At 39.3% G+C, this 61,450-nt stretch overlaps 3 long non-coding RNA genes across 3 annotated transcripts in view; all 3 read left to right on the plus strand.

Moving 5' to 3' along the window:
• The window catches only part of LOC307120097, a 1,740-nt gene extending 346 nt beyond the window's left edge, over positions 1 to 1,394 (plus strand). Inside the window, exon 2 of the long non-coding RNA XR_013815748.1 lies at positions 943 to 1,394. This is a non-coding gene — a long non-coding RNA (uncharacterized lncRNA). The remainder of the gene's footprint in view (positions 1 to 942) is intronic.
• A 22,961-nt stretch (positions 1,395 to 24,355) lies between these two features.
• Positions 24,356 to 26,149, plus strand: LOC307119358. The gene is made up of 2 exons (XR_013815635.1): positions 24,356 to 24,453; positions 25,695 to 26,149. It is a non-coding gene; the product is annotated as an uncharacterized lncRNA (long non-coding RNA).
• A 10,148-nt stretch (positions 26,150 to 36,297) lies between these two features.
• On the plus strand, positions 36,298 to 38,062 carry LOC307119448. The gene is made up of 2 exons (XR_013815642.1): positions 36,298 to 36,418; positions 37,611 to 38,062. It is a non-coding gene; the product is annotated as an uncharacterized lncRNA (long non-coding RNA).
• Positions 38,063 to 61,450: the final 23,388 nt, after the last annotated feature.

Consider the following 61,450-nt stretch of genomic DNA (forward strand, 5'->3'; position numbering starts at 1 on the left):
ATGTATTATGATTTTTTTCTGCAATATTATGAATTAGTCATTATTGGTGAAATTCCAATATTGGTGATATTTTACATGTCAAGACATAGTTCATATTCATGCTTAATGTTTTACAATTTCACACCTAATATATGCCAAAATGTTAATGTATTTTTTATTAATTGCAATATTTTATGATTTTATTTCTTAATATATTTCATTTTGTTTATGACACACAAGCTGGATAAATATAGACAAAATAAATATGTTTTGAAATGCGTCATCATCAGGCAAAAATAAATTCAGTTGATTAACATGTTAAAATATTCAAGCTATTAATTTTACTTACAACTGTTTATGAGAAAATGTGCTGAATGATAACTATTTACAAAATATAATTAATATATTGAAATAAATAATTTTCTTATAAATATATATCACAATAAAATCATCAATTTGCTCTTGGACAGATGTTTTTATAAAAACGTTTATACATTTGACTTTTAGTATTCATTTTACAGTATATCATGTTTGCTTTAGAGAAGTGATTTATATTTATACATATACAGTATCTTACTCTTGATACACTGTTTAAATCTGTCAAATATACAGTAACAGTTTATTAGTATTTAATAGATTTTACTGTTAAATTACGCAAATTTACCTTTTAGATTTATGACAGTTCTTCTCTCTATAAAGTAAAAGTTACAGTTTTCTAATTAACAGGTGTTTACCGCAGCATTTGTAGTCTTTTAACATTGAAGTGATTATCATTTTTATAGTGTGCATTTCTTAATTGTAAATATTAATTTATAAATGTGGTTTATGAATGAAAGCAGCAATGTAGAATTACAGCGAACATGAAATGATTGTGAGTTTTACTGATGTACCATGTCTGACATTTAATTCATGAGCTGAAGACGTTTCTGTTCTGTGTGTGTGTGTGTGTGTGTGTGTGTGCAGCTGGTCCCTCCGTGAAGCCCTCCGTGTCTCTGCTGCCGCCCTCTTCTCTGCAGATCTCTGGAGACTCAGCCGCACTGCTCTGCCTGCTCAGCTCTTACTCTCCACAGGGGGCGACGGTGAGCTGGACGCTGGACGGGTCAGAGGTCACCGAGGGGGTTCAGACCAGCGCAGAGAGCGAGCGGGACGGACGCTACAGCCGCAGCAGCGTCCTGAGCCTCAGCAAAGCACGCTGGGAAGGCGCAGACCGCTTGGTCTGCAGAGTAACACATGACGGAGCTGATCAAGAGGCCTCGTTCCTCAAGAGCTCCTGCTGATGTTTCTCCAGTGAAGACGAGCCGTATCTGAGCGTCCGGCAGGATTCACAGCAGTCACGTGATCTACAGCTCAATACTGAAGCCGTCTGTCAATGTGCTGCCATTGCTGTTCATTCAATAAAGCTTCTGAACGCCTTACATTTGTGTTGGACTGCATCATTGATCAGTGTGTCGTTCATTCAAAGTCCTGCACTAAAGTTTCAGCTGCTTTTGATTGATTGTAATAGTTGAGAACAGCTGCATTTAGCAGGAAATGTCAAATGAAGCTCTTGGGGTTTGAACATGGTCACTGGAGACGGAGCTGCTCTATTCTGAGAGGATCACAATCACTAAACCTGACAATGCAAATGAGATTTACACCTCAAACTCACAGTTTCACTCTTTGATTGGTTCAACGCTCTGAACTGAACACTTTCACTTCTGCTCATGAGAAATGAGTTATGAGTCACAAATTCATAATCAGCTTGAGATGAAGGAGCTGCTTGAAAAATTTCTTTAAAAAACATCTTTATGTTGCTGATACACAATGACTTTACAGTGTAGTTTAATGTACAAAACAAAACAACATATGACGCCATTATTATGAGCCAAAAAATCTGTAAGAGCAGGACAGATCAGAGTCTAATAGAGCTGATGTCAGTCATAAGTCAGTTTTGAGCTCATGTGTAGTTCCTGTGTTTGTCCTCTGTGTGTCAGTGTGTGTGTGTGTGTGTGTGTGTGTAGCTGCAGTTTCTGTCAGTGTATCAGTTCAGTCACTGTTGCTGCGTCTCAATTCACCTTCTTATTATGGATGGGCATTTCAAGCAAAACTTATATTCGGTGATCGCTGGGAGTTATTTGATTATTATTCGAAAACCGCACCCCTGCCCAATGGGCTAATATTTGTGGCTCCTGATAATGCCAAATGTCTTTTGTTACCATTAAAAAGTGGCCTAACATCATCTTAAATATATCTAGTCAGTGACAGAGTGCAAGCATATTATTCCAAAATAATTCTATATTTTCGGCTTCAGACTCATGAATATTTGTATTCTGGTGTCACCATTGTCCTGTGCTTTAGGTTACCAACACCAGGTCCAAGCCTATTCATTTCCACCCCTAATCTAATACCAAATACCATTATGACTCTTAACTCAAGCCATAATGACTAAAAGTGCTGAAACATTAATATAATAAACATAACCGGATGACGGCACTAATAATCTGAATGTCGATTAGCATAAATCAAGTGCTCATAAGGCTAGGACATTTCCATTTCAAAACGGAGCATGAACATTTACAGCAGTTACAAATAATTCATCAAAATTTCATATTCATCCACGAATATCACCTCAAGCCATAATGATCTTAGGCTAGCACTAAACGTGTTAAAACTATTGTGAACAGCCTGAATGACGGCACTTATGTGAACATTAATTTTAACGTCTGTCTTCATAACAATAACCTCAATCTCATATTTTATTTTTAAAAATGAGGATGTCCACATGTCCGGGATGAAGACGGGAGCACAATCTGTTCAGACACACTCTCTGATGGCACACACAAGCCTTTGCTCATTTTGCCAGTCGGGGGTATTTGTGGCCGTTGGTTCTCCAGCAGCTCATGGGTGGATGTGGATGGGTGGGCACATCTCCTGCAGTCCTGATTTAGTTCTACGTTATAGTCCTCACCAAACAAGACTGAGATTGCAGATGCAGACGGCCAATCACTTCATGGCTTTGTGGCCAACGGCTGTGTTTCATCTGATTCTGCGTCTCTTCCTCGCTCTCGAGCTGCTTGAGATGAGATCACACACCTTGGCCTGCACAGCACGTTTAACTTTGTGAACCTCAGGTGTGTGTGTGTCTGGGATCCAGGAAGGATGCGATGTGTGCAAACCTTGCAAGTGCAAGTCCTGCACTCATTTGTGCTCAGGGGAGTTCTGCAGTTGCTGCTTTTGTTTCAGTGCTTGTGTTGTAGTTGTGCTGGGATGGAAACAGGCCCGGTTCTACGGGGGTGCTAGAGCTGCTAAGCACCCTCAAACGCAAGCAAAAGCACCCTCAGTTGATACTGTAATAATATTGGCCAAACAGATTTGGCAGATATGCAAATTTGTGTCCGAGCTCTTTACAGAGTGTTTGTTACAGCGGTGAGTAATGTAGCCAATCACAGAGAGTTGTTGATCTCTCGAACGCGATCAGAATCTCAACGCTCAAAACGGCAGTTTTTAGGCTATTCAGTGCTGAGTTAATGCAGGCTCGCGAAACCTCTCATTGACAAACAAAGTCAAGACACGATGTAGGTAAGAGATTTTGACAACTTCATTTTTATAACGTAACTTTGTGATATTGCGATGAACTGACAAAGCAACAGCATTTTAGTGATCATATAGCGATCTTGGCTCGCTTTCGAGGCTACAGTCTATAACATTCATTAAATAAAACTAAGAGGACCGACGGCCAATTGCACGCTGCAAAGTTTCAGAAGTGACGTCTAAATATAAATGCCAATCTGCACGAGACAGAAATATCCTCCTGACCCAGATTAGAGGTTTCGCCTCTGACATTATATTTGAGTGAATTTCTCTGACAACATACACAGTTTGAAGTCTGGATATTCTTATGAAATAGAAGTCATTCTTATGAAAATATTATTACACGTCTTTTTACATGACATATTGTCCCAAAACACATTAATATGCAAATTAGATACAGTGTATAGATGCATTGTCTAGAATAGGAATGACATTTATGGCAATGTTTACACGCATATTGCATAAAATAAAATGGTACATCAAATTATTCTAGATCTTTCATAACATTGAGAATCATCTTAAATACAAAGTTTGGATAAAACAAACTTGAAGCATAAAAATGGATTGGTGAATGAACAAAAAAAATCCCATTGTTTGTCTATTCATGTCTTTAAATTTTCTCAATAAATTGGTTCTGGTGTCCTTTACAGAGCAGAGGATATAGCATATAACAGGAATAAATTAAAAATAAATACATTTGTTTTTATGCTCCAAAAAATGTAATGACCGTGTAAGAAAATTAATCTAAATTCACAAAACCTTTTTTTCTGGTTCTCAGGATGACAACATGTTAAAATACTAGTAACGCATTAAAGCAATATAAAGGCAGACTAATAGATTAATAGGCAATTGAAGCAAAACATTTTTGAAATTCCAATTATTGGTAAAAGTGATGACTTGTAAATAAATAATCATGAATTTCTCACTGTACACTGCTATGGTGGAGCCGTTGCTTAGCCTGTCTGCACTTTACTAGAGCAGCCTCAGTGATTTGATTCTGTATCCGGGCCTGGACGGAAATGAGAAACAAGACGACTGGCAGATGCAACGACATGGTTTATGTGGCATCACAGTGTTAAACACACTTCCTGTTGCCAGTGGGTGGCGCTATTTCTGAATAATTCCAGTAATTCCAGTATGGTCCTCACTAGGGTTGGGTACCGTTCACATTTTAACTGGTACCTGAAATTCGGTACCGTAATTTTTTCTGTGCTTTAGGGATGTTTACATCAATAATCTTAAAGAAACTGTAAGTCATTTATAAAAGTGTTATTGACATTATGCCAGAGCTGCCTTGGTCGCTGTCTGCCATTGTCTGTGATGTTCGTTTACTGTAATATTTAGCAGTGAATAGAAGCTACTAGCTGCTTAATGAACTGAATTCATAAAAACCTCTCGGGTCGCTTGACCGTAACCCTGCTCCCTGAACGAGATGCTGCGCTTGATTCTAAGCGCTATGGGGAAAAATGTGTTCGTTTGACTGGTTGTGAACACGTGTTAAATATCCACTGTCCTGGGACACGGCCAGAAACAGCAGAATATTTGACATTTAGCCGGAAACCATTTCCCCCCGAAACACCAGAGGTGGTGGAGATGGAACAGCAGTGTCGGGAAGGAGCTACTTAATATAGTTTTACGTGCCTCGTCCCGGGGTTTTTTTTTCCTGCAGGTCAGCACCAGCATGACCCGATGACTGAAGCGCCTTCTCTACCAGCGTGAATGTTGTTCTGCACGGCTTGCTGGGGAGTTCTGACTTAAATGAGCACCCAGGAGAGAGAGCCCACGAGCGTCTCTTCCAACTGGGGCATCATCGTAACCACGTGCCCTTGCACCCACAATAGTCGAATAAGTCCATGTGGAGAGCACAAAGACACGTGAAGAAGGGCAGAGACCGTTGCTGAGGCTCCTCCCCCTGACCACAGACTCCTATTAGGGCTGTCAAATTTTTTTTCCGAATTTCGAATATTCGTCGAATTTACAAAAAAAAAGCAAATTCGAATGAAAAAACTGTGCATTCAAATATTTGGTAGAGGCACGTGAGACATGATGACGTAACGGATGCGGTTTGTTTATCCAGTACAGCGGTGCGGCTGTAAAAAGGCCTAAAAAATGGGCAACAGAAGAAGACAATCAGGGCTTTGGAGCATGAGATGGATATAAATAAAAGAGAAGATAGATTCGCTTCCTGCTGACGAAAATCCTCTCAGTTTGTGGCAAAACTCATGCGGTATATATGTATCCACATATTGCGCAGCTGGCAAAGACATACTTGATCATACCTCACCAAAAAACGCTCAGCACTCACTGCAGGTCAAGTTGACCGTTTGGTGTTTTTCACCAACAATATGTAGATGTTTAGTGAGTGGAAATGGATTGTTTCTGAATGTCCGTTTGCTCTTTTGTGTCCACATTACGTTTCCTGTTGAAGCTCTTCACAGGTCACTGATGCACTTGCAGTTTTATGCACTTTTGTTACCTAATTTTCCTTGCATGCTCATTAAAGAAATTATATTTTATTTAATAACAGTTGTTTCAAAAAAAAAGTTAATGCACTGTAAAAAGTGAATGTCATTTTATTTCAATAAAATATGCGATGCTTGATTTGGTTTACATTTGCTTGTTGCGCTTGCTTGCGCCCTCTTGTGGCCATAGGAGACCAAACAGTACATTTTCCATCTAACATTTAAAAATTGCCTTTAGAATTCGAACATAATTCGAATTTTGCTAATATTTATGAAAGAATTTCAAATTTAGCTTTTCAGACATTTTGACAGCCCTAACTCCTATGGCCAGTCTAACTGTGGCTACGTCTACACTAATCCGGATACATTTGAAAATGTTTTCGTCTAAAAACCCTCTGCATCCACACTATCGTTTTCAATCGTTTTCCAAAAGTTGCTCATCCACACTGAAACGTCTGAACACGTTTACATCCCCGTACTGCGCATGAGTAAAACCTGAGAAAATGTTTTTTGAAAAAAGAGACGCTTCCACCGGCGTCATTTCCACTTAACCCTTCACATTACCTCCCATAGCTGAGCTTGAATGGCTGATGTCTGTTCTAAACAAGTCAGAGATGTTGATAATTGATAATGTTGATAAAGATGTTGATAATATCATCATATTCGGTTAGTTCACTTTCAAACGACAAAAGTGTGTGGCGTCCTGTCATCTTTGTCAAGACGTGTTTCTTCCTTAAAAGTGTCATAAATAGCAGTTTAGCCATTTTTAATGACAAAAAAAGTCGCAGCTAGTTAGAATCGAACCCGGATATTGCCGCCAAGAAGAACATAACATTACTACTGGCGTGACGTAACTGAAGAGACGAATTAGCATATTTTTAATTAATATCAGAATGGAGTGCTAATGCATGACAAAATAAATCACATTTAAAATAATTACTGAAGAATTGTTAAATGTTAGAAAATACTATTATTATTATCAAAAAATAATAAATAAGTATTTCCCTTAATCTGACAGGATGGGCAAACTGTCGATCTGTGGGTCTGACCTGTGATCTGACCACTGCATGAGTGACCACCTCAGAAACTCCTCATGTGCTTCATCACTGCAGGAGGAGCACATCTCCAGATGATATTTTGCCATTTAATTCCTCAGAATTATATCCAAGAACAGCCAGACAATATATTAATACAAACATATAATTTTTCAAATCAGATGAGTATTTAAATCATTTAGTAAAGTTAAAACGGTCTGGATGAAAGGCTGAATAGTTATTTTCATATTAGAGCAGTTTCAACAAAGAATCATAAAATCAACCTGGTCTCATTATGAAAATGTACCTCTGGCAACGTTTTTGCAAACCACCAAAATACGTACCAATAAGTACATATCTCTGCAGTTTCAAAGTGAAATGAACACTAGAGGCAGTAAAACAGCAAGCACTTTTTATCGTTTTTTTTTCCATGTAAATGAATACATTTTGGAGTTTGCGTCCCTTAATCTGCTCCATATGCTCTGCTTTTTTTATATAATAAGTTTGCTCAGTAGCTCAGCTGGTACAGATTTGTACTTGTAATAATGAAAGCTCAGGTACGAATCCCGTGAAAGACAAGTCATGATAAAAGAGCTCAAAGATGAGTTCACACAAGCTAACAAGACATGGTTACTATTGTATTTTTGTCACATTTGCTTTTGTTAACACTATTGGTTAGGTTTAGGGTTTAGTGTAGGTGTACGTTAAAAAAACAATGTCACAAAACGTCAGATTGACGCTCATCTGTTCCGGGAAAAAAACGAAGCTTTTGGCGGCACCCAGTGGACATATCACTTTGAAACTGCAGTGATATGTACATATTGGTACGTATTTTGGGGTTTGCAAAAACGTTGCCAGAGGTACATTTTCGCAATGAGACCAGGCTGCATAAAATCATAGCTTGCAAACACACACACAATCGTTTGCACGCGATCATAGGAACAAGAGAGAAAGGGAATCTGCCGTCGGCTCAGTTCTCTTGCATTATAGGCTCATGTATAGCGGACCCGTGATCTGAGACCCGAGTCACTTTATAGAGAAGAGACTCCCGTCCTCAGCTCTGAAGAAGCGCCATGTTCAGCGGCGGACGAGAGGACGAGAGAAAGGGAAAGACCGTCTGCGGCTCCTCAGCCAGATCCACTCGCGATATGAAGCACTTTAATAGTAACAACTCACAGTGTGTGCTCTCGCCATTCTCAAACACAAGCACCGGCGCATGCGCATCATAATCAGGGATGCCGAGAGCAGGGATTCATCTCTCGCTGGATTCTCTTTTCTTTTCGTTTAGAGAGAAAGAGAAATAGAGTGTGAAAAGGCTTTATTCCTGCCTAGCAAAACTAACTCCTAACAAAAGGGGACAGTTTGAGAAGAACAGTTTGTTTCAGTGCACAATGCAGTTCTGAAGAACACACACCTGATGATGAGCGCCTGTGTCACGTGTATTTATAGCCTCTGACGCGCGCATTCCGATGACATCATCATCACAGGTGATTTATTTTTGGAGCTCAATTATTGATCATATTAATTGGACGACAGTTTTAGGTCAATCCACTTTAAATATTGTATTAATAATAAAACTAAAGAAATACATTTTAATTGTTGCTCACATCTACCCTGTTAAATCATTCATCTCAAGATCCTCTGATATTGATGATTTATGCTCCTTTTGTAAAAGTGAGAAAGAGCTGTTGACACATTTGTTTTTCCAATGTAAAATTATTCAAAGTTTTTGGGGGGATTTGACAGATTTTATCTTTAATTTAGTGAAGATGAATTATTATTTCACATTAAAGGATATTATTCTATATATTATGAAAACAATGTTAACAAAGATCTCGAATACATAATTAATTAAAATTTCCTATCCATAAACAAAAATATGTAAATTCATCCCCAAACTTTAAGGTGTTTATAGTGGGATTTGACTCTTTTGTGTCTTCTTTGAAATTGTTCAAAAACAAAAAGTCATGAACATGTTTAAATATTATGATATAATCTTCGGATCCGCTGCCACAGATTAATGCCACACTGTTAAAAATTTGTTGTAATTTTACAGGAAATTCCTGGCAACTAGTTGCCGTAAATTTACAGCAAGTAAGATACAGTATTTTTCCTGTTTTTTTAATACAATAAAGTACTGTATTTATACAGCAATACTACTGTGATTATTACAGTAAAATGCTGTAATTTATTATAATTTCCTGTAAATTTACTGCAACTCAGTTGCCAGGAATTTCCTGTAATTTTACAGGACAGAATTACAATGAAATATTCCTGTTATTTGTAAATATTACAATAAAATACAGTAATTTTCTGTCTTCCGCAATTAACAACAATACAATGGCCTCTTTTCTTTGTTTTATTAACACACTATGCAACAACACATTACACACTTATAAAAGTATCCACTTTTTTTTTTCATACAAAAATTACAGTCTCACGGGAGAATCCAGCTCATTTCCAGATGTTCAGAGAGCCCATCATCAGGGGGGAGGTGGGGGGTTTACTATAAAGGCTCACACCACTACTAGCCCATCAACTCAAAAGTCCAGGAGTTCTTAAGAGGGTGCAGACAGTTGTGTTGAGCCTGTGTCTCTTCTCTGCTTTGCTGCCCGCCTGGGAGAGAGAGAGAGAAAAAAAAAAAAGTTTCAAGTTTTCATATCTGTTGATGAATACAGTGTAAAAAAATAAAAAGTTACCTAATTCCTACTTGCTCATAGAAGAAAACTACCTTGATGTATTTAACATTAACAATTTATATATTACAACAACTTCACATTAGAATATTTTATGTGAATTTGAACAGTTTCCAGTCAGGATTTCTTTTTCAAATGTACATTAAAATGTACATTAAAAAGTTGGATGGAGACCCAGCTATTGTCGTTAAGTGTCTGTTCTATCTAGAGTTGGTATTCATTCCCCTGCAGGACATTTATTTAAACAGAAGAGTCTGACAGACAGCAGTTTAACATCACAAAATTTGACATTAATTAATTAATGAAAGTCGTAAAGTATGGTTAAGGTATTTAGCAGATGCTTTTGTCCAAAGCGACACAATATACAGTAGATGCATACATACAATGACATATATTGAAGAAAAACATTGTAAAAGCCAATGTAATTCTAAATGTTAAGTTGTTAAAGGGTTAGTTCACCCAAAAATGTAAATCCTGTCATTAATTCCTCATGTCGTTCCAAACCCATAAGACCTTCGTTCATCTTCAGAACACAAATGAAGATATTTCTGATGAAAACCGAGAGCTCTCTGACCCCTGCATAGACAGCAATGTAACGAACACTTTCAAGGGCCAGAAAGGAAATAAAGACGTCGTTAAAATCTTCCATGTGACTCCAGTAGTTCAACCTTAATTTTACGAAGCGACGATAATTATTTTTAGGCGCAAAAAACAAACAAAATGACTTTATTGAACAATTTCTTCTCATCTGTGTTAGACTTCCTAGTTCTACGGCAGAACGACTTGTGCACATGCGTCGTGGTGCTCACGTGAACAGTGTCGGCCAATGGTAAGCCAACGTTCTGAAAACGCTGCACTGTTTGCAATATGTGAACAGCGTAAGAGTCTGACACAGGGTAGAAGAAATTGTTGAATTAAGTAATTTTTTTTGTTTTATTGCGCACACAAAGTATTTTCGTGGCTTAATAACATTAAGGTTAAACCACTGGAGTCACATGGACTATTTTAACGACGTCTTTATTTCCTTTCTGGCCCTTGAAAGTGTTCGTTACATTGCTGTCTATGCAGGGGTCAGAGAGCTCTCGGTTTTCATCAGAAATATCTTCATTTGTGTTCTGAAGATGAACGAAGGTCTTACGGGTTTTAAAGAGGAATTAATGACAGGATTAAATTTTTTTGGGGTGAATTAACCCTTTAACAACTTAACATTTAGAATTACATTGGCTTTTACATTGTTTTTCTTCAATATATGTCATTGTATGTATGCATCTACTGTATATTGTATGTCGCTTTGGACAAAAGCGTCTGCTAAATACCTTAACCATACTTCACCAAATTTGACATTAATTAATTAATGAAAGTCGTAATGTTAAACTGCTGTCCGTCAGACTATGGCAATAGCTGGGTCTCCATCCAACTTTTTAATGTACATTTGAAAAAGAAATCCTGACTGGAAAAAAATTCACGTAAAATATTCTAATGTGAATAAAAACTTTTATGTGGATTGACTCGATATTTCGTTGAGATAACAGAGCTGATGGAAATGCTCTCTAATTAGAATGTTTTTTTTTTGAGTGTGCCAAATTTGTACGAATGCACTTAATGAGCAAATGAGTTGGATGGAAACCTGTCTATTGACATCAATGCATATAGTATATCATAGAGCCTAATAATACTGGACAAAAAGGAAGTGATTAATGGGACTTTCCATTTGAGAATGATAGATCCATTTTCTTTATTAGTGTGTAAACAGTTTAAACATACCTTTGGACAAATTCAAGAGTTCTTGAGGCCTCTTTAGGATACTGCAAGTTGATGTCGTTTCATGGACATCATCCACTTGTCCGCATAGTGTCTCTCCTGAAAAGCATTACAATATGATAACTAAAAGAGCACTAGAAAACTGCACGACATAAACACACACAAGTGGCGATGTTGGCATGCAGAATTCCAGCACAGTGCTATTAAACAAAAAAGGGAAGAATATACCTTGCACAATTAAGCAAGGTGTACTGGGCAGGGTCTCTCTCTGGATATCAGCAGCTGTGGGATTGGGCTAGGGAATAAAAATTTAAACATTACAAAAGGTAAATTACACAGCAAATTCCAATTACTATTATTTTAATATTTCATACAGTATGCCAGGCAGCCATATATAATTTGAGAAAAAGAAAATGGTCCACTCAACACAGAAGAAAAAAAAAGGCAAATATTTGTAATATACTGTATGTATGCTACACCATCTAAAACAGTTAAAGGATGTTAGCCAGTCAACTCCCTATAGCGGTTCAGACTGTCTATGGAATATTAGAATAATTTTGAATAGATAGTCTGTGTGAAGACTATATTATCAACACAATGGTATTGCACAAACAATTTACAAAATAACTGTTGGAAGAGAGAACGAGCCAAAGTAAGTGTGTGTGTGTGTGTGTGTGTGTGTGTGTGTGTGTGTGTGTGTGTGTGTGTGTGTGTGTGTGTGTGTGTGTGTGTGTGTGTGTGTGTGTGTGTGTGTGTGTGTGTGTGTGTGTGTGTGTATTTGCAAGTTATAACTTACTCACATGAGCCTTAATAATGTAGATGGTCTTGCTGCCATTATTTACTTAATAGACATCCAAGACTTCACCCACACCTGTTGTCAATTACAAGACAGCAAAACAGAAGTTATAATAACGTTACAATAGCCTGACTGGTAATCAATGCAATAATAACCTGAGCTAAGGAAGCTGACCGGGCTACTAATGTTTTTTTTTTACAGTCTAACGTTAGTCTAGTGGGCCAATGTTAATGATGCTAACATTTTTTGAGCTATCGTCATTGTGGTGGTTTTCCATTAGTTACTAGTTCAGCTCGCCTCAACTGTATTCCCCATGTTTGCTTTTCCATTGTGAAAATCTCGTGCCTTGTGGCTGTAAGGTAACTGTGACTGTACCCGTCGAGGTAACAAGGCGAGCCGATGAGATGACGTTCAGATCAACGGCTCTGGTTCTGATATAATTTACAACAAATCCGTGTCTGAAATAACGTTAATCCAGCTAGGAGCCGATGTGCAGCTAATTTACTCCCGCGGCGGTGTTACAGCTGCTGCTGAGTTTGTCTACGTTAGTAACTTATATGATTCCTTCGGTGTTGACCGTTCAGGGCAGCGGTGAAGTTCGCGTCTTACTCTATCCAACTTAACTAACGGTGAAGTTAGTTCAGGAGGTTTCTACCGGGAGCGAGCGAGTCGATGCGAGCTAATTTTAGTAAAGGGACCTAACGCTAATGTCGCGGAAATTGACCAAACTAAACAAACAGCACTCACTCAGATCACCGGTATTAATATATCCATAGACTTATAAAATAAATGTCATGTTACATACCTGTGATGTTCCTTCTTCCAAAAATGGTTGAATACTGCTGGTACCGTTGGCCGGCTGGCCGCGTAAATTTCGAAATTCAAACAGCAGCGATCCCACAATGCTATGCGGTTGCTGTAAAAGAACGCTTCTACAGTGTAGTTACAATAATATTACAGGACTGACCAAAAATTTCCCGTCATGCATTTGCATTTACAGGAAAACCGTGAATACAATACGTTGTTGTAAAATTTATTGTAAAAATTACATCAGTTGCTAACAGTGCACACATTGTTGTGCACGACTGTATGTTATGCTGTGTTTGTTACGTGTTCCTTCTTTATTAAAATAAATAAATAAATAAAAATGATTTGTCAGTCAAACGAAGACGTTTTTCCCCATAGCGCTCAGAATCAAGCGCAGCATTGATTGAAGCTTTTGAAATTGTGGATTTTTTTATGGCAACTTATTATTTCATTTTAACATATGGCCATGAAAAGAAACAGTGTCAGGTAAAGGTGTTAAAAGCTGAGCCCCGTCCTCGTTCCTGAAAACTAAAATACGGTCACCCTAAATAAATCATGTGTTCAGGAGCTTCTCCAGGTTTCTGTCAGACCAGCTGAATAAGTTTATCCTGTTCCAGTCGCTCTCATTAGATCAGAGGTTTGTTCATATTCATCAGTTTACACTGAGCTTTATCAGCTCATGTTATCATCAGCTACCAGTTTGGACCTTCTCATAGATTTGTGAATAAGTTTTCAATAATAATTCAGTCAAAAGCACAAATTAAATTTCTTATCTTATCAGAGGCTTCTGATTGGTGCAGAGGAGGGAGAGGCGTGTCTAAACTGAACTGGTTGATCAGAGCTACAATTAAAACAAGCGAATATAAAACTCTTACTGTCTGCAGTCTATAGTACGAATACAGTGCATAGTGTACAAATGACATGTTAGGATGGGAAACTCAGATGAAATAACCATGGAGTATTATGAGAATTATGGTCTATTATTAATAAAAGGCGGCAACTAGGGCAAACTGAAATCACTCAGATCTCAAACGTGTGACTGATCTATAAGAGCACAAAATCTCTTTCTGACCTCTATAATTATTAAGAGTGGCAGCTTCATTTAGATGGTTTTATTTCAGATGCTTGTGTGACGATGATATTTCACATCCTCCTTTGAGCAGCTGCAGTTTCAGTTCAGTCACTGTGACTCTGACTGACGGAGGTTTTTGTACGACTCTTTATCACTGTGTGAACACATAACCACTGTGGTAACTCTGACAGTAATAATGTCCAGCATCTTCAGTCTGGACTCCACTGATGGTCAGAGTGAAATCACTGTTAGATCCACTGCCACTGAATCTAGATGGAGTTCCTGACTGACGGAGGCTTGATGCATAAATCAGGAGTTTAGGAGCTTCTCCAGGTTTCTGTGAGTACCAGGCTAAGAAATCATTATTGTACACATCTCTGCTGGTTTTACAGTTGATGTTGACAGTTTGTTCTGGTTGAGCTGTCATTGAGGGACTCTGAGTGACGCTGATCTGTCCTCTACACTCTGAAACACAACAAGAAGAAAATACACTCAAAACTTTGACAATATACTTGAAGAAATGAATTGATATCAAACTTGTGCTCCACAAACCTTGAGCAAACGCTGTGAGAGTCCAGATGAAGATGATGATGAAGGTCATGTTGATGAAGATTGTTGTGTGTGTCAGTGATGAAGTGTTGAACTCACAGCACTATAAACACTCTCACACACTGAAGCATCTGATCAATATGCAAACACACTCCAGATCATTTACCTGAAGACAGTCACTCATTACACACAGAATACACTGAAGTGAGAACATCTAGACTTTTCATAACATTCAATCTTCTAATAGCCAAACTGTTAAAATTGTATCATTCAATTCAGTTCTGATTACATCTAAAAGATCATCTTCAGTTTATTAATCTGAATCTCTGCTGTGAGACTCTGAGAATATTTTAACTGTAGTTGGATTGAAATGTCACTGTTTATCCCCAAATTTACACCAAATCCATGTGTGTTCCTGCAGTTTCTGAACAGACATCGGGATCATCACACACACACACACACACACACACACACACACACACACACACACACACACACACACACACACACACACACACACACACACACACACACACACACACACACACACACACACACACACACGTCTCTGTCAGTCACTGAATCAACTGAGTTTGTTTGAGTCGCGTCACACATGATAGAAACATCTGCACTTTAATAAATCTTTATAAAATAAATTCAAATGAAATCTCCTTTGTAAAAGCTTCATGAGGTGTAAATAATCCTCACTTTAGATGAGCTCGCAAAAACAGTCTGACAACTACTAAATGTTTTATAACTGAATTAATGATGAATTACAGGAGGAATACGTGTTAATAAAGCATTTACACACTGAGTAACTATTACTATATGTCTAAAGAATATTTATAAATGTACATTTAAATCATTTATTAATCATTTACTTTCTAAATGATCTTATGAACCACTGACAAATCCTAAATAACTGGTTTGTAAATGATGTAATAATTTAGAAATTATAAATTGTTCATTAATAACGTATAAACATACAATCATTAAACACATTTTAGATATGCTTATAAATCAATAATAAATAATGTATAGCTGTATTTATAAACTGCTTATTAATGCTTTATAAATGATGAATTAATATTTACTAATGCTTAACTAATGATTCATATCATGCAGTTATTATAAAGTGTGAATGTGTGTTTCTATGATATCTGCATTATGAGGATGAACTCGCTCAATCAGAACATGTTTATGATGATGATGATGATGATGATGATGATGATGATGATGATGATGATGATGATGATGATGATGCCGTTAAGAAAGAAGAATATATTAAATCCTAAATGCAAGAAAACAAAAATGTGGTGAAAGATTGAAAAATATCCACTGAAGATCAAAAGTGACTGAATTTCTACATGAAGGATGAAATAGGAGACAAATATGACTTCTAAAAAATCACAATCAAAAACTGATGAAGCTCAAGAAAGTGATGATCAATAAGATCATATTGAGTCGTTTCTTCACTGTTGAGTGTGTGTGTGTGTGTGTGTGTGTGTGTGTGTGTGTGTGTGTGTGTGTATGGGCATGTTTTTGTGAAATATCAGGACACAAATGTGTATAATGACATGGGTATGACATGGGTATTACAAAAAGAGGGTGAAATATGAGGACGTTCCCCATGTCCTCACTTTTCAAAATGCTTATAAATCACAGAATGAGGTTTTTTTCACAGAAAGTGAACTGCACAGTCTCCTGTGAGGGTTAGATTTAGGGGCAGGGTCAGTGTAAGGGGATAGAAAATACGGTTTGTACGGTATAAAAACCATTACGCCTATGGAATGTCCCCACATTTCACAAAAGCCCCGTGTGTGTGTGTGTGTGTGAGCAGCTGCAGTTTCAGTTCAGTCACTGTAACTCTGACTGACGGAGGTTTTTGTACGACTCTTTATCACTGTGTGAACACATAACCACTGTGGTAACTCTGACAGTAATAATGTCCAGCATCTTCAGTCTGGACTCCACTGATGGTCAGAGTGAAATCACTGTTAGATCCACTGCCACTGAATCTAGATGGAGTTCCTGACTGACGGCTGCTTGCTCTATAAATCAGGAGTTTAGGAGCTTCTCCAGGTTTCTGTGAGTACCAGGATAGAGGCTGAACACTCCAACCCTGATAGACTTCAGGGCTGGTTTTACAGGATATAGTAACTGTGTCTCCTGGATGAACAGATTTCACTGCTGGCGTCTGAGTGACTGTCACTTCACCAACTGACTCTACAGAAAGAAGAAAGAACAAACATTCAGAATGAAATATTTGGGCAAACACAGACGATCAGTTACAATAGAGAGTGTGTAACTCCAGATTTCCTGACCTGTGAAACAGCAGCTGGTGATCATCCAGATGAAGATGAAGATGATGAAGCTCATGGTTGCTGTTGGTTTAGATTCTCAGTGCTCAAACTCACAGATATAAAACCTCCTGAAGCTTGTGCTGCAATGCAAATGATCTCTATGTAAATCTGTGTAAGGATCCCAACAGATGAGGCACTTTAAGAGTGTTTAGGATCTTTTCCCATGTTATGAATCTGATTCATGAGTCTGAAGATACAGGCTTTCTGTGATTCAAATGATACTTTCATCACTAAGAGAAACAAGTATTTCACTCCATGAGAGGGCAAAGGTCATTCCATAAGTCACAGGTTATCAAACCCTATTAATCATTTACAATGCATTGAGATATGCGTGATAGAGTCAGTAGTTTTGATAAAACAGTTATGAGTAATATCTTCATTATTAACTTGGAGGCAGGGCTGGACTGGTAATCTGGTATACCGGGCATTTTCCCGGTGGGCCGACGCACTTTGGGGCCGATACAAGGTTATTTATTTGCCACGGACTGGCCCATCATGCAGGGACAGCGGCCCATTGGTTTGTCTTCTGAATTGACAGGCCAAAGCGAGAGAGACATTCCCTCCTCCATAGACTGTGTCCATATTAGGCGCTGTTTAAAAATTTGGGCGCATGAAACTGCAAAAGGCGAATATCCGCGCGACAGCGCTGCCGCTGACGAATGTGCTGCGTTTCTGCTGCTCTATGAAGTGATGAACCGGCACTTGGACTCCGAATGTTGTTTTATACAATCGTGTGATATGGGAACATTAAAGATTCTGTGGTGAATCAGCTGAAAACAGCCGCGACCATGTAAATACATCACGAGGTAAATTGGAAAACAGCAATACAGCAAAACAGCAATGTACACACAACTACAAACTTGTCACTCTAGCACAACCAAATTCAATAGTTTATTATTATTTATTTATTTTCGAAACCATATTATACCTATGGCAATGAGGAGCATGATTTTACCTGTGACTACCATGCCCAGTTAAATGAAACTGACCTACAGTTAAACCAAAATTGGTGCTATATAGCACTAAAAAAGGTTCCCCTATCATTACGAGCCAAGAACCATTTTTGGTGCAATATAGAACCTTTTTTTTTAGAGTGTAGAGTAATTAAATTATAATTCAACAAAACAGCTTTAAAGCCTGGATCCCATGCATTAAAGGGATAGTTCACCCAAAAATTTAAAATTCTGTCATCATTTACTCACCCTCAAGTTGTTCCAAACCTGTATGAGTTTTTTTGTTCTGCTGAACACAAAAGAAGATATTTTGAAGAATGTGTGTAACAAAGCAGATAGAGCAACTATTGACTACCATAGTAGGAAAAAAATACTATGGTAGTCAATAGTTGCTCTATCTGCTTTGTTACAAACAATCTTCAAAATATCTTCTTTTATGTTTCATGGAAGAGAGATAGTCATACAGATTTGGAACGACATGAGAGTGAGTAAATGATGACAGATTTTAAAAGCAGTAAATTCACTTTAATGTATCCTAGCTCAAAATCAGTGGTTTACTGTCAAGTGCATTTCTGTGTGACAAAAGTGCAATATTACGTTTGTTATCTGCATTTGCAGTAAATTCGATAATATCCATCATTAGTTGTCCCTGTCCTAGATTTATTTATTTACTCCAATTTAAGGCCCTAACCCCAGTTAAAACATTCAAGAGGGACTCATGGGCCGATTGGGCTGGATTTGCCAGGGCCGAATTTTAGCCCCAGTCCAGCCCTGCTTGGAGGGCGAGATGAAGAAGCTCAAGAACATATGGTGGCAGTTTTGATTTGATGTCAATATACACACAGTTTTCTCTGATTCAGAGCACATTAGAGTCAAAACCGTCTGTCCCAGATGAACGAAGGTCTTACGGGTTTGGAACGACATGAGGGTGAGGAAATAATGACAGAATTTAATTTTTGTTCATTTTAATGCTGCTTGTAAAGGTGCTGGTAAATGTGTCTCAGATGAACTGATTTCACTGCAGGCGTCTCTACACGTCTTCAGTCTACATCTGAAAAAATCAGTAAATATTCAAAGAAAACAAATGAAATGATTTATTGCACTGAAGATCAGTTCTAGAATGAGTTATTTCATTTGTCATCACCTCTAAAACTGCAGCACATCCAGATAAAGATGTGAGAGATCAGCATCACGATGAGAAATGACATCGTTCATGATGGAAGAGGTCAAAGGTCATCTCAGAAGTCACATATACAGTATATCATAAAAGTATAATCTGCACAAATAGATCGACTGATAATGAGTATGATTACATAAAAGAATAAGTCAAAACCCCACAATGCACCTGTGCTGGACTGTGATCGTGTTCAGTGTTCACTAAACTGGATGTTGGCAGTAAATCAGCACATCATCATTTTAAAATCATTTCTCAGCAGATTCTTGTGTGTAAAACTGATGCTCAATGACAGCTGATGCTTTAATGTAATTATTGCTTATGAACAATGTCCCTCATCTGACCCGTGAACGTTTGTTTCTCATCTGAGGATCGTAGACGGATAGAGATGTTGTGTTCCTGCTGGATGGCTCGGATGGCACTGGGAATGGGTTCCTGCGATGAAAGAGTTTGTTGAAAGAATTGTGGAGAGATTGGAAGTTGCTGAGAACAGAGATCGTGTTTCTCTGGTCAGCAGAGATGTAGAGGTCCATTCCTGTCTAACACACACACGAGAAATGAAGACGTTAGTTATACTATTAGAGGTCTGAGACTCAAAGGAGGAGAGCCCTGAACTCTCCTGTCCGTCAGAGACAGTGTCTTTACTGTCCCCGCGGCCGCAGACGCTGGACGGGGCGTCACACACACACACACACACACACACACACACACACACACACACACACACACACACACACACACACACACACACACACACACACACACACACACACACACACACACACACACACACACACACACACACACACACACACACACACTGATTCTGAGCTTCTGATGTCCAGGAGCAGCTGCTGACCTCTGAGGACGCGGTTTCAGCTCCATCACTCCAACTTCACCGACTCTCACCGGTGTGTGCAGAGCTTTGAATACACTCTCAACATCTTCCTTTTCCAACGTAAACCAAAATAAAATCCATAATTTCATAATGTTTGCTCAATAAAACTTTCAATTGTGACCGCTGAGAGTTTTAAAGATGTTACATTTACACACAACAGTCTTTACGTTTCTGTAGTTTTAATTTATTAGCATTTTATTCAGACTGTGAAACAATTTCTGAACATTTTCTGTTTTTGTGAACATTAATGTGTTGAATAAATAATTATGTATTTTCTTCAGCTCTGCTTTCTGCCTTTCATTCAAGACTATATGTGCGAGATTATTAAAATTCAGTCATTAAATACAATTTTATTGTGTCTTTGAGTTCTTCTTTGTGTCATTTTTGTGTGCTTTAGCTCATATTTAATAAATAAACATCACTCAATGGAGCATGAAAACACCTGCAGACACATGAAGAAACAAGAACATGCGGCCGAATGATGAACCTCAGATACAGTGTTAGATACATGTGATACGATAAAGAGTGTTATAGATTAAAGCATTTAGCATGTGAAAAACTGAAGTGAAAACTTTATATTTCATTTAATATCCATGAAAATCCTCACCGTTGAGTGTGTGTGTGTGTGTGTGTGTGTGTGAGCAGCTGCAGTTTCAGTTCAGTCACTGTGACTCTGACTGACGGAGGTTTTTGTACGACTCTTTATCACTGTGTGAACACTCTTTTACTATTGATCCAGTGGTAACTCTGACAGTAATAATGTCCAGCATCTTCAGTCTGGACTCCACTGATGGTCAGAGTGAAATCACTGTTAGATCCACTGCCACTGAATCTAGATGGAGTTCCTGACTGGAGTTTTTTTGCATAATAAATCAGGAGTTTAGTAGCTTCTCCAGGTTTCTGTGAGTACCAGAATAAACCTTCATTCCCACTATCCCATCTGCGCACATCTGTGCTGGTTTTACAGTTGATGTTGACAGTTTGTTCTGGTTGAGCTGTCATTGAGGGACTCTGAGTGACGCTGATCTGTCCTCTACACTCTGAAACACAACAAGAAGAAAATACACTCAAAACTTTGACAATATACTTGAAGAAATGAACTGATATCAAACTTGTGCTCCACAAACCTTGAGCAAACGCTGTGAGAGTCCAGATGAAGATGATGATGAAGGTCATGTTGATGAAGATTGTTGTGTGTGTCAGTGATGAAGTGTTGAACTCACAGCACTATAAACACTCTCACACACTGAAGCATCTGATCAATATGCAAACACACTCCAGATCATTTACCTGAAGACAGTCACTCATTACACACAGAATACACTGAAGTGAGAACATGTTCAGTTTATTAATCTGAATCTCTGCTGTGAGACTCTGAGAATATTTTTTACTGTAGTTGGATTGAAACGTCACTGTTAATCACCAAATTGGTAACACTTTAGAATAATCGTCATTAGTTTACTACATTAGTTTACATGAACTAATAATGAACTGCACTTACAAAGCATTTATTTAATTTATTTAAAATCTTGTTAGTTAATGCGCTTAGAACTAACATGAACAAACCATGAACAGCTGGATTTTTATTAACTAACGTAAACAAAAAACAAAGATTAATAAATACAGTAACAAATGTATTGCTCATGGTTAGATCATGTTAGTTAATACAATAACTAATGTTAACTAATGACCATTATTCTAAAGTGTTACCCCCATGTGTGTTCCTGCAGTTTCTGAACAGACATGAGGATCACACACACACACACACACACACACACACACACACACACACACACACACACACACACACACACACACACACACACACACACACACACACACACACACACACACGAGTCTCTGTCAGTCACTGAATCAACTGAGTTTGATTGAGTCGCGTCACACATGATAGAAACATCTGCACTTTAATAAATCTTTATAAAATAAATTCAAATGAAATCTCCTTTGTAAAAGCTTCATGAGGTGTAAATAATCCTCACTTTAGATGAGCTCGCAAAAATAGTCTGACAACTACTAAATGTTTTATAACTGAATTAATGATGAATTACAGGAGGAATACGTGTTAATAAAGCATTTACACACTGAGTAACTATTACTATATGTCTAAAGAATATTTATAAATGTACATTTAAATCATTTATTAATCATTTACTTTCTAAATGATCTGATGAACCACTGACAACTCCTAAATAACTGGTTTGTAAATTATGTAATAATTTAGAAATGATAAATTGATCATTAATAAAGTATAAATATACAATTATTAAACACATTATAGATATGCTTATAAATCAAGAGTAAAGCATTTATAGCTGTATTTATAAACTGCTTATTAATGCTTTATAAATGATGAATTCATATTTACTAATGCTTAACTAATGATTCATGCAGTTATTATAAAGTGTGAATGTGTGTTTCTATGATATCTGCATTATGAGGATGAACTCGCTCAATCAGAACATGTTTATGATGATGATGATGATGATGATGATGATGATGATGATGATGATGCCGTTTAGAAAGAAGAATATATTAAATCATAAATGCAGAAAAAACTAAAATGTGGTGAAGGATTGAAAAATATCCACTGAAGATCAAAAGTGACTGAATTTCTACATGAAGGATGAAATAGGAGACAAATATGACTTCTAAAAAATCACAATCAAAAACTGATGAAGCTCAAGAAAGTGATGATCAATAAGATCATATTGAGTCGTTTCTTCACTGTTGAGTGTGTGTGTGTGTGTGTGTGTGTGTGTGGGCATGTTTTTGTGAAATATCAGGACACAAATGTGTATAATGACATGGGTATGACATGGGTATTACAAAAAGAGGGTAAAATTTGAGGACGTTCCCCATGTCCTCACTTTTCAAAATGCTTATAAATCACAGAATGAGGTTTTTTTCACAGAAAGTGAACTACACAGTCTCCTGTGAGGGTTAGGTTTAGGGGCAGGGGCAGTGTAAGGGGATAGAAAATACGGTTTGTACGGTATAAAAACCATTACGCCTATGGAATGTCCCCACATTTCACAAAAGCCCCCTGTGTGTGTGTGTGTGTGTGTGTGTGAGCAGCTGCAGTTTCAGTTCAGTCACTGTGACTCTGACTGACGGAGGTTTTTGTTCGACTCTTTATCACTGTGTGAACACATCTTTACTGTTGATGACGTGGCAACTCTGACAGTAATAATGTCCAGCATCTTCAGTCTGGACTCCACTGATGGTCAGAGTGAAATCAGTCCCATATTGTTCTCCATTCCCACTGAATCGACTGAAACTCTCATCATAGAGATTATTTATCTGATAAATGATGGGTTTAGGAGCTTCTCCATGTTTCTGCTGATACCAAACTAAACTCCAGCTATCTATCCCAGTATCAGTTTTACAGTCTATGACGGCGTTTTGTCCTTCAGAAACCGCCACAACCTCAGGCTGAGTCACAGTGATTCCTCTGGACGCTGTTGACAACAACATGAATGTGTTTCATCAAATCAAATGAACATTAAAGACTCAAAGATGAGCAGCTTTGACTTCTGTTACCTGCAATAAAAGCCGTCAGAATCCAGATGAAGCTGCTGAAGAGATTCATGGTGTTTGCTGGTTTTGTACCGTGGTCAACAGCAGTGTGTTATAAAGTGTGTGAGTCTGAACGCTATAAACACTCGAGCGCTGAAGCACGTGCCGATGCAAAGTGACTCTCTGAGCAAAAACCCTCTGGAGGAAAACACACATGAAAATGCCCACATGCAGAGGAAACTGATCCAGTGTTTTATTCTCATCATCCAGTGTGTGTGTGTGTGTGTGTGTGTGTGTGTGTGTGTGTGTGTGTGTGTGTGTGTGTGTGTGTGTGTGTGTGTGTGTGTGTGTGTGTGTGTGTGTGTGTGTGTGTGTGTGTAGAAATCATTTGTGTTTTACTCTGCGTGAGTCTCTGGTTCAGACTACAGGTTTCTGATGAATCAAATGTCAGAGTTGCATCACTAAAAGAAACAAGTATTTCACTGTGAACTCCATGAGAGGGCAAAGGTCATTCCAGAGGTCACAGGTCATCAAAACTTATTAAAATGCTTTGAGAAATACACGATCATTTAGAAACTCCCAGTTAAGATGTGTAAAGATCAGCTCAGAGTCTTTCTGATTATATTATTTATTGAGATTAATATTGTGTGTGTGTGTGTGTGTGTGTGTGTGTGTGTGTGTGTGGTCTCTTTCTCTGCTGGAGTGTGTGTTCACTTGAGTGTGACGGAGGTTTTTGTACGACGCTTTCACTAGAATGAAACACTGTGGTGGACTTTCGGTGGAGGAACTAAACTGACCATCAGTAAGTGTTTCTTAAATTATCTAATAAAAACATATGATGTGTGTGTGTGTGTGTGTGTGTGTGTGTGTGTGTGTGTGTGTGTGTGTGTGTGTGTGTGTGTGTGTGTGTGTGTGTGTGTGTGTGTGTGTGTGTGTGTGTGTGTTTAAAGCAGGTTTACAGTTTTTTAAGAGTATTTGGAAACAATATTCTGAATTTATTACAAACATGTATTATTGAAAAGCTTTACTTACATTGCAGATCTTATTTATTGTCAAATGTTATTATATTTTACTGATTGATTGCACACATTCATGCATTGAATTATTTAATTTTATCTGCTATATTATGAATGTCATATTTGGTCACATTCCATGTCTTTTTATATTCCAATCCATAGTTCATATTCATAATGTTTTACATTAGTGATTTCACACCTATTGTATGCTAATATTTCACTGTATTTTAATCAATTGCAATATGTTCAACTATTTCTTAATATATTTGATTTGACACAAATATTGGATAATAGAAAAAAAACATTTCAGAAATAAATTTAGTTGATAAACATGTTAAAATTAATTATTTAAACTAAGTTCACATATATTTCTGTTTATGAGGCAGTGTCCTGTATGGGGATTATTTTAAAATACATAATATATTGAAACTATCATTTAATTTTGTTTCTTAAACCTTATAAAATATCACAATACAACGATCAAATTACAGAGTTATTGAGAATCAGTTTAAACACTTAATGCAGAACTGAACATATATCATCATTTTGAAACTATATCACGATTGCTTCAGAGAACTGATTTATATTTATGCATTTATCCTAAACTCAATACACTATAAAACTGTGTATTTTCCGGTGAGAGAACAGCAGCTGTGTTTGCCAGACCTGTTCTTTTCACTTTAAATGGAACAGTATTTTACTGTAAAATGACATTAAGTGTCCAGTTAGAGCTATTACAGTTTTCACTGTGTACAGTAACAGAACAAACCGTTTACTAATTAACAGGTTTTTTCAGTCTTTTACCGTTAAAATTATGATCAGTTTTTTGTGTACATGAATATTGATTTAATGGAGAATGTTTTCAATCTAAACTCAGGATAGTGTTTATGAATGAAAGCAGTGAAACTACAGTAAAGATGAAATGATTGTGCTTTTTACTGCATCACCATGTCTGACGTCTAAATGATTCCTAAACTCTTAGCATCTGACGGACGTTAATGTTGTGTGTGTGTGTGTGTGTGTGCAGCCGGCGGTCCCTCCATGAAGCCCTCCGTGTCTCTGCTGCCGCCCTCTTCTCTGCAGATCTCTGGAGACTCAGCCGCACTGCTCTGCCTGCTCAGCTCTTACTCTCCACAGGGGGCGACGGTGAGCTGGACGCTGGACGGGTCAGAGGTCACCGAGGGGGTTCAGACCAGCGCAGAGAGCGAGCGGGACGGACGCTACAGCCGCAGCAGCGTCCTGAGCCTCAGCAAAGCACGCTGGGAAGGCGCAGACCGCTTGGTCTGCAGAGTAACACATGACGGAGCTGATCAAGAGGCCTCGTTCCTCAAGAGCTCCTGCTGATGTTTCTCCAGTGAAGACGAGCCGTATCTGAGCGTCCGGCAGGATTCACAGCAGTCACGTGATCTACAGCTCAATACTGAAGCCGTCTGTCAATGTGCTGCCATTGCTGTTCATTCAATAAAGCTTCTGAACGCCTTACATTTGTGTTGGACTGCATCATTGATCAGTGTGTCGTTCATTCAAAGTCCTGCACTAAAGTTTCAGCTGCTTTTGATTGATTGTAATAGTTGAGAACAGCTGCATTTAGCAGGAAATGTCAAATGAAGCTCTTGGGGTTTGAACATGGTCACTGGAGACGGAGCTGCTCTATTCTGAGAGGATCACAATCACTAAACCTGACAATGCAAATGAGATTTACACCTCAAACTCACAGTTTCACTCTTTGATTGGTTCAACGCTCTGAACTGAACACTTTCACTTCTGCTCATGAGAAATGAGTTATGAGTCACAAATTCATAATCAGCTTGAGATGAAGGAGCTGCTTGAAAAACTGCTCAAAAACATCTTTATGTTGCTGATACACAATGACTTTACAGTGTAGTTTAATGTACAAAACAAAATAACAAATTACACTATTACTGTTTGCTTATTTGATATAATAAAGTGACGCTGATCTGTCCTCTACACTCTGAAACACAACAAGAAGAAAATACACTCAAAACTTTGACAATATACTTGAAGAAATGAATTAATATGAAACATATGATTTGATATCAATCAAGTTTTCTCTGATTCTGAATCTGAGCAGGCCCGGTTCTACGGGGGCTAAGCACCCTCAGTTGATATCGTAAGAATATTGGCGAAACAGATTTGTGTCCGAGCTCTGGAGAGCGTCAAATGCATTTACAGCGAGTTTTTGCAGTGGTGAGTAATGTAGCCAATCACAGTTGATCTCTTGAACGCGATCAGAGGTGTTTCAGTTACTCAGAATCTCACCGCTCAAAACGGCAGAGTTTTTATTCAGTGCTGAGTTAATGCAGGCTCGTGAAACCTCTCATTAACAAACAAAGGGAAGACACGATGTCAGTAAGAGATTTATTGTTGCCATTTTTATAACGGAACTTTGTGAGATCGCGATGAACTGACAAAGCAACAGCATTTTATTGATCGTATTAGATTAGATTAGATAAACCAAGATAAGCCGCCCCATCCTCTTCAATTGAATCCAACTTTTGAACTGATCTGCACACGGCCGCAAAGTGTCCCTTCTTTTGACATTTTCTACACTCACAGTCTTTTGCTGGGCATTCAGTCCATGAATGTTTTGGGGTTTTGCCACACTTCCCGCACTGTTTTGACTTGTTTTCGCACTGGTTGAGGTATACTGAGGCTGATAATGGCTTCCACGTTGAAAATATTTTTTTCTTTGAGCCTGTCTCTTACGTTATGAGACAGTGTATCTATTTGTCCTGGTGAATCGGCTGACCGCGGAACTGCTTGCTGCTTTTTTACTTCCTCATGCTGCCTCACTTGAACTATAGCTGTAGCTAAATCCAAATTTGGGTTGAGCTGCAGTTTCTCAGACAATTTAGCATCACGTATGCCGACCACAATCCTATCTCGGATAATTTCCTCACGTAAGACGCCGTATTTGCAATGTTCAGCTAGCTTGTGCACTGTGGTGATAAAGTTTTCTGCAGATTCACGACTTCTTGATATCTTTTATTAAACATGGCTCGTTCATAAATTACATTATGCACGTCTACGAAATGTCCATCAAAGGCCTTTTTTATCTCAAAGTCTTTCTTCCTCTTCTGTCAACTGCAGTGAGCTCAGATTATCATCAGCCTTCTCACCCAATGTATAGATGAGAGAATTCACCTGGTATGAGCCGTCTTTTTCTTTCAATCCAGACGCAATTCTGAAGCGCTCAAACCTTTTAATCCATGTGGGCCACGAGCTTGGCTCGAAGTCGAATGGTCCCAGTGGTGTGATAGTAAATATTTGGTCCATACTGTGTGCTTTTAGCTTGCCGCTAGCCTGTTGTTAGCTCTCGCTGACTTGCTCTCTCTTGCTCTACAGATCCCACCGTTATCACTGTACACACCATTAAACTGCTCCATCTTCTTATCTGTGCCACTAGACTCTGTCGTGGGTTGACCATTTCTGACACCATGTATTGTTCCTCTATACTCCATATTCAAGGACACAACTCACTGGAGGAAATCAGACAACTATATTTCTTCTTCTAACTTGTTGCTAAACAACCTTAATCTCTAGCCCCACCAGGTGGCCATAACCTGCCACTACAGATATAGTCGATATTGAGAACCTCATCTTCACATTAAAGCTGAAAGCAGTGATGAAAGGTCCCTCGCACCCGTGCCAGCGCCACCCGGTGGCTTTAGAAAAACAGAGCACGTGGGCAATATGCATTCAAGTATATAAAAATAGGAGGACTATGTCAGTCATTTGTATTTGACACACTTCCTGCTACCAGCTTGTGGCGCTATGACTATAATTACATTTTGGCTTGTAGATATCCCTCATGGGATGTTTGAGGCAGATTGGACATTGTATGCTTGAGTTACAACAACTTCCTGTTTCATGACGATGATGATTGCCTACACCAAACACTGATGACTAAACCTACTCGTCACTGTAGCCTTAACCAATGAAATGAGACATGTGACATTTGGGGCAGGTCAGACACATGCCCCAGTTACAACAATTTCCTGTTTCATGGCGAAACATCAGACTTTGTCAGGCATCCACGGTCACAGCCTTCAGCGAAAAAGATCTTCACAAATTAACGTCGCAAATGTCTTTAGATTAGACTCACCAAATATGATCTGATAAAATCTCTAGGAGGAGTTGGTTAAAGTACAGCGTCTGCAAATGGCAAAAACTGCAAAAATTTTACAGAGAAAAATCAAAATATCTCACTTCTTGTTGGCTTTTAAGATTTTGCTCCCAGGGACTGTTTTGAAGGTTTTGGGCTGTTACATGTGTGTACCGAAGTTCAAACTTGTACGTGAAATGTAGCACGAATGACACTTAATTGAATTTGTTTAGGTGGCGCTATCGAGACGTTTTGCCACACCTAATTCTGAAATCCATATCCGATGTAAATTTTAACCATTTCTGACGCGGGTGCAAAGTTTCATGAGTTTTCGAGCATGTTCAGGCCCTCAAAAATGTGTTTAATTTAGGAGAAGAAGAATAATAGACAGCAATTCCAATAGGGTCCTCACATGCTCGGGCCCTAAATATACCAATACTTTCACATCTACACTGTGCACAGAGAATCTGAAGGAGTATTGTGAATTTGTTGATGTTGAATATAGAAGTCTCCTTTCTCACAGACACGATAGCTGTCATTATTCCCAGGTATTGAGAGGCTGCTACAGATGTTTCCAGCCTTCAAAGCATTCTTCTTGACACAGGAAAAACTCCCTCCTTGATCAAGAAGTTTCTTGAAGATGAGTTTACCTCTGGCACACACACACACACACACACACACACACACACACACACACACACACACACACACACACACACACACACACACACACACACACACACACACACACACACACACACACACACACACACACACACACACACACACACACACACACACACACACACACACACACACACACACACACACAGGAGATGGAAAGGGAGAGCAATTCAATGGTGGAAGTGAAGAACATTTTGAACAAAATCCACACCAAGACCAGTAACTTCATGTCCCTTAAAGTCAAGGGACTATTGGCACAAAGATGGACTTGGTAAGACGTGAGACCATTTCAGTTCTCAAGTTCAGGGTCGTCCAGTTCATGCCTGGAGTATCTGGAGAAATGGATGGCACCGATGGAGGAGTTCTCCTCTCTCATGAGGATGGATCTGAGTGACACTCCTGACTGGAATGACAGACGCCTGAATCAAACACCTGCGAGAAAAGAGCCAAAGTGCTTTGATCAGCTCACCAACCTGAAGAAATTCACTGAAAGGTGTAACAGTGATGGAGATTTCAGTGATCTGCAGGCACACAAGATGTGGAGTAAATATTTTGAAAGGTCCTAGAGTTTCATTCAGAGCTACGGAAGATTTCACAGATTTTCTTTGCTGTTTTTTGTAGAGAGAGTTTTTCACTAATGCAAAGGCAGAGACAAAGGGAAGGAATCACTTGTCTTTGTCTGTTGAGTCACTGAAGGGCTTCTCTGTTCACAACACAACTTCACGTCTTACAAAGAATTTCATGCCTACTTGACTGGTAATCAAGGACTGTTGGGAAAGATTCGATCTTCAGGAAAGTAGAGAACATCAGGAGGACTGAAATTATTTTTGACTGAAATTGTGGATTTTTTTATGGCAACTTATTATTCCATTTTAACATATGGCCATGAAAAGAAAAAGTGTCAGGTAAAGGTGTTAAAAATTGAGCCCCGTCCTCGTTCTTGAAAACTAAAATACGGTCACCCTAAATAAATCATGTGTTCAGGAGCTTCTCCAGGTTTCTGTCTGACCAGCTGAATAAGTTTATCCTGTTCCAGTCGCTCTCATTAGATCAGAGGTTTGTTCATATTCATCAGTTTACACTGAGCTTTATCAGCTCATGTTATCGTCAGCTACCAGTTTGGACCTTCTCATAGATTTATGAATAACAGTTCAATACAAATTCAGTCAAAAGCACAAATTTAATTTCTTATCTTATCAGAGGCTTCTGATTGGTGCAGAGGAGGGAGAGGCGTGTCTAAACTGAACTGGTTGATCAGAGCTACAATTAAAACAAGCGAATATAAAACTCTTACTGTCTGCAGTCTATAGTACAAATACAGTGCATAGTGTACAAATGACATGTTAGGATGAGACACTCAGATGAAATAACCATGGAGTATTATGAGAATTATGGTCTATTATTAATAAAAGGCGGCAACTAGGGCAAACTGAAATCACTCAGATCTCAAACGTGTGACTGATCTATAAGAGCACAAAATCTCTTTCTGACCTCTATAATTATTAAGAGTGGCAGCTTCATTTAGATGGTTTTATTTCAGATGCTTGTGTGACGATGATATTTCACATCCTCCTTTGAGCAGCTGCAGTTTCAGTTCAGTCACTGTGACTCTGACTGACGGAGGTTTTTGTACGACTCTTTATCACTGTGTGAACACCCAGTTACTGTTGATGTAGTGGCGACTCATACAGTAATAATGTCCAGCATCTTCAGTCTGGACTCCACTGATGGTCAGAGTGAAATCTGTTCCATAATCTGCTCCATTCCCAGTGAATCTAGATGAAGTTCCTGACTGTCGTGATCTAATGTAATAAATGAGGAGTTTAGGAGCTTCTCCAGGTTTCTGCAGATACCAGGAAAGACAGTTTCTACAACCCGCTGTACGATCTCCAACTCCTGTGCTAGTTTGACAGCTGATCGTGACGGTTTCTCCTGGTTGAGCAGCCGCTGATGGAGTCTGAGTCACTGAAACTTGTCCTGTAATTTCTGTGAATGACATTTCATAAGATAATAATTGCAACAGTTTTTAAAGTCAGAGTGTCCAGTACAAAATCTCTCTTACCATCAAACACATTCATATACATCAAAAGTTATTAATAATAGAATAAATGAACCTTGAACAGAAAGAATGAGAGTCCAGATACAGACGCTGATGATCTTCATTCTTCTTGTTGGTGATTTACTTTCAGTTTAAATAAAGAAAAGCTCTCAGTGATGAAGTGTTGAACTCACAGCACTATAAACACTCTCACACACTGAAGCATCTGATCAATATGCAAACACACTCCAGATCATTTACCTGAAGACAGTCACTCATTACACACAGAATACACTGAAGTGAGAACTTCCTTTTTCATAAAAATGTAATCCAAATCCATGTGTGTTCCTGCAGTTTCTGAACAGACATGAGGATCATCAAACACAATCTCATGAAAGTGTGTATCTATAGTGTATCTCTGTTTTAAAGGCGTAAATTGATCGATTTTTTTCCCTCTATTGTTAAATGAACTGCAATATTTCCAAACGGCAAATGAATGAATTCTAGTCTGAATTGTATTTTCTCTTAAGTGAGGCCAGTACAGGGTTCAGTCCCAGGCCTGTATGGCTCCTAAAGTCAGAGCGCATCAATGGAGGCAACTAGACTGTTCTGAGGGACATGATGAGCTATCAGGATGAACTGCCACTCCATAAGAGCGTTTTTAAGACTCGCAAATCAGTTCTGCTGTAGCGTCCCATGGCCAAAGCCTGCCTCCCTACCCAAGCTAAGCTGTTTCTAGCCAAGCAGAGACATGAACGGGACGCCTTTTAATGTTTCCGTCGTAAATTGCAGTGAATTCTGCATTTCTTGAGTTTATTCACATCTGATCTTTGACGCTTTTGTGAGTTTCAGTGAAGTTGATCATGAAATGACTCTTCAAATCTATAACAAAACTTTATGAAAGTTTAATGATAAAGTTAATAAATAGAGAAACTCTAGTATTTCTTTTTCTAATTTGCTGTTTCTTTTAGACTCTTATTTGTCTTTTTCAGTAGATTCTGGTTTGTAAAACTGATGCTCGATGACCTGAAATTACTTTCCCCTTCATATTTAATATGTTTTGTTCAATAAAACTGGATATTGTGTGTGCTGAGAGTTTTAAAGATGTTCATTCACACACAACAGTCTTTAAGGTTCTGACTGAAAGTGACGCTTGATTGAGTTTTTCTGCCCGTTTGAAACTCAATGATATTTCCTTTTTCAGTTATTTCATAATTAATCAGAATATTTACCAGAAAGTGAACCGTATTCTGATCATTTTCTCTCTTCATGTGCAGGAGATCGTGAGCATTAATGTGTTGATGGAATAATGATGTGATTTTCTCTGACGGTTTTCTTCTTCATGTTTGCTCTTGATTCCTAAAGGAGAGCCGCTGGTCAGTGTGATCTGTCTGCTCTTCTCTCTGGTGTGTGTGGCCGGAGCTGAAGGTCTCAGGAGAGCCGCTGGTCAGTGTGATCTGTCTGCTCTTCTCTCTGGTGTGTGTGGCTGGAGCTGAAGGTCTCAGGAGAGCCGCTGGTCAGTGTGATCTGTCTGCTCTTCTCTCTGGTGTGTGTGGCCGGAGCTGAAGGTCTCAGGAGAGCCGCTGGTCAGTGTGATCTGTCTGCTCTTCTCTCTGGTGTGTGTGGCCGGAGCTGAAGGTCTCAGTAGAGCCGCTGGTCAGTGTGATCTGTCTGCTCTTCTCTCAGGTGTGTGTGGCCGGAGCTGAAGGTCTCAGTAGAGCCGCTGGTCAGTGTGATCTGTCTGCTCTTCTCTCAGGTGTGTGTGGCTGGAGCTGAAGGTCTCAGGAGAGCCGCTGGTCAGTGTGATCTGTCTGCTCTTCTCTCTGGTGTGTGTGGCCGGAGCTGAAGGTCTCAGGAGAGCCGCTGGTCAGTGTGATCTGTCTGCTCTTCTCTCTGGTGTGTGTGGCTGGAGCTGAAGGTCTCAGGAGAGCCGCTGGTCAGTGTGATCTGTCTGATCTTCTCTCTGGTGTGTGTGGCCGGAGCTGAAGGTCTCAGGAGAGCCGCTGGTCAGTGTGATCTGTCTGCTCTTCTCTCTGGTGTGTGTGGCTGGAGCTGAAGGTCTCAGGAGAGCCGCTGGTCAGTGTGATCTGTCTGATCTTCTCTCTGATCTTCTCTCAGGTGTGTGTGGCTGGAGCTGAAGGTCTCAGGAGAGCCGCTGGGCTCCTGGAGAAGGACGGCCTGTACAGGAGTGGATGAAGAGCGTCTCATTTACCCCTTTTCCACCAAAGCAGAGCCAGAGCTAGATCGGAGCCAGAGCCTAGTTTCAAATGGGTTCTTTGTGTTTCCACACACAAAGCCCCAGCTCCGAGCCAGGAAAAGTGGTTCTTAAGTAGCACCAAAACATTGCTGGGCTAGAACAGGGCTAGAAGTAAGAACCGATTACGTCAGGCGCTGGGGGCGGGGTCAACAAGACGAACACAAACTTTAGATCCACCATTTTTGAAATAGCAGCTAATGGAGCTAACAGCTGCTGTTCGTTTGTAATCTCCGTCTATACAAATTACGGCGAACTACATGAATGCGTTGGATTCGCTGTGTTTGCGTTGTGTTTTGATGCCGATGTAGGATCGTAAAGCCATGTGAATGAATAGTAACGCAACGTTTGCATTGTTGATGGAAGGCTTGTTTGCAGCGGTGCTGTGCAGAGACCGATCGCCGTATGATAACCAGTCCAGCGAGAGCACACGACTCCTCATGCTTTTGATTCACTCATGCGTTTTTTTTTATATCATACGTGGTTCGGTCTGCGCCGCGCCGATGCGTCTCGAACAAGCCTGGTGTGTGTGTGTGTGTTTCCCGCTGCCCAGGGTGGCCAGGTTTTCACAACAAACCCACCCAATTGCTACTCAAAACAAGCCCAATCGCGTTCCAGGGGGGATTCCCCAGTAAAAATCACATTTGGGGGTAAAATATGTGTTTTTTTGGCACTAAAATTCGCATTCCCGGGGCTAAATAATCACATAATTGGGGTCGCTTCATCCCGCGGACATGAAAAAACAGCCCACGGCAAAACTACATACTTGGCAACACTGCAGCTGCCTCGCTAGCGTTGCTGAGAGAGATGAGACATATACAGTGACGTAAGACATGGCTCTGTTGTGGCTCTCAGCCCGTGGAAAAGCAAACCGGTTCTTAGAAAGCTCCTCAGTCGAACCAACTATGAACTGGGACTAGCTCTGGCTCTGAACTAGCTCTAGCACTGCCTTGGTGGAAAAGGGGTAAGTGAGACTGTGAGGAGACGGCCGTGTTCAGAGGAGATCTGCTGCTCTTCTCACTCAACAGTGTGTTTCTCTGCAGCACATGAGGGACTCGTTCATTCATCAGCTTCTTTATGCCTTTCATACAAGACTGGATGTGTGTGATTTTATTAAGACTCAGTTCTTAAATAAAATATAATTGTGTCTTTGAGCTCTTCTTTGTGTCATTTTTGTCTCAGGTCTTTCACTAGATCAGGGCTTTAGCTCACATTTAATAAATAAACGTCACTCAATGGAGCATGAAAACACCTGCAGACACATGAAGAAACAAGAACATGTGGCCGAATGATGAACCTCAGATACAGTGTTAGATACATAATAACATAAAGAGTGTTATAGATTAAAGTATTTATCATGTAAGAACTTTATATTTCATTTAATATCCATGAAAATCCTCACTTTTGTGTGTGTGTGTGTGTGAGTGTGAGTGTGAGTGTGTGTGTGTGTGTGTGTGTGTGTGTGTGTGTGTGTGTGTGTGTGTGTGTGTGTGTGTGTGTGTGTGTGTGTGTGTGTGTGTGTGTGTGTGTGTGTGTGTGAGCAGCAGCTGCAGTTTCAGTTCAGTCACTGTGACTCTGACTGACGGAGGTTTTTGTACGACTCTTTATCACTGTGTGAACACACCGTTACTGTTGATGTAGTGGAAACTCTGACAGTAATAATGTCCAGCATCTTCAGTCTGGACTCCACTGATGGTCAGAGTGAAATCACTGTTAGATCCACTGCCACTGAATCTAGATGGAGTTCCTGACTGACGGTTGCTTGTATGATAAATCAGGAGTTTAGGAGCTTCTCCAGGTTTCTGTGAATACCAGAACACACAGGGTGGATAACAGTCTGTAGCATCTCTACTGAGTTTACAGCTCATCTCAACAGTTTCTTCTGGTGTGGCAGTTTTCACTGAAGTCTGAGTCACTGTGATCTGAGCTCTACAGCCTGAAAAACAAATCATTCATCAGTCATTAAAATATATATTTGACATTTTTAAGCTGTGTTAAAATGATGTAATTTAAATGATTTATTTGAAATATAAACTCTTCACCTTGTAGTATAAAGCAGCATAAGAGTGTCCAGATGATGAAGGTCATGTTGATGAAGATTGTTGTGTGTGTCAGTGATGAAGTGTTGAACTCACAGCACTATAAACACTCTCACACACTGAAGCATCTGATCAATATGCAAACACACTCCAGATCATTTACCTGAAGACAGCACAAACACTGGTTTGTCATTTAGTATCTTTGCTAATAAACTTCTATTTTCAGAAACACACTCATGATTTACTTCATGTTATTTTGGGCAGATCTTCTCCCTCTAAACACAGTTTTAATGATCAGTTTCATTCAGACTTTGATGCTGAGAGCATTTAATACCTGTGCTGCAGATTTATATCATCCATGAGACTGTACAACAGGTCAAAGGTCAACAACAGGGAATGACCATCTAAATCTGGCTGAAGATTATAAAGCAGCTCAACAGAATTTGTGTGTGTGTGTGTGTGTGTGTGTGTGTGTGTGTGTGTGTGTGTGTCGTCTCTTTCTCTGCTGGAGTGTGTGTTCATTTGAGTGTGACGGAGGTTTTTGTACGACGCTTTCTCTAGAATGAAACACTGTGGTGGACTTTCGGTGGAGGAACTAAACTGACCATCAGTAAGTCTCTTCAATTCTCTAATAATGTTTGATGTGTTTTTAAAAATAGGTTTAATGTTATTTAAGAGCATTTGGCTACAATATTCTTAATTTATTACAAAATGTATTATTGAAAAGCTGCATTTCATATCTTGAGTATCGTCATATTTAATTATATTTTTTTGATTGATTGCACCGACTGATGTATTTGATTATTTAATATTGTCTGCTATAATTGTAATATTTGCAGATATTTTATGTTTTTATGTTTCAAAGCATATTTCATATTAGTAGGCGTTTTAATGTTTAACTTCACACCTAATGTATGCTAACATTTCATTATATTTAATCACAATATTTTATGATATTTGCAATTATTTTTTAATATATTTAATTTTGTGCATCTATAAAACAGACAAAATTAATTTAATTTCATCTGTGTCACCATCAAAAAGAAATTCAGTTGATAAACATGTTAAAATTAATCATTTCTCAAACTATTAAGTTATGTTTATGAGGAAGTGCCCTGAATGATGATTATTTTCAAAATACAAATAATGGAAACACTTTACAAACTCATTTGTGAACATTAGTTAATGTATTAACCAACATGAACTAAACATGAGCAATACATTTGTTACAGTATTTATTAATCTTTGTTAATGTTGGTTAATAAAAATCCAGCTGTTCATTGTTTGTTCATGTTCGTTCACAGCGCATTAACTAATGTTAACAAATACAACTTCTGATTTTAATAATGTATTAGTAAATGTTGAAATGAACATGAACTAAGATTAATAAATGCTGTAGAAGTTTTGTTCATTCTTAGTTCATGTTGACTAAAGTAGTTATCTAATGTTAACTCATGAAACCTTATTGTGAAGTGTTACCCAAATAATATTAAAATTGCTTTAAACATTTTACTCAATTCAGAAAAGAACAGATTAGCATTAATTTTACAGTATATCATGTCTGCTTCAGATAACTGATTTATTTATTTATACATATATATTGTTCTTGATATATTTAGTAGCAGTGAATATTTGATTTTAATGGAGAATATTTCTAAAATGAATTTGGGAGAGTTTGTATGTGGTTTATGTGAAATTACTGTACAGATGAAGTTATGATTTTTACTGCATCACCATCTCTGACATCTAACACAGACGTTAACGTTGTGTGTGTGTGTGTGTGTGTGTGTGTGTGTGTGCAGCTGGTCCCTCCGTGAAGCCCTCCGTGTCTCTGCTGCCGCCCTCTTCTCTGCAGATCTCTGGAGACTCAGCCGCACTGCTCTGCCTGCTCAGCTCTTACTCTCCACAGGGGGCGACGGTGAGCTGGACGCTGGACGGGTCAGAGGTCACCGAGGGGGTTCAGACCAGCGCAGAGAGCGAGCGGGACGGACGCTACAGCCGCAGCAGCGTCCTGAGCCTCAGCAAAGCACGCTGGGAAGGCGCAGACCGCTTGGTCTGCAGAGTAACACATGACGGAGCTGATCAAGAGGCCTCGTTCCTCAAGAGCTCCTGCTGATGTTTCTCCAGTGAAGACGAGCCGTATCTGAGCGTCCGGCAGGATTCACAGCAGTCACGTGATCTACAGCTCAATACTGAAGCCGTCTGTCAATGTGCTGCCATTGCTGTTCATTCAATAAAGCTTCTGAACGCCTTACATTTGTGTTGGACTGCATCATTGATCAGTGTGTCGTTCATTCAAAGTCCTGCACTAAAGTTTCAGCTGCTTTTGATTGATTGTAATAGTTGAGAACAGCTGCATTTAGCAGGAAATGTCAAATGAAGCTCTTGGGGTTTGAACATGGTCACTGGAGACGGAGCTGCTCTATTCTGAGAGGATCACAATCACTAAACCTGACAATGCAAATGAGATTTACACCTCAAACTCACAGTTTCACTCTTTGATTGGTTCAACGCTCTGAACTGAACACTTTCACAAATTCATAATCAGCTTGAGCTGCTTGAAAAACACCTTTAAAAAACATTTTTATGTTGCTGATACACAATGACTTTACAGTGTAGTTTAATGTACAAAACAATCACCATATGATGCCATTATTATAAGTAAAAAAATCTGTAAGAGCAGGACAGATCAGAGTCTAATAGAGCTGATGTCAGTCATAAGTCAGTTTTGAGCTCATGTGTAGTTCCTGTGTTTGTCCTCTGTGTGTGTGTGTGTGTGTGTGTGTGTGTGTGTGTGTGTGTGTGTGTGTGTGAGAGCAGCTGCAGTTTCTGTCAGTGTATCAGTTTAGTCACTTACTATGGACGGGCATTTCAAGCAAAAATAATGTTTGCTTCCTGTTGCCAGTAGGTGGCGCTATTTCTGAATAATTCCAGTAATTCCAGTATGGTCCTCACTAGGGTTGGGTACCGTTCACATTTTAACTGGTAGCTGAAATTCGGTACCTGTACATTTTCCCTGTACTTTAGGGATGTTTACATTAATAATCTTAAAGAAACTGTAAGTCATTTATAGAAGTGTTATTGACATTATGCCAGAGCTGCCTTGGTCGCTGTCTGCCATTGTCTGTGATGTTCGTTTACTGTAATATTTACCAGTGAATAGAAGCTACTAGCTGCTTAATGAACTGAATTCATAAAAACCTCTCGGGTTGCTTGACCGTAACCCTGCTCCCTGAACGAGATGCTGCGCTTGATTCTAAGCGCTATGGGGAAAAATGTGTTCGTTTGACTGGTTGTGAACACGTGTTAAATATCCACTGTCCTGGGACACGGCCAGAAACAACAGAATATTTAACATTTAGCCGGAAACCACTTCCCTCCCGAAACACCAGAGGTGGTGGGGACTGAACAGCGGTGTCGGGAAGGAGCTACTTACTATAGTTTTACGTGCCTCGTCCTGGGGCTTTTTTCCTGCAGGTCAGCACCAGCATGACCCGATGACTGAAGCGCCTTCTCTACCAGCGTGAATGTTGTTCTGCACGGCTTGCTGGAGAGTTCTGACTTAAATGAGCTCCCAGGAGAGAGCCCACGAGCGTCTCTTCCAACTGGGGCATCATCGTAACCACGTGCCCTTTCACCCACGATAGTCGCATAAGTCCATGTCGAGAGCACAAAGACACGTGAAGAAGGGCAGAGACCGTTGCTGAGGCTCCTCCCCCTGACCACAGACTCCTATGGCCAGTCTAACTGTGGCTACGTCTGCACTAATCCAGATAAATTTGAAAATGTTTTTGTCTAAAAACACTCTGCATCCACACTATCGTTTTCAAACGTTTTCCAAAAGTTGCTCATCCACACTGAAATGTCTGAACATGTTTACATCCCCGTAATGCACTTGAGTAAAACCTGAGAAAATGTTTTTTGAAAAATTAGACGCTTCCACCAGCGTCATTTCCACTTACCCCTTCACATTACCCCTTAATTTGGAAAAATCCAAAAATCCTATTGAAACAGCAACACAGCTAAAAGTATTCCTCATATGTTGGACCTTTTATTGTCTATTGTCTTTTAATATAGTCTACTTCATCTTGATGCCTTTTCACACCCCCTTCAGCTGTGTTTGTGATGTTTGCAAGCTTGTTTTATTTTTATTTTTTATTCCGCTAGAGCTACTAGTGTCGCAGAAACGAAATACTGTAAGCACTAAGCTCTGTGCGATCAATCAAGTGTGTGCGGCTGCAACGTGAAAAAATGAAAACAAAATCAAAGCAGGAGAGAGATCCACCCCGAGTCCTGAACTAGATCATGAAGAGAAATCACAATCCTGTATCGACAACTAGCCATTGCTAATCCAGTACATGTGGCTTATGTACATTTCAGAAAAACACTTGCTCACAAATATTACATGCAAATATTGCATTGCCATGCCGGACCAGACTAAAAACCTCCCATAGCTGACCTTGAATGGCTGATGTCTGTTTTAAACAAGTCAGAGTTGGCTGGGCTTTGAATCGAAGATGTGATAATATCATCATATTCTGTTAGTTCACTTTCAAACGCCAAAAGTGTGTGGCGTCCCGTCATCTTTGTCAAGATGTTTCTTTCTTAAAAGTGTCATAAATAGCAGTTCAGCCATTTTATGAAAAAAAGGTGCTGCTAGTTGGAAACAAATCCGGATATTGCCGTGAAGAAGAACATAACATTACTACTGGCGTGACGTAACTGAAGAGACGAATTAGCATATTTTTTATTAATATTAGAATCAGATAGGAAGAGATTTGGATATTTCACATTCAACAGTGCATAACATAATTAAAAGATTCAAGGAATCTGGAGGAATTTCAGTGCGTAAAGGACAAGGGCGCAAGCCTAAGCTGAACAACCGTGATCTCCGATCCCTCAGGCGGCACTGCATCAAGAATCGTCATTCATCTACAAGCGATATCACCACATGGGCTCAGGACTACTTTGGCAAACCTTTGTCAAGTACCACAATACGTAGTTACATCCACAAATGCCAGTTAAAACTGTACTGTGCCAAAAGGAAGCCCTATGTTAACAGTGTCCAGAAGCGCCGTCGACTTCTCTGGGCTCGGAGGCATCTGGAATGGACCATCACACAGTGGAAACGTATACTGTGGTCAGATGAATCAGTATTTCAGGTATTTTTTGGGAGGAATCGACGCTGTGTGCTCTGGACCAAAGAAGAAAAGGATCATCCAGACTGTTACCAGCAACAAGTCCAAAAGCCAGGGTCTGTCATGGTATAGGGTTGTGTCAGTGCCCTTGACAAAGGTAACTTGCACTTCTGTGAAGGCACCATTAATGCTGAAAAGTACAGAGATTTTGGAGCATAATATGCTGCCTTCAAGAAGACATCTTTTCCAGGGACGTCCATGAATATTTCAACAAGACAATGCAAAACCACATTCTGCACACATTACAAAGTCCTGGCTGCGGAGGAAGAGGGTTCGGGTACTTGACTGGCCTGCCTCAGTCCCGACCTGTCTCCAATAGAGAATGTGTGGCGCATTTTGAAGCGCAAAATGCGACAACGAAGACCCCGTACTGTTGCCCACCTTAAGACTTGTTTGCAGGAAGAATGGGACAAAATTACACCTGAAACACTTCATCACTTGGTGTCTTCAGTCCCTAAATGTCTTTTAAGTGTTGTGACGTCTTTTAACATTACAAAGTGTTAAATGCTTTACTGTCCCAACTTTTTTTGAAATGTGTTGCAGGACTGAATGACAGGAAAGGATGCATATTTACAAATGACATGAAGTTGACCAGACAAAACATGAAATATTTTGTGTTCATATTGTCTGCAATGAAACACAAGTCAAAGTAAATTTAGAAATCACTTCTTTTTTTTTCCGTTTTCCATACTGTCCCAACTTTTTCTGATTTGGGGTTGTATTATTTCATTTTAACATGTGGCCATGAAAAGAAACAGTGTCAGGTAAAGGTGTTAAAAGCTGAGCCCCGTCCTCGTTCTTGAAAACTAAAATACGGTCACCCTAAATAAATCATGTGTTCAGGAGCTTCTCCAGGTTTCTGTCAGACCAGCTGAATAAGTTTATCCTGTTCCAGTCGCTCTCATTAGATCAGAGGTTTGTTCATATTCATCAGTTTACACTGAGCTTTATCAGCTCATGTTATCCTCAGCTACCAGTTTGGACCTTCTCATAGTTTTATGAATAACAGTTCAATACAAATTCAGTCAAATGCACAAATTAAATTTCTTATCTTATCAGAGGCTTCTGATTGGTGCAGAGGAGGGAGAGGCGTGTCTAAACTGAACTGGTTGATCAGAGCTACAATTAAAACAAGCGAATATAAAACTCTTACTGTCTGCAGTCTATAGTACGAATACAGTGCATAGTGTACAAATGACATGTTAGGATGAGACACTCAGATGAAATACACTGTAACAAATTTCTGTAGTTTTCACAGCATTATTACTGTAAAATGAGCAAATACTTACTGTAGAACCTGTATACAGCATGTTGCTGTAGATCTGCAAAGCATCATGGTCTTTTTTCAACGGCGGGTAAATTCTACAGTAATTTTTTTTCCTGTGAATCACAATACAGCAATTTCTAGAAGATTTTTTTCAGCCAAGGAAAGCTACGAGATTTCCCTCTTTTATCCGCATTTTTTACTTCAGAAAGGTAACATCATTTATTTCCAAAGTTTACTCTTGTAAAGTCACCTGTTTGTTCAACTTTAAGAGTGCACTGAGAGAGAAAAGAGTAATGAGCAGCACACTTCGTAGTAAACATCTCATGTTGTGTGTGCATTTTATAATTTTATTGCCACAAATATATATTTCTGCATGATTTCGATATATTTTCTAGTCTGGCAACATTTGATAACGTCATTAGTTTATAGCATTGTTAAAAAAAATTTAAATTGGAATTGTGTATGTGATCTCTTTTGGTGCAGATACGTCACATAATATGATCACTTTTTTTTCCTGTCACCACTTGCGCGTGAGGCTGCGGCAGTGAGCCTAGCCTGCCGACTCTCGACGGTCTCGAGCTGAAAGAAAACGCAGCTGAGGTACGTTAGGCCTAAAACTTAACCTATTTTTCATAGTGATTCATAATGATTTTTCTGAACGTAAACCCCCAGAAACGAGATTGGTGAAATGCTATTCAAACTTGTGGGAGCATGGCATGGGCTGTACTGTATTAAGATTTGTCTTATCCGGCAACATTACATTTTTAACGTGTTTAATTTGATTAAAGTCTATCGTTAGCATTGTGAAATGACATTAATTTAAAATGGTGTAATTTTTTGTATTTATTGGCGCGGTAGCCGTTTAATAATATCTCGTTTTTTTCTCTTGCTTGCTGTTGCCGCCTGAGGAATCAGACATTGAAGTTAAGCGGGCCGAGAAAACGCAGCTAGAGGTAACGTAAGTTAGCAGCTAAGTTACGTTACTTAACATATTTTTAATAATTTCATGATTTTTCTGAACTTCATTGCCTTCAAGCTGCAGAAACTATAACGTTAGATTGTTAATAGCCTAATAGGGCTCGGGCGTTGCGTTGCATTCTGGGACGTGGCGGCCATGTTGATGGCCTCGCGAATGTAAACATACAGCAAATCGAACGAGGAGAAGCAGAGTTGGGAGAAAGAAAAACTGTTAAAATCCCGAAAAGGATGTGGAATTTACCGGGATACGTTAAATAGGGAAGCCAGGGACCGGTATATGAACAAAATTGGAACTATTAACGGTTTGGATTCATATGAAATTTGCAGTTCACAAATGGATGGGTTCAGGAGCTGCAGACCATGAAGCCTATGTAACGTTAACCTTTTACCTTGAAGCATTCTGCACCGTTCTGTGTTCTCAGGTTGCACTACTTGCAAATAAACACTGAAAAATATCTGATTGTGTGACACTTCTTGCTTTTGCACATTATATTGATTTAAGTATATTTATTTAGAAGATTGTGGGTATGGATGCAACAGACACTTATGGCTGTATTTAATGCACATTTATTTTATTTCAACGCTAGGGCTCATGTTTGTCAGAGCACAACATACATACACAATCTTATAGAGGAATGTCATGTCTTCGTCCTTGCTTGGCAACACCATGTGAATCGGTACTTTATCTGACAAAATAGTGTACTTGTTGCGGACGGTTACAATCACCCTTTCCACGTGAATTCGGAGGTGGGCATTTTTTCTTGTGCTCCCCACATCTCTTGCATCCAGCTGACAGCGTTCTTTTGTGAAAGCAGGGATCTTTACCTCGGCACACATAAGTCCCACACTGTCCTTTATGTCAAAGCCGCGATCAGCCAACACCATATCCCCAGGTAACAGTTTGTCTTACAAGCGCGATCCAAGCGAGCATACTTGGTCTCCGTGGTTGCGTCTCCAAGCAGGAAAGAGGTGGAAAGTTAATCCATTTTCGAACTTTTTCCCATGGCGATTATGTGATCTAGTGTTACACCCCACAATGCAGCAACGGTTTACCATGGTTTCCAATAATAACGCCAAATTAAGACACACGACTGAGAGGGAGCACGTCTATAAACAGTGCGCAGTAGTCCGAGTAGCAGCAAATGAGGCCATCAACATGGCCGCCACGCAAAGTAATGACGTCATACGCCCGAGCCCTAAGTGCCATTCCCGACTTTTGGGAGCATATATTGTATTAATATTTGGCGAAATTACATTTAACATCATTTTTTTTTAATTCAAAGGTCCAGATTAGCAGACGAACTGGGAAGGTGGTCCAAAAAAACCCCCGATTGCCTCAATCCACACGTGGCATCATTCATCAGGGACTTCATTGAGTATGACTGGCAGAACAACTAATACCAGGTGAGACTTTTAATTGTTACCTTGAATACCTTGGAATAACTGGAAGCCAGTTTGGGTAGTTGGTGGTTGAAAGTCAGAGGTGGCCCGCAACTTGTCTATTACAGGGATAGTTCACTTTAAAATTTACTCTCAAGTTGTTTCAAACCTGTATGAATTTCTTTCTTCTGCTGAACACAAAAGAGGATATTTTGAAGAATGTCGGTAACCAAACAGTTAACTGGAGCCAGTGACTTCCATAGTAGGAAAAAAAATACTATGGAAGTCACTGGCTTCAGTTAACTGTTTGGTTACCGACATTCTTCAAAATATCCTCTTTTGTGTTCAGCAGAAGAAAGAAATTCATACAGGTTCGAAACAACTTGAGGTTGAGTATATGATAATAGCATTTTCCTTTTAAAGTGAACTATCCCTGTAGGCCTGCAAAGCATCATTTTCAAATCATGCAGTTTTACAGCGTCAACTGTTTTATCTCTAACTGTAAACATGGTATTGTGGCAGAAATGTGGGATATTCATGTACAATTGTATAATATTATTAATGTAGACAGTTATTAAATATTAAAGTAATGGCAAATGACAGAAACTAATACTGTCTAATAAGAGTCGAGTTGCAACTCCATAAGAATATTTACATTTTATCTTTTAAAAATAGGTTGTTATTTTTACAGATGTTACAGTTTGTGTTAACGAAAATAAATTTACATTTTACATCTTTATTCAAGCTATAAAATAAAGATGTGGGGGATGCTACTCCACAAACCACCAACAAAGCATATAAAAAAATACTAATATTTATTTAAAACTTTTGTGTATATGTCATCAACCCATCTGTCTTACTTTTAAACTTTTACATTAATAATGAATTTCTTCCTCTACAGGGTAGAAGACTCCAGCCCAGGAAGTCCAGGTCAAGTTTTAAAAGAATAATAGTTATGAAGAAGAAAAAAACTTCTTGGAGAAAAACAATATTCAGGTTTGAAATCCTGCTGTTTTTAAAGGGATAGTTCACCCAAAAATGAAAATTGTGTCATCATTTACTCACCCTCAACCTGTATGAATTTCTTTCTTCTGCTGAACACAAAGAAAGATATTTTGAAGAATGTCGGTAACCAGACAGTTGATGGGTCCCATTGACTTCCATAGTAGGAAAAAAAAAATACTATGGAAGTCAATGGGACCCATCAACTGTCTGGTTACCGACATTCTTCAAAATATCTTTCTTTGTGTTCAGCAGAAGAAAGAAATTCATACAGGTTGAGGGTGAGTAAATGATGACACAATTTTCATTTTTGGGTGAACTATCCCTTTAAATCATTTAATTTTTATAGATTTGTAATTTTACCCAAACATTTGAATACATATTGATTGTTTTGTTTGCTCAGAAAAGTGTTGAAATGAAATGAATTGTTCACAGAGAGATGTTAACTTATTGAAAAAAAATTATATGTTCAGAAAATATATAGGTTTGAAATCCTGCTGTTTTTAAATCATTACATTTTTATACATTTGTAATTTTATCCAAACATTTTAATAAATATTGATTGTTTTGTTTGTTCAGAAAAGTGTTTTTTGTATGTTCAGAAAAGTGATGAAATTAAATGTTCACAGAAAAATTGTAACATTGAAAAAAATGATGCTATACTATTTTTATTTTATGAATTTTTGAAATTAAAAGTGAGAAAATAAATGGCATTTGTGACAGTGTCTTTATTTTACAGTACACAAAATTAATGCAGTAATCCCCATTACAGTAGTAGTTATGAAATACAGTACTGTGATTATTACTGTAAAAAAATTTACAGTAATTTTAAAGTTACTGCGATTACATTTACAGTAAGAATACTGTGAAATGAAATACAGCAACTTACTAGCTAATTGCTGCCAGCAAGTTACTGTATTTTTCACAGTAATCTTTTTACAGTGTAGCCATGGAGTATTATGAGAATTATGGTCTATTATTAATAAAAGGCGGCAACTAGCGCAAACTGAAATCACTCAGATCTCAAATGTGTGACTGATCTATAAGAGCACAAAATCTCTTTCTGACCTCTATAATTATTAAGAGTGGCAGCTTCATTTAGATGGTTTTATTTCAGATGCTTGTGTGACGATGATATTTCACATCCTCCTTTGAGCAGCTGCAGTTTCAGTTCAGTCACTGTGACTCTGACTGATGGAGGTTTTTGTACGACTCTTTATCACTGTGTGAACACATTACTACTGTGGTAACTCTGACAGTAATAATGCCCAGCATCTTCAGTCTGGACTCCACTGATGGTCAGAGTGAAATCACTGTTAGATCCACTGCCACTGAATCTAGATGGAGTTCCTGACTGACGGCTGCTTGCTCTATAAATCAGGAGTTTAGGAGCTTCTCCAGGTTTCTGTGAGTACCAGGATAGAGGCTGAACACCCCAACCCTGATAGACTTCAGGACTGGTTTTACAGGATATAGTAACTGTGTCTCCTGGATGAAAAGATTTCACTGCTGGCGTCTGAGTGACTGTCACTTCACCAACTGACTCTACAGAAAGAAGAAAGAACAAACATTCAGAATTAAATATTTGGGCAAACACAGATGATCAGTTAGAATAGAGAGTGTGTAACTCCAGATTTCCTGACCTGTGAAACAGCAGCTGGTGATCATCCAGATGAAGATGATGATGATGAAGCTCATGGTTGCTGTTGGTTTAGATTCTCAGTGCTCAAACTCACAGATATAAAACCTCCTGAAGCTTGTGCTGCAATGCAAATGATCTCTATGTAAATCTGTGTAAGGATCCCAACAGATGAGGCACTTTAAGAGTGTTTAGGATCTTTTCCCATGTTATGAATCTGATTCATGAGTCTGAAGATACAGGCTTTCTGTGATTCAAATGACACTTTCATCACTAAGAGAAACAAGTATTTCACTCCATGAGAGGGCAAAGGTCATTCCATAAGTCACAGGTTATCAAACCTATTAATCATTTACAATGCATTGAGATATGCGTGATAGAGTCAGTAGTTTTGATAAAACAGTTATGAGTAATATCTTCATTATTAACTTGGAGGGCGAGATGAAGAAGCTCAAGAACATATGGTGGCAGTTTTGATTTGATGTCAATGTACACACAGTTTTCTCTGATTCAGAGCACATTAGAGTCAAAACCGTCTGTCCCAGATGAACGAAGGTCTTACGGGTTTGGAACGACATGAGGGTGAGGAAATAATGACAGAATTTAATTTTTGTTCATTTTAATGCTGCTTGTAAAGGTGATGGTAAATGTGTCTCAGATGAACTGATTTCACTGCAGGCGTCTCTACACGTCTTCAGTCTACATCTGAAAAAACAGTAAATATTCAAAGAAAACAAGTGAAATTATTTATTGCACTGAAGATCAGTTCTGAAATGAGTTATTTCATTTGTCATCACCTCTAAAACTGCAGCACATCCAGATAAAGATGTGAGAGATCAGCATCACGATGAGAAATGACATCGTTCATGATGGAAGAGGTCAAAGGTCATCTCAGAAGTCACATATACAGTATATCATAAAAGTAAAATCTGCACAAATAGATCGACTGATAATGAGTATGATTACATAAAAGAATAAGTCAAAACCCCACAATGCACCTGTGCTGGACTGTGATCGTGTTCAGTGTTCACCAAACTGGATGTTGGCAGTAAATCAGCACATCATCATTTTAAAATCATTTCTCAGCAGATTCTTGTGTGTAAAACTGATGCTCAATGACAGCTGATGCTTTAATGTAATTATTGCTTATGAACAATGTCCCTCATCTGACCCGTGAACGTTTGTTTCTCATCTGAGGATCGTAGACGGATAGAGATGTTGTGTTCCTGCTGGATGGCTCGGATGGCACTGGGAATGGGTTCCTGCGATGAAAGAGTTTGTTGAAAGAATTGTGGAGAGATTGGAAGTTGCTGAGAACAGAGATCGTGTTTCTCTGATCAGCAGAGATGTAGAGGTCCATTCCTGTCTAACACACACACGAGAAAGGAAGACGTTAGTTATACTATTAGAGGTCTGAGACTCAAAGGAGGAGAGCCCTGAACTCTCCAGTCCGTCAGAGACAATAAAACTTTAAATTGTGACCACTGAGAGTTTAAAAGATGTTACATTTACACACAGCAGTCTTTAAGTTTCTGTAGTTTTATTGTTTCTTAATTAATAAGCATATTTATCAGATTGTGAAACGTATACTGAAAATGTTATGTTTTTGTGAATATTAATGTGTTGAATAAATAATTATGTAATTGTTTCAGCTCTGCTTTCTGCCTTTCATTCAAGACTATATGTGCAATATTATTAAAATTCAGTCATTAAATACAATTTTATTTTGTCTGAGTTCTTCTGTGTCATTTTTGTCTCAGGTCTTTCACTAGATCAGGGCTTTAGCTCATATTTAATAAATAAACGTCACTCAATGGAGCATGAAAACACCTGCAGACACATGAAGAAACAAGAACATGCGGCCGAATGATGAACCTCAGATACAGTGTTAGACACATTTAATACGATAAAGAATGTTATAGATTATAATTATTGTATATAGATTGTAATTATTATGTGATAAACTTAATAGCAGCTTTATATGTCATTTAATATCCATGAAAATATTCACCGTTGAGTGTGTGTGTGTGTGTGTGTGTGTGTGTGTGTGTGTGTGTGTGTGTGTGTGTGTGTGTGTGTGTGTGTGTGTGTGTGTGTGCAGCTGCAGTTTCATTTCAGTCACTGTGAATCTGACTGACGGAGGTTTTTGTACGACTCTTTATCACTGTGTGAACGCATATTTATTGTTGATCCAGTGGCGACTCTGACAGTAATAATGTCCAGCATCTTCAGTCTGGACTCCACTGATGGTCAGAGTGAAATCACTGTTAGATCCACTGCCACTGAATCTAGATGGAGTTCCTGACTGACGGCTGGTTGTATAATAAATCAGGAGTTTAGGAGCTTCTCCAGGTTTCTGTGAATACCAGCTCAGAACATGTTTTCCATTATTAAAACAGCACTCTGGATCTCTGCTAGTTTTACAGCTCACAGCGACTGATTGTCCAGTTTGAGAGAGCAGCTCTGAGGTTTGAGTCACTGTCACCTGACCAACAGATTCTGACAAGAGAGAAAGATTAGAAATCACAAACACTTTTACAACCATAGATCTTCTCAACACACATAAAGATATCAAGTAAATAACATCTGTAATCTTGACCGACACAAACCTCGACATAATACTGCCAGCGTCCAGATCAATATGGTGATGAAAGTCATGTTTGTTGGTTGTAGGTTCAGTTCTAGTGAAAAACAGTTGTTGATGATGTTTGATGTTTGACAGAGTTATAAACACACGCAGAGACTGAAGTGTGTCGCTCATGTAAAACACACTCTCTATGCAAACGCTTCAGTCGTCGACAGATTGAAGTTGGTTTAATGACGCAAATGTACATTTACAGAGAAAATCCCCGTGTTTTTGTCTCTGTCGGGATCTGTGTGAAGCAGAATGCATGACCTGTAAAGCTGGCATGTTCGTGTGTGTCAGTGTCAAATAAAGGTGCTAGAGACCCAGAAGCCCACATAAGCTCCGCAAAACACACAATTGCAGCTTCAAGAGAGTGAAAATGTCCAGACGCTCGTACTGAGGCCGAAGCAATTGTTAACGCTTTGATAGCAGCACATTCTGTCGACACAGCTCTGAAAGCACTGAAGACATTCCTTACTGTGGTGTTTCTCCTGATGGGAGCAATCGCTGCTGTGAAATATTCCCTCTGCTTATTCACTATTTGGAGTGGAAGAATGGTGCCGTAAATTTGTAAATTAGTCGAAGTTAAATGAGGGAATTTTTCTAAATGTATTTGGTTTACAGGTGAAAACTGCAATACAATGTTCAGGGCAATCCGGTGTGATGAAGAAGGAAAGAAAGTTTTCACAAACTTACAGAAGTCAATGCAGAATAAGTTTTTAATCGGTGTGGGCTGCCCATCACGTCTTGAACATTTGTGTTCATTATGGGGTAGACACACTAGATATTGTATTGTTCCTCTATACTCCATATTCAAGGACACAACTCACTGGATGAAATCAGACTCTTTATTTCTTCTTCTAACTTGTTGCTTAACAACCTTAATCTCTAGCCCCATCCGGTGGCCATAACCTGCCACTACATCTCCCCCTTTTAGATGAAAGTTTACTTGTTTTAACAGAACTTTAAAATAATGAGAAACATTCAACAGTATGGCTACTCCGTTATTTTACTCACTTATTTTGTAACTTTACGAATTCCTTCAAATCCTTTCTTTAACTTAAAAGTGTAACCAGAGAAACTATCAGAAGACATTTTACTTCACAAACAGAAAATTATGACTTTTTTTTTCTTTTCTTTTCTCTGGGGTGTGTATGCATGTGTTTCATGTTCAAAGCTCCAGTCTCTCAGGAGCCTTAGACAGTCTCCCTGACCTAGTCATTGTCCTTTCACCTGGTGCAGGAAACACTGGACCTTTCCTGAGGTGTGAACGGTTGCGTCTCTGCCGTCTTCCATCCGGGGTAGGGACGTGGTGTAGGTGCAGTACTAACAACTAATGTACTACAGTACTAACCTGATGGATAAGTCACACCCTATGCACCATGAGTTTCACCTCCTCCCCTCTGGTATTCGTTTTAGAACTCCTTTTAGCAAAACAAATCGATTTAGACAGTAATTTATTGGTTTTGCAACCAAATTGCCCTCGGGAAATGAATAAAGATGAACTCAACTGAACTGAACAACTGTCCCTTTTGTGTTTGTAGGTTTGATCCATACCTGCTGTCCCGGCTGGAGAGGTGGTAGGGTTTGAGTACGGTGTCTGCAGTTGAACGTTTGTTGCTGTTGCAGTTTGAACACCGTGTCCTATTCTCTGAACCTCTCAAGATCAGGCCACTGTGGTTGTAACTGCTCTGGTGACACCGGGACTGGTGTTCTGATTCTCCTCCCCATTAGGAGTTGTGCTGGGGAGCTCCCGTGCGCCAATGGACTGGCCATGTAAGCCAACAGAGCTTTGTGGAAATCTCCCTCTTTCACTAAAAGGGACTTGACAGTTCTGACGGCCCGTTCCGCCTCCCCATTGCTACGGGGGTAACAGGGACTGCTTGTCACATGGGTAAAGTCATAGTCCCGTGCAAATTGAGCAAATTCATGGCAGGAGAATTGAGGACCAATGTCCGTGACCAGCACTTCTGGACATCCGCATCTGGCAAACACAGCTTTAAATCTGGCAATTGTCTGTTTTGCTGATGTGCTGCCCTGCAGGGAGCAAACATCAATGTAGCGAGAGAAATAGTCTATCATGACTAAATTGTTCCCATTCTGCCACTGGAAAAGATCAGCCGTGACTCTCTGCCATGGTCTGCTTGGGAGTTCAGTCGTGAGTAGAGACTCGACTGGCATTTGAGCTTCGAATGCGCAAATCTCGCATCTCTCGACCATTTGCTTTACTGCAGATGTGATACCCGGCCACCAGACTGATTCTCTGGCCCTAGCTAGACATTTGTTGATGCCTTGATGCCCTGGTGCAGTCTCTGCAGGATGTCAGGTCTCATGCATTCAGGGATTATAAATCTCTCTCCTTTCATGAGCAGTCCTCTTCCTTCATGCAAGACTGACCTATTGGGCCAGTAGGGTAGCAGCTCTTCATCTCATCTGTGTCCTGGCCAGCCCTTTGCAATGTATCGCCTGAGATGTTTGCAGATGTTATCTGAAGTTTGTGCACTCTTAATCTGTTCCAGCTTTGTTGGTGTGGCTGGCAAACTTTCTATTACACTGTCCAGATAAGCTTTGCATTCTTTTGCCAGGTCTTGCTCCACCTCTGTAGCTGTGGCCAGATTTTCACCTGGGACATGGATGATGTCGAAATTAAATCTGAGCAGCCTAAATCTGAATCTGATAATCCTTGGCGGGAGGTCATCCAATGCTCTGGACTTCAGGAGTGTTATGAGTGGCTTGTGGTCAGTTCTTATGGTAAAATCCAGTCCACTCAAGTATCCTCACAAACGTTCACATGAAAAAGCGCGAGGATGACTGCCGGAGTGGACAGGCTGCTGTAAACAAGAAGCCGTGGAAATTTATGAAGGTGATGGAGTTCCTCGCTAGCCTGACGTCGTCATACTCAATTCTAGTCAGAATATGAGTCTGATTCTGCTCCGTTGGGCTGTGATTATGGGGCGTGTTTCAACCGAAACAGGAAAGACCTCAATTGGATAGACCTACAACCAATCAGAGCAACGGAGCGACCGAGCGACGCATAACGTTAGTAATCAAATGTCAACAGAACTCAACTGCACTGTGTTGCCAAGTCCACGGGTTGAAACGACCCCAATTATGTGATATACAGACCCAGGAATGCGAATTTTAGCAGGCAGTCCTTCCAAAATAACACATATTTTACCCCCCAAATGCCTTTTTTCCCCCGGAGAACCCCCCCGGAAAGCTATTGGGCTTGTTTTTGGCTAGTTTTGAGGAACGTTAGCAATTGGGCGGGTTTCGTTGTAAAAACTTGGCAACCCTGTCTGCACGCACGCTGGACTAACATTAGAAGAAAAAGATGAGTGTAAACGAACTTTGCCGGTGTTGTAAAAAAAGAATTTAAGGATACACAGAGTACTTACCAACACGATCATCATTTCTGAGAGAAATAGTAAAGGTGAATGCATATATGAACAAGTTCTCCGTTTAGGATTAGAACAAATTCAACCCAAGCGCCTTTGATAACGTGGATGATTACGTTACTGTTTATCATCTGTCCATCATCGTCTAAAGCCCGCCCTGACGATTTCATTGGTCCGAACAGCTTCTGTTCGGGCATAATTACTTCTCTATTGAGCAAGTCCAGACCGAACTGCCCGAGTAAAAATGTTGTGGGCGGGGCTAAGTTCGGCTGGCATCCAGGCTAGTTCCTCGCACAATCAACTGAATTTCAAAGGTAACGTATTATCATTAGAACTTACGAGCGGCAAAATTACTAAATGGTTCTGAGCCATTTAGTAATTTTGCCACAGATAGAATTGGCAAATTTTTGAATTTTGTTTCTGATGTAAACTGAATTTATCTTTACAGTGTTCACAGCAATATTTCTCCTGAAAACACGGGCGAAGTGTGTGATGCGAGTGAAAGTGAGGAGGCACAAACAAGCATGTCTTCATGATCATCCATCACCAGCCCAACTGTGAGGAGGTCCAATTTAAGGAAAAGAAAGCGGTCAGAGATCCCAGACTTCTTGGAGAGGCACCTCTTATCCAAAGAAGCCAGGGAAAATGAGAAGGAGGAGCACAGAAGAGAGAGAGAGAGGAGCGCAGACAGCAAAGACAAGAGCAACAGAACAATGACAATTACTTGTTTGCTCTTGGCTTGGTACCAACACTAAGGAGATTGTCCCCAGCCCAACAGTCTTCAGTCAAACTCAAAATACATCAGCTGTTGCACGATGCTGAGTTTGGCCAGCCCTCTTCTGCTCTTTTTCCTCACCAGTCGCCTGCGTCCTACCATCAGGTCACACAGACCCCTACAAACTATGGGTGCTCTGCCAGTTATTGGTCACACCAATAGATGAGCATTATATGCCAGTTTCTGTGTTTTTATTTTATTTTTACATTCAAAAAAAATATATTTGAGAGTCTATTACGGAAAGATATTTGCTGTTTTCTGTATTTTTATTTTATTTTTACATAAAAAAAATATTTGAGTCTATAATGGAAAGATTTAAGAAAAAAAGGCTTTTTCATACCTGCACTACTGTCTTTTACGTTGCACTACTGTCATTGTGACTTGTTTGCACTACTGTTTCTGACTCTTATACCAATGTCATGTTTCTTATTATTGCAAACTGTACTTCATTCACAAAAATAAATTGTGAATACATTGTGAAAAAAATAAACGATTTTTCACACTTACACTTTCTGCTCTATTATTACAAAACAATGCAATTTAATCCGCCATAATGACGTGGTTAACTTTTCCCAGCTCAGGAGCTTCCAGAAGTTCTCTTGGTGGTGGAACATTCAGAGTTCTGTAACCCCCGTCAGTGATGCGCGGGTCAATGTATAAACAACCCGCACCCGACCGACGTTTTCAACTAACCCGCCCGCAACTCGGACCGCAAAAAAAAAAGAAGAAAATATTGTACCCGACCCGCTTCCTGACCCGCATTTTTTAAAAGTAGTAAATGCTCATCGTAGCTCATTGGGCCATTGAGAAAATGTTTCAGGCCCTGACGTGGTGTGCTCAGAGGTGCAGCGGCGAGAGCAGGAAGTTCTTGAGGCGGCCCATCATTTTCCATTTCAGCTCCAGATGCATATTATTGATGAACGTGATGTTTATGTTTTAACCCGGCTTGAAGAATTCATCAGCCCACATTTGGAAAAGTGTGAAAGCCCTTAGGAGCGCAAACTGTTATTTTTCTGAATGCTGTATGATATAGCCTAGTGTTATGTAATACAGGCTTGATTTATTCATTTATTTCGTTTAATTTTCTTAACAATTAAGATGCTGCATGTGTTTATCCAGTCTAATCGAAGTGTGCGTCTCTCCCCCGACTTTCCCAACAAAAATCCCGCCCCCTCTCAGAAAATACATAAAACTGACTTTAAATGCGTTTAAAAGTAGCCTATTAAAATGGTACAATGGCATTGCTCAGTTCAACGTTTTGGGAAATCGGGCATTTTGTCCCGCGTCAGCATTTATTCAAAAGTTAATAACGCTCAACATTCAAAAGGTAAATAAGGATTTATTGACGATCCGACCGACCGTGACCCGAATATCATTAAAAATATTTTTGGATGACTCGTAACCGCGGGTAACCGCGGGTGGCCGCGGGCACCCGCTCATTTTGGATCAACCCGCGCATCACTGACCCCCGTCAGTCGATTAGGGGTTAACTTATAGTAAAAATAATGGCTCACTAGAATTTGCTAGATTTTTTGCATTTGGACCAGATTTATACTCGTCAGAAAACTCAAGGACATGTATGAGGCAAGACATCACACACACACACAAGTATATGATTTGAATGTACGTATTTATATAAAAGTGAAATTTTCCTTTTAGATTTAGTTTTGATAGAATATACAAATTGTGTATGTCAATAACACCGTATAGAAATGAACAAAAAACAAGCAAAATAAATTTAAATCAATAGTGCATCAATCAACCTTAAATTTGACTTTTAACCAAATAAAATAAATGAATTTTAAATGAAACTTCTCAAAAGATTCCTTCCCTCAAAATAAATAACACTTTGTTCTTGACTCAAGTGTTCAAATTCTAGATTTCTTCCTCTCTTCCTTTAAATATGACCTTATGTCAATATTAGCTCAATTTTAACTCTTTTGAATTTGTAGCTCAAATCAATTTTAAACAATAACCCAAATATCAGTATACATGTGGGTTCAAATATACAAATTTACACCATAACTCAATATGTACAAAACTGAATGAACAAAAATCTGTTCAGTACCCTTTTAGAATGCACAGTTCGATAATGTCAGTCCAAATAATAACAAATTACATTCTTCTTCTTCAGTTCCTTTAAAGGATGGTGCTGTGCTCAAAAAAAAAATGAAAAGAAGGAAATCCTCCAAACCTTCAAAAACCCGATGAAATACTTTGTTGGAAGCAATGAGGTCCAAGAAGGCAAAAAGGCAAAAAGGCAAGTGTCTTTGGTCGTCTCAAGGGTGGCCCGCCATCTTCACACAATGCACATTCGAAGTGTTCACATCATAATCAGTCCTCGAACAGAAAAATCCGGAATCTAAATTCTAAAACAACAAAACTGGCCGATTCCTTTGTGCATTAATGGTATTTCTTATTTTCTTTCAGGTTTCCACCGGATGACGCAACGATGGCCTAACGTTACTCAGATTTCAGCGCAGCAGTTGCACGGATCAACCGGATAAAGGTAAGTTTTTTTCTAAAACTACTTAAATTTGTTCCACAACAAAACATCTACAAATGACTCTTAATGAATCAACATTTTGTGCAGCTTCTAGCTCACGTTTCTTTTCTCATGCTCTCTCAAACTTTCTTTTTCTCTACGCAGCTTCCAGCTCACGTTTTTCTTCTCGTGCTCTCTCGAACTTTCTACTCTCTCCGCAGCTTCCCCAAGGGGCGGAGTCAGCTTTACCTGATCGCAGTTAATTGGCTGCTCAGCACAGACAAAGAGCTCAAAATAAAATAATATTAAATTACATTATTTTCATTGCCTTATATTATAAATAAACCTTAACTAATATGAAATAGTTTGTATTTCAACTTTTTTATTTAACTTATTATTTACTTCACATTTCTTGGTCTAACTGCATATCTTAAAACTGACTCAGACTACAAATGTTTTTGAGCCTGGGTTACATTTCCATCTCTGAGTGCCTTTCCCAGCACAGAATTGGCAAAGATGCCTCCATCACTGTTGCTGCCATAGCTCACCACATCAACCACCAGAAAGCGGTAATCCGCATCAACCAGGGCCAGCAAAACTACGGAGAACATACCTTTGTAATTAAAGTAGAGAGAACCAGAGTTTGCAGGGGCCTGGATGTGTATGTGTTTCCCATCCATAGCTCCCAAACAATTAGGGAAATTCCATCTATCATGGAACCTCCTGGCTGTATTCCTCCACATCTCTTCAGTAGGCACTGGCAAGTGCTCATCTTTGAGGCAATGCCAAATTGCATCACAGGTCTCACTATCAACGCCACAGTCGACATGCCAAGTCGAAAGCTGGATGCAATAGTTCGGTACGAATCCCCAGTGCTTAGAAAACTGAAATAGACAAATACTCGTTTTTAGATCTCCACACAACAGCACTTAATTTATGCTTTTACACTATTTATTAAAGTGAATACAAATATAGACGAACTGACCGTAAACACACGGCTAAACGCTGCTCTGGGTCGATTGGTTTACGGTAGTGTGTTTGTTCTTTTGTCAACAAGGGCTCCAGTTTTTGAAGTAAATCTTCGAACTCGCTGACGGACATTCGAAAATACCCCAGAAAACGTTCATGATACACTTTTAGCTCTTGTATCAGTCGATAGAACTCCGCATGTTCTTCTCTTCTTTTAACTATGGGATGTATCCAAAATCTGCGTCTTTTCCGTTGCCTTTCCTCATTCAACAGAACAACAATGTCTTCATCGCTGGAGCTGCTGCTGCTTGAGAAATCCATGTTCTAGTATGTGAGAAAGTTATGTGTGTTTTGGCAAACATGTAAATACTGTCTCTCTTCTTCTTCTTCTGTGTGACAAGGGAGTGCAGCGAGCACAGTGCCACCTTGTGTACCGGGCTATTTCTGTTTTTCAATAAGCGCCATCTATTGTCAGGGAGTGAATTTGCACGTTCACTCGGCGCTAGGGTTGGGTATTGTTTGGGTTTTTTTCGATTCCGGTGCCAAACCGATACTTTTAAAACGGTTCCGGTGCCTAAACGGTGCCTGAACCGATACTTTTTTTTTTTTTTTTTAATGGCCACAAAACGAGGTGGATAACATTAAATGGCTTTTTATTTATTTATTTAAATTGAACCATTTATTAAAAGTTTAATGTATACTTAAATGTATGAATATAAATAAATACAAAACACAATTGACTTATTTACAAATTATAATTGACTTATTTACAAATTCACAGTAAAACCTAAGCTACCTAACCCAACTACAACAAGCCTAATATAACTCTAAATAACAGTTACAGTAATAACAGCAGTTAGCCTAGTCTGTATTCTCGGTCTGCTACTAACCAGCTTCGAGCTTCAGCTTTATTTTGAAATATGATCATTTTCATTTTCATATTTTAGAACGCATCGCCTTATTGTTTCCATGACGACGCGTCATGTTTCTCACATGACAACAGCAGCCGCAATAGCGCTGACAGCTCAGCTGTATCGGGTTTATTTCGTTTTTTCTTTTTATTCAAAATATTCACAAACTTCTTAACTGTGTCACGAACTATCTGATGTTCAAATGTGTGAGTGAATGTGTGTTAGTTGATCTATAAAGCGCAATGGGCGACGCCATGTTAGTTTGCGCCTCAGAATCGGATCTGTCGGATTTACAACACTTGAGAGCATTCTCGTCTTACAAAATACATGAAAGTAAGTGACCAGTGAACTGGAAGAAGAATAGAGTAAACGATATAGCTACTATTTAATGTGCATGTATCTGATGTGAATAAAACATGTAACGTTAGTCAAATTATAATCGTCTGAAAGGATTGTCATTGCCGCTTCCATAGACATCAGTGTGTGTTTTTTGCTAGTAGCCTACTTATGAGCATTTAAATGTCTGAAACCTGGAATAAACATGATGTCGTTGAAAACACTGAATAGTTGTCATGAGTTGTGATGTGACCAGCGCTGAGCGTCTGTCTCTGGCTCAGCCAAAGCACCCGAAAGCACGTTTGAATTCTGGCACCGAAATGAGGAACCGAAATCTGCGTTCTGATTCGGTCCGGTACATACCGGTTATATAAGTACCGGTGCCATATTGGAACCGGAAATCGGTACCCAACCCTACTCGGCGCATCGCCAGTGAAAATCGCTAGGTTGTGAACACTCAAGACGCGCCGAAAAACTTCACGAAAAACGCTGGCGATAAGCGTGTGATATTCGTCCCAGTGTGTACAGGCCTTTAACCAATGAAATGAGCCGCAGGATTTCAAACATGTGACTTTGGGGCAGGTCAGACACATGCCAGAGTTACAACAATTTCTTGTTTCATGGCGAAACATCAGACTTTGTCAGGCAGCCACGGACACAGCCTTCAGCGAAAAAGATCTTCACAATTTAATGTCGCAAATGTCTTTAGATTAGACTCACCAAATATGACCTGATAAAATCTCTAGGAGGAGTTGGTTAAAGTACAATGTCTGCAAATGGCAAAAACTGCAAAAATTTTGCAGAGAAAATTCAAAATATCTCACTTCCTGTTGGGTTTTCAGATTTTGCTCCCAGGGACTGTTTTGAAGGTTTTGGGCTGTTACATGTGTGTACCGAAGTTCAAACTTGGACGTGAAATGACGCTTGAAAGCACGAATGACGCTTAATTGAAATTGTGTAGGTGGCGCTATCGAGACGTTTTGCCACGCCTAATTCTGAAATCCATATCAGATGTAAATTTTCACAATTTCTGACGCGTGTGCAAAGTTTCATGTGTTTTCTAGCATGTTCAGGCCCTCAAAAATGTGATTAATTTAGAAGAAGAAGAATAATAGACTGAGCGATTCCAATAGGGTCCTCACATGCTCGGGCCCTATATCAATACTTTCACATCTACACTGTGCTCAGAGAATCTGAAGGAGTATTGTGAATTAGTTGATGTTGAATATAGAAGTCTCCTTTCTCACAGACGCGATGGCTGTCATTATGCCCAGGTATTGAGAGGCTGCTACAGATGTTTCCAGCCTTCAAAGCATTCTTCTTGACACAGGAAAAACTCCCTCCTTGATCAAGAAGTTTCTTGAAGATGAGTTTACCTCTGGCACACACACACACACACACACACACACACACACACACACACACACACACACACACACACACACACACACACACACACACACACACACACACACACACACACACACACACACACACACACACATTCACACATTCAGGAGATGGAAAGGGAGAGCAATTATGTTGAAGAAGTGAAGAACATTTTGAACAAAGTCCACACCAAGACCAGTAACTTCATGTCCCTTAAAGTCGAGGGACTATTGGCACAAAAGCACAAGGATGGACTTGGTAAGACGTGTGACCATTTCAGTGCTCAAGTACAGGGTCGTCCAGTTCATGCCTGGAGTATCTGGAGAAATGGATGGCACCGATGGAGGAGTTCTCCTCTCTCATGAGGATGGATCTGAGTGACACTCCTGACTGGAATGACAGACGCCTGTATCAAACACCTGCGAGAAAAGAGCCAAAGTGCTTTGATCAGCTCACCAACCTGAAGAAGTTCACAGTAAGGTGTAACAGTGATGGAGATTTCAGTGATCTGCAAGCACACAAGATGTGGAGCAAATATTTTGAAAGGTCCTATAGTTTCATTCAGAGCTACGGAAGATTGCACAGATTTTCTTTGCTGTTTCTTCTTCCAATGCAAACGTAGAGAGAGTTTTTCACTGATGCAAAGCCAGAGTCAAAGGGAAGGAATCACTTGTCTTTGTCTGTTGAGTCACTGAAGGGCTTCTCTGTTCACAATACAACTTTAAACACGTCTTACAAAGACTTTCCTGCCTACTTGACTGGTAATCAAGGACTGTTGGGAAAGATTCGATCTTCAGGAAAGTATAGAACAACAGGAGGACTGAAATTATTTTTGACTGAAATAGTGGATTTTTTTTATGGCAACTTATTTCATTTTAACATATGGCCATGAAAAGAAACAGTGTCAGGTAAAGGTGTTAAAAGCTGAGCCCCGTCCTCGTTCTTGAAAACTAAAATACGGTCACCCTAAATAAATCATGTGTTCAGGAGCTTCTCCAGGTTTCTGTCAGACCAGCTGAATAAGTTTATCCTGTTCCAGTCGCTCTCATTAGATCAGAGGTTTGTTCATATTCATCAGTTTACACTGAGCTTTATCAGCTCATGTTATCCTCAGCTACCAGTTTGGACCTTCTCATAGTTTTATGAATAACAGTTCAATACAAATCCAGTTAAAAGCACAAATTAAATTTCATATCTTATTGGAGGCTTCTGATTGGTGCAGAGGAGGGAGAGGCGTGTCTAAACTGAACTGGTTGATCAGAGCTACAATTAAAACAAGCGAATATAAA

Source organism: Gobio gobio (genome assembly GCF_949357685.1).
Source record: "Gobio gobio genome assembly, chromosome: 23".
NCBI lineage: Eukaryota > Metazoa > Chordata > Actinopteri > Cypriniformes > Gobionidae > Gobio > Gobio gobio.